Genomic DNA, 66,216 nt, shown 5'->3' with positions numbered 1-66,216 from the left:
GTAGTTAAAGTAACTCCTAACAATTGTTATTGGAATTATCAGAATGATAAAGATAAAACAATGCTTAAAAAACTTATCATATGCGTAACTATACAATTCCTGTACGAATAGTGTTTTTGTCCATAATCAAATGACTTCTTCATCTGTATTTCTTTAAGGGCGTCTTCGAATTGCTCTCGTGTAATAAGCTAGAAAATGTGATTTGGCTAGAAACATTAGCAAACAACAAGAAAACACAACTTACGATTTGCGAAATTGCGTTTTTTACGAGCAGCTGTCGGAAGACCTGTGGTCAAGATACTTCTGAAAGACGAATTAAACTTTCAAGAAATATGTCCACGTCCAGCTTCCACTTTACGCATATCATGTTGTTGAGCCTCCTCTGTTCTCTTACATATGCAATGTAATCTCTCAAAGCACTCATGTCCTAAACGGGAGTAAACAGTTTATTGGGAGTTAACTGAAAAGGAAATTGATGGAAAAGTTACAAACATCAAACATAATATCTTCTTCATGGCGTGTAAGTAGTACAAAAAGTTGTCATTGTTGTTCCGACACTTCGAGTGTTCAATACAACTCACACTATCGACTAGCACCACGGCACCCCTGGAAAGCAAAAAAGATAATATGTTGTCAATGGTTTTATGGGCCCAGAGTAAAAAATAAATTCACATATGTTTGCACAAGTAATTGTCTTGTTTCGCGATCTTTCGTTACATATGCTGTTAAGCGCACCCACAGCAGAAGAACCTCTACCTGATGTGTATTGCGAACAAGATACGTTCGGAGGGAAAATGTGATCCTTCCTGCAAATAAAGTCAAAGTAATATTTAAGAATACCCTTTGTGATCCTTCCTGCAATAAAGTCAAGTAATATTCAAGAATACCCTTTTTTGGTTGGTATAACCATTTACCATTAGTGGAGCCTCGGAAGCGGGTATGGGTTCCACCTGTAAAAACGAAGCGTTTATAATCGACACTATCGAAATATAGTAATTTAATTCTCTTCTTACCTTAGTAAGGGTGGTAACTTGGCGAATGGCACTTGGAGTGCCATAATTCAATGGAGATGACATCCCCTCCTCTCGTCTGACATAATCAATGATTATCGACTCCACGCACTCACCTAGGCCATCACCAACACTTTCTTATTCGACTTCTTGATTGGCCATTGATTATAACAATGGCAACGACAATGTTCGATGATTAGGAATTTTTTTTGAGCGGGGAGAGGTTGGATATGTGTAAAAATTTTTGCGTCCGTTCTTGGTGCTTCTTCTTTGTAGTTGTTGTTATTATGGCCAAGGATGATTGATTTTTTTTTTTGGCTTAGCTCTATTTATGTTAATTATTAATTAAAAAATGTCATATCAATTGTTACGTAACCGCATATTACGGCGCTATGGTGGGGTTCCGGCTTACTCATATGAGGCACATTTATTCAGGGGGTTCTCAACCCTGCCACCATCAGCCCTAGGGGTCGAACAATTAATTTCAGGAAGAGGAAACACACACATACAAAATAAAACGATCATGAATCGGCGACTTGGTGTTTCTTGTCCCCACACTTAGCCCGCCCATCCTTGACCCTTTTGTCCTAAAAACACAATATTAAAGGGCCCCATATCCACGAACACCTACCTCATTTGCAACCTACAACCTAACTTTCCTCTCTTGCTAATAAACACTTAGAAATTCATATTAATCGACACAATCAAACATTAAAACATTTATTTTCATAGTTAGATAGATTAATCTTATACTTAAAACATATTTCATACAAAAACAAAAACTGTCAGAATAATGAACTTCTAACCCCTATCGTTTTCTGTGAGTCCAAATCTCAGATTACCACTAGTATACAAAAAGGACGTTTTATATTTTTGCCAAATCTGGCCACTTCATTAAACTCTGTTTCCCTCCTAATCGAGCTCGGTTAGTGGCAAAAACTGAACGTTACCATATGATAAAGTACACAAAATTAAACAAAACCAGGAAATTCCTTCTTATATTTGGGGCAACCCTATACCCACTTTTCTTTCTAGGAGTTAAAAATCCTCACATAAGCACAAAAAAAATTCTCTTAGATTGTAATGAACTATCTACTGACGATCACAACTTATTCTAACAAACAAATATTTCAAATTTTTCTTCGTCTTGATTTGACCCTTATCGTTAAAAATTAATCATGTATATCTTATTTTTTTTTATTCCAGGTATTATCAAGAGCGCATGCGCAATCCTTGGCAACCACTTGTTGTGTATCAAGCCGATGGATCATCTTTCAAAAGGTATGTAGACACGAATAATTATTTTTACCTCGTATCCAGATACTTATTTATTCTTAATTTTAGTATGTTTTTGGGAATTCCTTCGTGGCGTTTCTCCTCAAGTACAATCATCTTCCTCGGCACATTGGAATTACTCGAGCTTTGCCACACACAGGATTTAGCGCCAGTAGCGGTCCATCCTCTAAACTTTGGCTGATTATGATTTAAAGGATTTTGGCGGTTTCCATAAAAATTTGGCTGGCTTCATCCAGGCCAATATTTGGAGGAGCCAGTGTTTTGTCTGTTTTTGGTTGCGGTTAACTTGGATTTTTGGCGATATCTTTAACAAACACAAAAAGAAACACACATTGAACAATAAGCCTACTATTTAAGCACTATGTATTTCAACTTACATTTGTTTGTACGCACAAAAACATAAATTTAATGCACAACCAAAACACAATCAATAAAAACAAGAAACTTTTTTTTCTGTTCAATAAAAATATTTAATTTAACAAAAATCCACTTTTTTGCAATGATGCTATTTTTATTCTTATGCACAAAGAAAATTTGTTTCTTTGCTACAAACCAAAGGCTAATACAAGGGATATTTCCCTCCGTTATGCCTTTAATAGGGCCGCCATCATCGTGAATTTTAATTTTTCTCGCATTTTCCGACGTTTACTAGTTTCCATTATGTTCGCGCCTACAGAACCCTTTAAGTCCCCACAGTGTTGTATTCTTTTACAGGTCTCACCTGGCAACACTGTAAATCTAGCATGTGAACCGGCAGCCTAAAATATCCGATTCAGTTCTAATTTGCCGATACCTACGTTCACCACGTATTTCAAATGCTGCCTATTCTTAAACACCAATAAATTTGCTAAAAGACATAAGGCCCACGCAACACAATTGTTTGTTTATGGCAACAAATTATGTAAAAACTATACGGTTTTTTGTACAAATCTCATGCTATTGGCCCTTAAAACAATATTCCATCAAAATATACAATGTTTATTTCCGATTTATAACAAATACAGACTAAAATAAGGTGTCAATAAATGTATACAACGGGAAAAGCAGTACTATATACATAACTAATTATTTTTGCACTTTTTTATAGTCATTATGTATTTTTATGACTTTTGCGGCTAATAATGATCTAACAGTATTGAACGTGATAAAGTTGAGTAATAAAAAGCCGTCATGGGGGGTCTTCAGACCGATAAAAAAAGCATGAGACCATATTAACAATAATCAATGACGAATCGGTCGGCCACAGACAAGTATGCAAAGAATGATTATTTAACTCAATATGTATTGTCGGAAAATGGACCAATTTATACATATGCATTAGGCCGGGGCGATTTGTATGGAAGGAAAAAACCTTAATGGCCCCTTCGCGTTTCTTATTCCTAGGATTGAACTGAGTTATAGTGTTTAGGTCTGAAACCCCCACAAAAAACTATAACTGAATTTCTCATAATTTTCAAAAATATAATGTTTTTTTGTTCTGTTTAATATTTATTTTGAAAATTGTGAGAAATTTATTTATATGTTTTTTGTGGGGGTTTCAGACTTAAACCACTATAAATTAGCCTTTTGTTAACCGATTTAAAAAATAATAACTTGTTCGAAAGATATTATTCACCTCTTTAAAAGGAAGAAGGATCAACAGAAATCCGTTGTGAAAACAAGAAGATATGTCCGTTTAAATTTGAAAATGTAAGAAATCCAGATTTTCACTACTTTTACCGTTATAAAAAAATAAAACGAAGTGATACAAACGAACTGAAAGCATTGTCGTTGTCCATGGATCCCAACACGAAATGATTTTGCATCAGAACGATTGAATATTTTTCTGGTCAACTTTTGTAGCACAGTGCCATTTATCGACATTTTTCGAAAAGTTTGTACCTTCTCAAGGCCAAAACTGCCTGAAGGAGCGTTCCAATGCTTTTGCGATGTATTAGAGAGTTCTTAACTAATGTCTTCGCTACAATTGTTGTCCTTGTGTTCGATCGAAAATCTCAATGGTTTAGCTGTTATATGGCAAAATGTTCAAAAAAACGTGGATAAAAAACTTAAAGTCAAAATCGGGTGGCTCGATTTTCACGATAGACCAATGCTTGGTTTACATTCGGCGTCGTTTCGTGATTTCGAAGGCGTCTCGTGATTTCGCGCGGAATCAAGCAAAATTTATCATGATTTCGCATACAAAAATGAAATCATCTCATTTTGTGATTTCAGCGAAATCAACATCGAAATCACAGTACACATGATATACAACTTTGCTTTTGCCTAAAAAAGTACCAAAAGTTGCAACACATTTCACGTATCACAATAAACAAGGTAGATGTGCGAATTGCTGGAACAAAAAATTTTAATATCAAAATTTGTAAACAATGTGAAAAAATATTAAATAACTTTTTTAATGGTAATGTTAGAAAATAGACCGAATTTTCAAAAATTGCTTCCCCATACAAATTTCGTAAAAAATACGGGTACGGAAAAATGACGGAAATAGCAAAAACTTCAGCAGAAATGTCAAAATCAGCTATAATATTAGATACCAATGAACATATGAACATGCTTGCTGCTAGTTTCTGCTAGGCCAACATTTTATGGCAAAAAACAGGAGAAGAGGGTGTTATTCGGCGCTATTTTTGTTTAAAGAGAAGTGCAAGTCTTGCTAGATTTCGGAGGACGGGAACGCATTTTTAGCACTAAATGGAAAAACTCCTGCAAGTACTATTTTGCAGGTTCTGAGCAAAACTTTTATCTATCAAAATTTATTATTATGATGTCTCAACCTTAAAATAATTTTTTATTGTTTCATTTGTTAGTACTATACACAATTAATACGATATATAGATAATTTTACGATAATTTTCCAAATGAAGTTGTAAAGTTCTATATTGTCGTATATTTTTGACGATTAAATCAATTTACAATAAATTGTTTTGGAAATTCATGTTCGATCAGCTGCGCATATGCATCTACCTTTATCATTGTGATATGTTTGAAATCAACAAAAAATAAGTGTAAACACCGGGGTGTATTTCAGGATTTCGTGAAATCCAGTGGATTTTGGAGCGCAAATGTAAACTTGGCACAATGGTCCAGTAGACTTTTTTGCTCAGTTCAATCCCAGGAATAAGAAACGCCAAGGGCCCATTACGGTTTTCAAATCGCCCCGGCCTAATATATGTATATACCTCTAGAAAGTATAGGGAAAAATTAGTCCCTCAGTGCACTCTCAATAGTATTGGAATGACTTCATTTTACAAAATGGATAGATAATATCCTCTACTATCGTAATAAATCACAGAAAGTGTGCCAAATCCAGTAAACCCCATCAAATATGGAAATTAAACCCTGGAATCCCGAATTTTTGGGTACTATATTCTTTACCATGCCAAATACTATGCAAAATCGGGTTCATGGATATAATAATGATTGGAAAGATATCCTCACTGCCTTCATTAGGAAAAATTGTACAATCTTTATTCTGAAAGTCAGTTAAAGGGATCCAGAAAGCTCCAACAAGTTCAACCACCATCATTACAAAAGCCAGATAATGACATATTAATCTTATTTGTGTAAATTGCTGATTTAATATAACAACACTAAACTGATAAATACCTCGGGTCAAAATCCTGATATCAACCCCTAACATTTGTAATAATTATTACAAATTATCGAGTACGCAGACAGACATAACATTTATGGGTACTTTACACGATATGTTTTTTACATATGAGTTGTCACTTCTCCCATACAAAATGTATATGCAAAGTGACAACTCATATGTAAAAAACATATCGTGTAAAGTACCCATAAGTAAGTAAAAAGGCACACCAAATTTTGGTATTTTCAATACAATTTTACTTTTTCGAAATCGCGTTCTTGTTACGGAATGATAGTACAAGTCGACGGCATAACATTACGGCCCAGTTCAATCAGCTGGGTATTGCTCCTACCTTTAATTGTTCTACCATGGATATTCGACATTATTCCGAAATCGTTCAGAAATCTTTACGAAGATTCGGAAGAAAAAATTCGCTCTCCGAATTTCGGTTGCGACACCGGACGTAGCGTCCGAATTTTATTCCGATTTCGTTACGATGTCGGTGCGATTGGTTTTCTGGATTGTGAAATAAGAAGACGAATTGTATTGGCCAACAGATGCTACTGTGGCTTAAGTAAGCAGTTTAAAAACAAAGCCACATCTCGTCAAACAAAAACAAAGCTTTGCAAAACACTGATACCAACCGTGCTAATGTATGGTTCCGAAGCCTGGCATTCAAAATATATTTTTCTAAAACGTGCAGTTTTGTTGCAAATGTATTGGCCACCACTGTAGGTCGGTCAATCAAATTAAACCCCATTTTCACGGTCTCTCAATAACGACTTTCTTCTATAACGTAGTAATTCGTCGGTCCCCAACTGCTACGTTATAGAGAAGTTCGACTGTATATTCATTTTATTGCCAGAACATCCAAACAAACTTTCAATGGCGCGCATGACATTGGTTGTGGTATCCTTCCTTTTCATTTCTCCAATGAACTTTAAACACGATACATGGCGGCAATGGGGATAACTGCCAGCTGCTCTCTAAGCAGTATTTCGTAAACAAGGAAAATAGAGTAGTGCTTCACATCGGTAAGTGACAGGGTCAATGTTTTTGTACCCACAATACTGCGACGACCGTTTTGATGCCTTTGGTTTGGGTATTAAGGGGAATCTTTTGGGTGTTATGGGAAAGCTAACAGGCTATAAAAAACGGAATACCAGATTAAATAATTGATTCAAATAAAATGGAGTGTCAAAAACCCTCTAGTGGAATTATGTAAGTGCCTCAGCACATATGGTCCGTTGAGTGACACTTTGTGACACGCGCTGTCACTGTAGGAATTCTGTAACTAATTTTTCGAGGACCGCGATCGAGGACTGCGAAGGCCGTTTTGATGCCTTGAGTTTAGGTATTAAGGGGGATCTTTCGAATGGTCTGGGTGTTATGGGAAATATTACGAGCTGTAAAAAACGGGTGCCACCGTGGTGCAATGGTATGCACGCCCGCCTTGCACGCAGAAGGTCGGCGGTTCGATTCCCCGGCCAGGCAACATCAAACATTTTTCAACGGTGGCAGAATACCCCTCAGTAATGTTGGCGACATTTCCTGAGTATTTCAGCCTTGAAAAACTTCTCCACAAGTGGTGTCTTAAGACACGCCGTTCGGACTCGGCGATAAACAGTAGGTCCCATATCATTGAGCTAAATATGAATCGGGGTGCACTCATTGATATGAGAGAAGTCTCCCTTGTCCCGTATGGGATGTTGTGGAACAATGTTTTTTTTTTAAAAAAACGGAATGCAAGATTACATAATTGACTTAAATGGAATGGAGTGTTAAAAAAACTCTAGTGGAATTCTGAAAAGGCCTCAGCACATATGTATGGTCCGTTAAGTGACACTCAAAAAGTCAAATTATGTTTAACTTTAATGAAACAGCCATATCGTTGTTTTTCAAAAAACTTAGCATCACGTTCACTTTTTTCATGTGGTTGTTGTAACGCGACACTCAAAGCACCATATGTGTCGATGCCTTAACTCATTTTTCTAGTTATGCGGCCCATACATTTACTGCCAAACTGTTGCTGCTGATGAAACCCTTGTGTGCGTGTGTGGCATTCCTTCAATCCATATTCCAAAAATGAGAAATTTTCCTCAAAAACATGGGTTTTAGTTGAAGTTTTTAATTTCGTCACAAACAATATTTGTTATTTTCATAAACTGGAACATTGGTGGCGTTTATTTAATTGGGATAGCTGTTACAATTTTGATTTTTCAAAATAGTCTGGCTTAATCCCTTTTGTTGTTTTAATATTTAAAACAACAAGTTTATTAGTGGAGAAGGTTTGGCATTGTTCGCCAAGGGGTAAGGCAAGGAAGACTAGTTTCGATCCACGCCACTGGATCTCATCAGTTCCCTTTGTTTCTTGTTTGTGGATATTCTCCACCGAAGTTATTTTTCAATAACTTCTTCAACAAGGAACTTTTTATACCCAAACATCAATCGTCAGCTCGAAGTATAAACGTAAACAAAGAAAACCCTTCAATGAGAAGTTTTTCTTTGGTAACCTAACACAACTCCGACGAAAGTGTTTACGAAACAAAGCAAACTGTTTCTTGATTACTTCGAAAGTAAACAAAATTCATCGGATTGAAAGGGTTTCATTTCCAAAATCAAATTTGTTTTGATTTCTATTATTCTATTAATAGCTGATAATTAGTAATAATTATTACTAATGTTGCAGATTTTGACAGTTGTATAAAGAAAAAATTGCTGAAGAAAATGTTTCAGCAACATTTAGTAAGTAAAAAGACACCCCTAATTATTACTAATGTTGCAGATTTTGACAGTTGCTGAAAAAGTTGATGAAAAAAATGTTTCAGCAACATTTAGTAAGTAAAAAGACACCCCTAATTATTACAAATGTTTGGAATTTTGGCAGTTGTACAAAGGAAAAGTTGCTGATAAATGTGTTTCAGCAACTTTTAGTAAGTGAGAGGACAAACCTATCAAAGACATAGAACAAATAAGACTAGACAAAATGCATACAACAAAAAATGTGTACGAAACTATGTATAGAAACATTACCCTTAACAGGTTGCAGTTAATTCAAAATCGCAACCAAGGAGGAACATTTCATGTAATGGTATCAGAAACGAGATTTATGAATTCAAGGATCTATTCAAGAATAAATCCATTTAAATTGGATCGGTAAATTCGGTTAAATACGTATAAATATATAAAAGAAAAAAATGTTATTTCACCATATCGTAACATAACATTATGTTAAATTCAAAAGCCATTCACTGAAGAATGATAGCAAAACAATGTGTGATCTTGTTGTATTTATGTCTTTGAACCTAAACTTCAAAATGCTGTCCTGCATGTCCATAGTAGGTGTGTTCGTTTACTCAACAATTTGTACAAATTTGTACAAGTTCAGTAACGGAAAAATTACGGAAATTGCAAAAACTCCAGCAAAAATGTCAAAATCAACGTATGTTGATGTATTTAGAAGCCAATGAACATGCTTCTAGTTTCTACTAGGCCAAATTGTATGACAGAAAACAGGAGAAGAGGGTGTTAATCTGCGCTATTTTTAAAGAGAAGTTGCTAGGTTTCGGAGTACGGGAACGCATTTTTAGCACTAAACGGGAAAAGTACTACAAGTAGTAATATTTTGCAGGTTCTGAACACACCTTTTGTCTATCAAAATTTTTTATTATGATGTCTCAACGAAAAAATCATTTTTTTTTTCATTTGTTAGTACATACTATGTACAATTAATACGATATATAGATAGTTTTACGATAACTTTCTAAATAAAGTTGTAAAGTTCTATATTGTCGTATATTGTTGATGACTAATTCAATTTACAACAAATTGTTTGAAAATTCATGTTCAATCAGCTGTACATATGCATCTACCTTGATTATTGTAATATTTTTGAAAGCAACAAAAAAATAAGTGTAAACACCGGGGTTTATTTCAGGATTTCGTCTAATCCAGTGGATTTTGGAGCGCAAGTGTAAACTTGGCATACACATTAGAGCTTTTTTGCCGGGTTAACCTTCTTTGTGAGGATTTACTTGACATATAACCAATGGAATTTACATTTGAAACCCAGTGGGTTTGGTAAATCCGGTTATATATAAACTAGAGATGAGCGCGTGCCTAAAAAATTAAGCACGAACATGCACGAACACGGACCAACATTTTTATGCACATTCACGCACAAACACGGCGTTTTTCGAGAAGGCACGAACACGCACACTCACGCACGAAATTATAAAAGAAGACAAATCGATATAGGTGTACATTTATTTGTTCAAAAAATATTCATAGGTACTTCTAATTTTTCTATTTTCATTTAACTTCTATTCTTATTTAAAAACATTATTTTGTCCAAGTTAGAGCTCAAAAGTTAGTACGTCTTTCGCTGAGAATATTTTCAGAAAAAAATTCCTGGCTAATTGTTCTAAATATGTGTTTTAGATTAGACTGTTTCCAAATGTTTAAAACATCAGCACTGTCAACTAAAGGTTTACAAAATTCACAACTTTTCAGCTTTTCGTGGTATTTTTAGAAGTGTTGGTTCTTATATTTCGTATGCCCATATTGGGCATCAATAACAGCTTGTAAACGATTCTGAATTTAATAAATAAGTTTCGGAATGTCATATTCCAATGGAATTTTTTGCTATCTTCTTAATGCATTTTATTTGAATTTTCAGGGTCGTCAGGCCCAAATTTCTTGACGATGTTGGTTAAGTAATTTTTTAAAACATCTAAATAAACTTCCTCTGTCATTGTTTCCTTCACTGCTTGATATGCAACCCCATACCATTACTGCCAGTTTTCCGAACTTTACGGTATGTATTAAATTTTTGTTTTCTATGGCTGAAAGGGGTTTTCGCAATACTTTTTGAGGCCCATTGATATAGTACAACACAATTTTAGTCTCATCAGAAAACATAAGGTCATCCAAATATTTAAGATGGCGTGACAAGTTGTCCGTAACAAGTCTGAATAGTTTCTGTATATTGTGCTGGCAAAGCAATGGTTTTTACCCAGTCACTCGGGACGAAGGCTTGTTATTATGTAGCACTTTTCTGACATTTCTATGTGACACACTTACTCCAAAATCTTTTTTTAATTAAAAAATCAATTTCTGGTGCTGCTTTGGGGCCTTTCGTCAATTTCTTTAATCATTCTCCTGTCAATTCGTGGGTTACTATTTGTGGCCTGCCATGTAACGTCTTTAGTTTGAGCCTTCATTCTCTCTCGGTGCGGTATATGATGTTGTATACAGTTCTCAGATTATGAGAGACGATTTAAGCGATTTCTCTGGCGGATTTACCATTATTATAATTGGAATAGACCAAATGTAGCATATTTATGTGATAAAAGTGATAAAAATCCTTAATTGCAAAAAATCGCCGGAAAAATCACACGATTTCATTGCACATTCATTCATTTTGCAATTATTTAGTTGACACCACAAAACCCGGTACCTATCCTTTTTGTCAGTTGTTTTTGTTATTTCCGAAAGATTTCTGCATTTATTGGCTTGACGTTGTCATTAAAAGGTTAATCAACATATACATATATACAAAAACCCCAAAATAATTGAAAGAATTTCTTAGTCCCAATTTACATTGGGCGAGCTTACTTGCGGCAATTGTCATTTTGTAGGAGAGAGAGGTGAGGCATATGGTAACCCTTTGCCTCTCAGCACCCTCTCTCACCTACAAACTGACAATTGCCGCAAGTAAACTCGCCTAATGTAAATTGGGACTTATATTAATTCCCATGGTACAATTATTACAGGTAAAAGCAAGTGTTGTTGTACAACAATCGATACAACAACCACATAGAAATTTGTTGTTGTACGTAATACTAGTGTCAACTTCATTTTTGAAAATTGTAAACAAAAATATAAAATATCAATGTGCTTTGAAGTGTCATAAATGTTGGTTTAATGAAATACAAATATATGTATGTAAATTCAATAAATGAATTAAAATTTAATGAAACTAACACCAATAATAATTCCACGTGGTACTATTCTTCAAAAATGTTGACAGTGGTAAGTATCACTGCATCTAAATATCCAGAATTACTAATAATTCATGGTTAATTTCAGATGGGGCACATTGAATCACAATTTTCAATTAACCAAATCCAAATATATTATATGCGAAGAAAAGATAAAATCCACGACTCATAATGAAGTTTGGGGCCAACGTGGTGCAATGGTTAGCACGTCTACTTGCACTCAGAAGGTCTGCGGTTCGAATCCCAGGCCAAGCAACATCAAATTTACAACGGTGGCAAATTTCCCCCTTAGTAATGCTGGCGACATTTCCTGAGTATTTCAGCCTTGAAAAACTTCTATACAAGTGGTGTCGTAAGACACGCCGTTCGGGCTCGGCGATAAAAAATAGATCCCATATCATTGGGCCAATATGAATCGGCGTGCACTCATTGATATGAGAGAAGTCTCCCTTGTCCCTTCGGGGATGTTGTGGGAACATATGTATGTATAATGATATTTATCAACATTAATGAATAAAAACCGCTAGAAACAAATCAAGAAAGCCGATGGTGAGGCAGTACGGCAGAAAACAACATATTTTCTGTAATAGGAAATGCAGCCGATGTTATTGCCAGGATAAGCAAACATCTCTATTTCTGAGTCCTTATACGGCATAAACAAATGAAACATCTCAATTCGATATATAAAATATATTTCGTTCTATGTATGTACATATGTTTTAAATAAAATCAGTGTGTTTGGACATTATCAGCAAAACTTGTTGACTGAATTTCTAGATGCAAAATGGGTTCACTATTTTCATTCTACAGATGTAAGGATAAAAAAGTGGTAACGAAAGGAGAGTTTAAACGTGCTTATAGTAAATTTAGTTTTACGAAATCTGCACGTGTGTTTATGTTCTGTTTAATCCATTGCTTGACGTTTTGTTTAGCTAAAAACAACAACCACATAGGATTGCTTTTGTGATGCCAACCACAGCATCACCTGAGACGAAACTGCTGTTCTGATACCTCTTCCTTAGCAAAAGGGGCATGCTAGGGATATTTTTAACAAATCTGCTTCGCCATAGTTGGCCAAAATAAAACGGCTGAGGTTCCATAATAGAAGGTTAACCATACTCTGCAATTATCTTATTCCGTATAATTCACAGTGCATCCAATTGAGAGATTCCATTCATAATATATTCCATCAGATCCTTGTCTGCAATGAGATATTTTTGCGTGCATAAATACCCACTTTACCATGAATAAATATAGCACTGTCCTGTATCCGCAAATTCCTGACACACCATTTTAAACGGCCCTTTGTTCTCTTACACCATCCTTACACCATTCGAAAGTTGTATTCTGCTGATCTATTTATTCGAAGTTCGCTTGTAAGTATTAGCCGTGAAGTCTGTAACTTCAAAAATATGGGTTTTATGTTTGTTTATCTGAAAGTAAAAAATATAAATATTAATTGACAATTAACGAAAAGAACAACATGTATGAAACTTCATATTGTTTTTGACACTAGTATTACGGGTGAATCTAATCAGCTGGGACTTGCTTTTACCTGTATTATTGTACCATGGATATAGCTGTTCTAAAAATACATAATTTTTATGCACATATTCAGACGAACCGGCTAAAATAACCGAAGTAACCCCCCAAAAATGTATGTTTACTTGAAGAGCTAAATTATACCTATTTTTTAAAAAATCTAACAAAATCGTAGCGCGTTTAGTAGAGTTATTCCAAGTTAGAGTCATTGTATGCTATGCAAAAATAGCCCATTTAACTCACATATGTAATTGAAAGCCCAACGGGAACGACCCCAACGAAAACTCTCTGATTTTTTGTTGAAGTTTTGTTCGAAGGGCGGCGGGTCCGGTTCGCAGGTTATTCGACCCGAAAGGCCAGATTTTTAAAAACCGGTTTAATTTTTCATTTGACTATTAGATCGCGATATCTCGAAAATGGTTAGCCTTTCTTAGAAATCATAAAGACCATTCTTGTAGACAATTGTTAAATCTACAACTTTTACTTTAGCCGGCTTTTGCTAAATCTTACAGTTTTTAAGAAAAATGAAAAAACAACAATGCCTCCAAAAATGACCTTTGACCCCGGATAAATTTTTTTGCACACATGGGAGCGATGGGGACTTTTAGGACGTTGCTTCTAATGGTAAAGACTGGCTCTCCACCAAAATTCAGTTTTGTGGGAATTTTTGCTATTTCCCCCTGCTGTTCTGCCTTTAAAACGATGAGACGGAAAAGCTATTTTCTAGAGGTTCATAACTTCTGAAGCAGCCAGTATCTTTTAATAGAACGCCTTAATTTTGGAGGAGTGGATGTTAGTCCTCGCAATGACGTGCAGTTTTTCCCATTTTGACGGAAGATTTCCACAAATATTTGAAAAATATATCTCGTAGCGTTACATTTTCATAGAATTTCGACTGTACGGTGACGAACCAACTCATCTGTAGAGTATTAAATCAATACTATAGCCATTTTGTTTGTTTTTGCTGAATATAAAATGATTAGTTAAAAAAATAAAAATACCTTTTTAACGCAAAAATTACCATTTTAGTACTTCTTGAAATTTTTAATTTTCCATCCCTGACACGATGCACAGAAAAATACTGGCAACACTGTTGTTAACAGTGCTGCCGTTCGAAAATTTTTTTTCGGCCCAAAATTTTCCTTAAAACGTGCCAAAATTAAAAATTAAAACAAAAAAATATATATTTCTCATAAATATCTTTTATTAGTATTAAAAAAATAAAAGAACATAACAAAGGACTTCACGTCCGTATTTAAAACAAAAATACTTAAGTAATTCAGGTGTATATTAAACATTAATATTATTAATAAAAAATATATAATATACTTATATAAATACATACATAAATTCAGTCCATTACATTCCATTTAATGTATTGTCGAGATCGAGTTTTATTTAAAAGTAACATTTTCATTGAGTAATTAAGGCGTGTATTAAATATACTATTAATAAAAATATATAATTATATATTCAGTCTTTATATATATATATATATAAACAAAAAACATATAAAAACAAAATTATTTTAGATTTTTAAATCTTTTTTGGCGGACCACACATAGTGGGGACTATTAACATTAATAAGTTCTTTACTTAACATAATACTAATCACGGTCTCTAGTTCTAGCTTATTTCTGAGTTTAGTTTTTATTAAGGATAGGGTGGAAAATTTCCGTTCAGCAAGGGCAGCGGCGGAACTATGTGGCAGTGACAACAAATTAAAAATAAAAGTTCCAAGATTTGCAAAACACTTTTCATTCAAGCCATTTTTAAATAATGCAAATTTTCCCCAGAAAACGTTAATATTTGTATCGTTAACGTTAATATTTGAAAGTACAGTTTCACTGAGTCTTAGCAAATTCCACTCTGTTACTATTAAATCGGGGTCACATTCTACAAGTCTGGGAAAATGTAATACAAGGTTCATAATAGGCAAGGTTCGTTAAAGTTGTTTTTGTCTTCTTTGTTATTAATCTAAAATATGTCTGTGGTTAATACTAATTTTTTATAGAAAAAGTCTTTCTACTTACTTGTCCATTGTTTTTATCTACTGAACAGTTTATAAACAAACATTTAAAACAACAAGGAAGAAGCAGCATGTCATTCTGTGCCACTAAATTATATAGAACGCCGCTAATAATGAAATGACGACTGCGTAATGTATCTTAAGATTCCGTTGCCACCAAATCATTATGAACTTCTGTGTTAGGTTTTAAACGGTGGCCACAATGCACGAATCCTTACCAAATACTTCAGTATGTCCCAATTTACATTAGGCGAGTTTACTTGCCGCAATTGTCAGTTTGTAGGTGAGAGAGGGGGCTGAGAGGCAAAGGGTTAGCATATGCCTCACCTCTCTCTCCATCAAACTGACAATTGCCGCAAGTAAACTCGCCTAATGTAAATTGGGACTTACATGAAAAATATATTTCAAAGACCAAATTTGATATTTTAGAAAATACTATTTAAAATTAGAATGAATACGGCCCAAAATTAAAATTAGTTTTCTTTCGGCCCAAATTTGTGCCGAAATGCCCAAAACGGCAACACTGGTTGTTAACCAAAATCTTGTCTTTTTGTTGTTGGAATCCGGAGAGTGAGAGTTCATTTTTGTTTTGTTGAGAGTTTCATTGGAAATGTTGCCAATGTTTAAAAAAATCATCTGCGTTGCCAATATAAATTTATCTTGAACCCTCTTTCGTGATTTGATTTCCGATTTCTCGCTCAGTCAGTGTTTTACACTAAACGTAAAAAAACATAAAAACGGAGACGGATGGCGGCGCACACCAAATAAAGATTTTATTTTTTGTGTTATTTCAATAAATCAGTGAAAAAATAAACAGAGAAGACCAAAGCCTATTAAATTGGAAATTAAATCTTGTGATACTATTTAGGAATACACCTTGATAAAAATACATAAGCCAAATTGAAATTGTGAAGATATTTGCGGTGCGTTATCTGTTGGCATTTATTGTGTGCTTGTAAGTTTGCTTAAAGGATTCAATTCTCGCCCTAAAATATTCCAAGGTGCACTAATCACCTCTGCACTTGAAATCCCACCGCCTTTTCAGAGAAACAGTTATTTGTTTTCACGTTGGTCGGAAGCTTGAACGGGAACCGGGACAAAAGAAAAAACAAACTTAGAAAGAAGTGAAGAAACCTGCAGGCATCATTGTGTTTTTGTTAAGTTGTGTGGAAAATTGTAGAGTAAATTGCCATACTCGTTAATCTCGGTGTTGTCGGTGTTGTTGTCGTCGTATTTTTTTATTGGTAAGATATTGGTCTCAGTACTTGCAGGCGTTTATAAGCTGTGCTGTAGTTACCCCATTACTGGGAGCAGGAGGCATTTTTATAATATCAAAGTAAGTATTCTAAATATGTATCCATTTATGTGCATTGCTATAAATGCGGCGGTATGGTCAGAGAATGTGGTGTTATTTTGCAGTTGAAGGATGTGAGCACATGATTGCATGCATTCGAGGCCATACGCACAATCTCGTGACGCACAGACAGTCACATTAGAACATCTATTGAATGGATGACTACCACAAGTCCAATCCTTCGACAATCGTATTTATGTGCGGCCTTGATTTCGGAAATACTTTTTGGTTGATATTATAACGACGTTGACATTCCTTTCCATCCAAATACATACACACACATTCACCCATTAAAGTTTCACGATGTGAGCGTGTGTACGTGAGAATCCCTTTGTGTTGCGGCGGCATTTATGACATTTGAGGCTCCTTTACGACGGGACTGGAAGCTCTTGCATGGAGTCTATAACAATGAAAAAAAAAACAATAAAAATAAGAACGAAATGAATCCTGTAGTCCTCTAGCAATGTGTTGGTCGATGAGCTCGGAGTTGACTGGTGACGTACATATTCGGCATGACTCATGCCTCATCTCAGGGACGTTGGTGGATGAGTAGCAATTACTAATCTCTATTTCTTAAAATGCCATAGAATCGAGACATGTACATACATATATCGTCACCATAAATGCCGGAAGACGTAACCCACAAAAATAAAATTTTACAGGAGAAGCAAAAAACGTTATAAAATGAAATCGGTGTTATAAAATAACGAAAATTATTAGTATCGTGTTTAAAGACAGAGAAGAAATATATTTTTGGAAAAAAATTAAATTTTTTTCCAGAATGTTAGAAGCTGTGTGGGTTACGTCTTTTGGTATTGTATTTTTCTGAAATGCTAAAAGACGTAACCCACAATATATTGAGTATACATTTGAAGAAACTAGTATAAATGAAAAATTATAAACAAATTAGAACTGGTTTATTGGCCTACGCGGTTAAGCGATCTTTAAACTAGCAATCTGACGGTGTTGGGTTCAATTTCCAGTCTTGACGTTAATATTTCAATGGACCACAATTAGGTGAACTGTCTATTCCAACCATCACTATAATTACTTATAATTTCAATTGTATTAGACGATATTAAATCTGGAATATTATATTTATTGTTGTATTTAAGTCAATTTATGGACAAAATATAGTTCATATAAATTAAGTGATATGTAACAGTTTAAATGTAACTTTTAATTGTCATAAGGAATGTTGTCGTAATGACAATCACTTGGAATTAAGCGTTTTAAGTCTTGCAGGTGTTGAAACTTTTAGGGAGGATCCACTGCCACAAAATTTCCGGAACTTCTTTATGGTAGAATCTGGAAGTCGTCTTTGATATAAGTTTTAAAAAAGATTATACTGCTAGGATCAAAAGCCAATGCTCGCAGTGACTGTATGATCTCCTGTCTTTTTGTATAAGTAAACCAATACAGAAAATTTGAGTTTTTCTCTGGACCTATTGATTACTACAATCAGTTGATTTCTATTACACCATGGGTTGGTTGACAAGACCATATTTTGAGCATATACACGTTTTCGTATCAACGTTCGTTCGTTGTTTCTCTTAGAAAAATTAACAATATCGAGACGAGCATTGCCTTCCCAATAACCACTTCCTTTTGTCCGGTTAACATATTGTTTTCCATATGTGCGTTTTAGATGTTTATTTAAATCCAGGCATAGGTCTTCTGTCATCATCTTCAATTATTTCAATTATGGATTTTTTCTCTAAGATCAGTAAAAACCGTCTAAAGTCAAAGTTATTGCTTTAAAAATTAACTAAAAGAATGGTATTTGCGATTTTTGAAAAAAGCTACCATTCTTGAGATATCGCCACCTTAGAGTCAAATACCACATATGGATAAATAAGCCGAGTAAGAGACAAAACTGTTAAAGTAACTACACCATGTGATAGGTATTTCTATAAGCTTTAATACGTTACCCATTTTGTAGTAATCGGTTCAGTAGAACCGGGTCTAACCCGGTTTTGAACCTGGACTTTCGGGTCAAATAACAGGTTAACCGAATCCGCCCCCGTGGAAATTATACATTAACTCAATAAGCCATCCCTCTGGTATTATAATTGCTGCAAAAATCAAAGAATACATTGTTTGTACTGCTGTTAATTTTGAAATAATGTGGGTTACGCCGTTTGTGTTTTATGAAAATTACTGTATGCTGTTACGTCTATTGGCATTTCTTGAATTGGATCGTTATTTTTAAACGTAGAAGCTTGAAATTTTGCCAGAGCATGTATTTTAGCTTAATATATCAGATTCCATCAAAAAACGAATTTCGATTTCCATGTCGGTTACGTCTTCCGGCATTTATGGTGACGATATGGAATAATTGGTCTTAAAAACAACAAATAGGGATAACTTAAATTTCTTCAATTTTTTTAAACGACGCCATTGATTTCCTTACGCAGAAAGCTGCCAAACCAAAACAAATAAAAACAAAACTCTAATACAGACCCCCCACCAAGACCATACAAACTCATGGTTCGTGAGTGAGAGTAGAGAGAAGAAAAAAGCTTCAGACAGGATAACTTAACCTTCGCATTGTTTATGGTCGGAGTTGTTGAAATGTTTACGGCAATGTTGATATCCTGTCATAGTTATCGACGTAAACGAAACTAAAGCAGACCAAATGTCCTGTGCTTTGTTTAAGCAGAGTCGTCAGTTTGTCGGCCCATTTTTATGTGGGTGTTTGACAATACACAAACATTCATACATACGTATTTAAAGCAATACTACATACACTTGGCGCCTCTATAATGACATTGATGGTTTACAGCAATATATATAAGGATTCCTTGAAAGGGAGAAGTGGGGAGGGGGTTACATTCATTGGCTTACGCACGCAATATACGACACACAAACACATACATACATACCAGATACCAATATCAAAATTCTATAAAACTGTCGATTACATGATTGCTAGAGCTCTCAGTAAGAGCAGAGAGAAATAAATTTACAAAGGACCCAATTATCAATTTCGATTGACACGTGTTTGTCGATGTTCAGACAATACACTAATTCCCTAAAGAATTGAACCCAGACACCAATACTGGAAACTTAATCAAACACAACAATAAAACTGGGAATATGCCAGCATTGACAACTTCTGCGAGAGTTGGATTGGATAGTCGGCAAGACCATGCACATATGTACATAAAAAACACACACACACATACTTGTATACATATATGTTCACGGTCTTGTCGAGTATTATTTTTCATAGGAAAGATGGAAACAGGGAATAATGAGCTATGTATAATTATATGACAAGGATGTTCAATTTTTACGTTGTAGAAAGGAAGAAAAAATTGATATATGGGACCAAACAATAAAATATGAGACACTTAAACGTGATTATTGGTTTTGACACGTACGACCCAAAAATTTAATACACACATAAATAAATGCATATGTACATATGTATATGAGAATGAATGAGCATTTTTAACTTTTAATAATCGGCTGGTGACTTTTTGAGCGAAGTGAAATGAATGGACAAATATCAATCTTTGTAAAAAACAAATTGCATTTGAAAGAAGAAAAGTGACACGAAGCCGCTACACAGCCGATATGTCTGATGAGCCTCTACCAAAAGCGAAACATGTCACATAGTGGAGGTTGTGTGGGTTCGAGTCTTCGGCTTTTCTTTTTCACTTGCAAAAATCATCGATCATTAAGCTCGACTCCAACGAGAAATTAATTAAAAGTGAGAAAATGTAGTTGGGTAAAAAAATCTAAGCTAATCCGTTTTAGGAATTCGTACTTGAATTATGTATTTAATTTTTCCGATTCACAGACGGACATAATCATTTACTTATGAACATTCACAGACAACAGCATAAGTTCAAAGTGTTGGGGAGAGCACCAACATTATTTTTATATGTGTTTAATGTGCAAATGTTTTTGATGGATGTACACTTAGAGAACTTGTTTATGCAGTTATTCAGCAAGATCTGCTATAATCGGACAGGGTCGGCCATGCTATACAGGGCGTGGATGTAAGAAAAACTTCTTATATACTTTTTGTCACAATTGAAGTACATGTATACATATATTTGTACATACGTACATACATACATTACCCATAACATTTGTTTTGTTGTTTTATTTAGGAATTTATCCTAAACATCTTAAAATGGTTTAAAAATAGTGTACCAGCATTAGTGGGTATTACTGAATTAAGTCTTTTTGGTGCCCGCGATAGGTTTAGCCATTGAATATTTCAAATTCAAATCCTCTTTCTTATTTAAATAAAAATCTTCTAAAAAAATGCATTTTAATATTTCGTAGATTATTCGGCTCGGATGCCCAGTCATATATGCATTTATTTGATCATAAATTAAGGTAGTTTATTCGGCTGGTACAACAATTGCTATTCCATATTCAAAACCAAAAAATGACGCAATTTTTAAGATGTTTAAGATAAATTCCTAAATAAAACAACAAAACAAATTTTAAAAATATTAATTTTGTATTTCTTTAGTGAAATAACCAATGTTTTACGCTGGTATAAAGGAAAAATGGTATTGCCAAATTTAAAAAAATAAGAAGAAATAATAATAATTCGAATCCCACTACCATATAGGACTTACAATTTTTGTAATTGGTCGTAGTTTAATAAAAAAAATCAAGAAAATCGAAGAGTACAATTATTGTTAAAATTGATTTTAAATATTAAATCGCGAAAATTGCATTCAGGCACAATGTGCAATTTTTTTCTATTTTTGATTCAATGGCTGATAAAACAACAAAACATATCAATAAAGATTTTTTTCAAGTTGGATCACTATTAACGTAATGAGTATTTCTTTGCATATAGTTTTTACAGAATTCGACTTTTTCAAGGCGCAATATCTCTGGAACCGTTTGTCAAAAAAAAAACAAAAAAAAAAAAAATCGGAAAATGTACTGAAATATTTTGTTGATGAAATATTTTGTTGCATCATCACAGCAGAAAATAACGGAAATCAAAAACCTTATTTTGAAATGTGTCCGATTTCACTCAGAAATCCCCATATGTAATTTGCTCTACTTTTCTGAGTTTTTAGTTGGCTCTTGTGTTGGTCGGAAACGTTACCGTTTATTATATATATAAAATTTTTAGTTTTGCTGTTCTACATTTTAAAACAACGAGTTTGTTTATAAATTACGAGGTAGTTAAAACTGATTTGCTTATTTTTTAACAAAAAAACCTTTGACACATTTAACAAATAACAAAAGATAACTTGTATTATTGGCCTATCCATATTGGGACAAACAAAACCTTCCACAAGTTACAAGAAATAAAAATAAGAATTCAGTTATGAATTAATATATTCGTGACAATTTTGTTATTATAGATAAATGTATGACGATGTAAGATAGATAAATTGTTTGCCATTCTTACAATGTGTGATATCTTTACTTAATCCCGGTCCACACTAGGGTAATTTCATTGAAATTTTAACATGATTCATCTGCACCCATATATTAAGTAGGGGCGAAACAGACAAATCTCTAGACTTCAAAGGCAATGTTGGAAAATTCAACGTCACATCCTGATGTAAAGGTGGTGTGAAATGCCGCCTTGCCACCCCTGTTCCTTGTTGTGTTGAAACGTGGCCCACAATCATTGTTATTATGGAAGCTGGTAAGTTTGGCAAACACGATTACAAAAGAAACAACGAAGAGAGTTTGGAAGACAACAGCAAAGCGCAGAACAGAATCACAAACCACCCCTAGGATGAATGGACAAACATAACAATAAAAACGCCAGGAACATGGACAACAACAAAGCAGTGCTTGCAGTCAGTAATGCAGCATCAGTCGCAGCTGCTCCTGAATCCTATGGACAATCTCAGGCCGATGTAAAAAACTATGTATGTGTGCCTGAGCAAAACAATAAAACACCAGAACAAAAAAGCCAAAGAATAGAAACCTTCAGAGCCAATTAATAAAAACAACAATACAACTGATTAATCACAAACCAAAACAAAATTGAAGGCCAGGAATGCAATTGCGGATATAGGTACATACATATATGAAAAAGACGCACGTGTTGCGAATTTTCTGAAAACAGAAAAACAAACACCCCATGCTTGTGGCGCATGTGTGAAAGTGATAGAAGGTCTTGTGGCTCGTTGAAATTTGAAAATGTCTACTTTGTGGTAAAACACTATCGTCCTTTACCAAGTCCTGACACCAACTGCAACACTAATTTGCCGATGTGTAATGCCGCCTCCGTGTACATCCCATACCGCATTATTGTGGCAAAATGATATCATAGACAATACTCGTAATATGTAGGTATATATGAATAGTCGGTTTGTTAATGTTGCCAGAATCATCATTAACATTATTTTTATATTTCTTTTTCCAAAAAAAGATCAATTCAAGTGTTCTGTCATTTCGCTTTATATGAATTTACTTTCTTTGCATTTACATCGGATTTGGCACTTATAGATACCAAAAAAGTGCCTAAGTTTGCTGCATTACAAGTATTGAATACCACGTGTATAGTGACGCATCCATGCACAAACCATACTATGTCAAACAGAGATTCCAGAATTAACATTTCCTATTCCAAATCTGGATGAAGAAAATCGATAATTCTTAAGTGTTATTGGTGGAATTTTTGGGCTTATTTAACTCGACCAATTTACAACCGATTTGTTTCGCGTTTGTCTCAAAATGTTTATATTTATTCAAGGAAGGTTTTGGCATATTTTTGTTAGATATCGCGAAAAATCCGAAAAAATTTGCAAACATATATTTTGAAAAAATTTCATTGCTTTCTCACATTTCGTAGGAGGCTTTTGTCATTTTTAGCGAAATGCGTATATGCACAAACTGTAAGTGACATTTTATACATTTGGTTTTATCAATATTAGAAAGTTCTAATACGACAATCAAATATTTAAAAGAAATTAAAAACATCCAAATTATCAACGATAGTGGTTCCGAGTGATGCAATTATTTTCGTTTATTATTTGGCAAAGTAAATACATTCCGGTGCTAATTTTGTGACCGTAAGTAATGACAAAAATGCCTTTGATGTTATTTTGTTATATATTTAATTATATTCTAGTACCGCGAGTCAGAAGATTCGAAATTACGCCAATTAATGGTATATAGGTGATCAACAATACACACAGCGCAGTGTTAATTTTGCCGTGTTGGGTGATTCAAAACATGGATCTTTACCAATTTTTTTCTGTAAGATTTTTATCAATTATTCTCCCAAAGTTTCGTCCGCTTTTTCCCGAATTCTTCAGCGGTAATCTTTATTGTAATTTCAATTAATTGATTATTCTTTTGCTATATTTATAAAAAAAACGTTTTTGTATAAATAAATAATCAAATAATAACTAATTGTTTAAACAAAACTTAATTTCGTATCACAGGGCGTTTCACTTTAAGTTATTGCAACGGAAGTGATATATTTTTCATTATGTATTTGCCGCAGCGTATATTTTCATTTCAATATTTTCCAATGAAAATGTGAAAGACCATAGACCCTTTCTTAAAGAAAAACTGCTTTATCCGAAAGGGTGCTTCTGTTTTGTTTTCACAACAGTGTTTCTTTACCAAGATTTAGTTAAAACTCACAAAACGTCTTAGTTTTCGGATATTTCTCGGTTTGAGACGTATAAGACATTGTCTTGGTCCATATCAAACCCTCTTAGTAAGAATATTCTATACCTAATATTTATTTAAGAATGCAATTCATCAAATGTCATGATTTTAAGTATTTACATAGACTGAGCCGGGTAAAAGGAAAAAGTCTAATCAAATGAATTGCATTATTTGGACACATACATACATATGTATGCAGATCATGTTCATGTATTCATAAATGTTTACATTTTAATCGGAGACATGTACATACATACATACATATTAAGTACGTATACATATGTATGTGTGTAAATGCAAATGTGAATATATTTTATGTCTCTAAACTTTCAAGCTTCGCTTGCAATTTTCGGTTTGCCAAGAACCCTAACACTAACAAATTCACAATTCTATGCTTTTGGCAAAGCAGACTCTGATGATCACGTCATTGCCATTGGCTTTTGTTGTCATTTTAAACCTTTGTATTTTGAGCGTAAAATTCACAGGCTTCAAAATTGATACACATTTCATTTGATACACATTTCACCACTTTGTCCACAATCAACAGCACGCACATACAGTGGCTCTCGTCCATTCACTTAAAAAATTGGCCGTAGAAGGTAGCCACGTTAATTTTATTTCTTTACCAGCAAAAAAAGGTTTCTAAAATGATTGACCATTTTATTGGAAACTAGCAGACCCCGGTCCGCGTTGCTGGCCCGTCGTAATGAGTTTTAATGACAACTTTTTATCGACTTTATGCTTGACAATTCAAAAGCAGGTATTTTTTACCTCACTTCTTCGGTCCATTGTCAAACCGAGGAGGATTTTTAATTTATCAACAGATTTTGTCTGTTTGTCGTGCTGTTCAGGATTTATTATCGTCCATGTCCCTCTCTTTATCCTAAAGATATCAAATTATAAAAGTTAAAAAAATCGTAAAGTTGAATTCTCCCGCTTAGGACAGTTTGACATACGACCATGTGTTGGGTTGTTTACAGTGACTTTAAAAAATTACTTTGCAAAAAAGTGGAATTTACTTGTGAACATTTTCGTCCGATAATTTTTACAACTTTCGACGTTGATAATCACGGCAAGAGTGCATCGATCAAATTAAATCTTTGTATATCGATAAAGGGACATCTTATATCACTATGAAAAACTGGTTTAATGAATTCAATCGTGGCCGACAATCGCAAAAAACGAAGGTCGTGAGGTTCGCCCAAAATCGGCCGTTGAGCCAGAAAAACATTAAGCCGTTATATACCGTGAGATAGAGGCATCCTTGGGCATTTCTTCCACCAACTAACATTTGATATTGCATGAACACCTGGCGGCAAAAGTGGATTTTTCTCTCCAGATCCATCAAAATTAGCCAATCGCTTAAAGAAAGCAAAGAAATTGTGAATAAAAACATTCGCGGTGCTTCAAACGACATTTATAAGATCGTCCAAACGACGAATCTTGGATCCTAAGCATAGATCGAAACAAGGCAGGAATCGACCATTTGGTTCTTCGAAAGCGAGCCAAATCCAACGAAAGTTGTTCGTGGAAGAAGACCTTCGAAGCAAATGTTCGCCTGTTTCTTCGGCAGAACTGACACATCAGATGTAATGTATTTATTCAACTTTGTACTTCATTTCAAACTATTTTAAAATTTGAAATACACATTTGTTCTGTTCCAGAAACTGCAAGAATCTATACATAAGTTTTTCCTTTATGAAAAAATATCAAAAATTAGTAGATTCTTGCAGTTATGGAACAGACCAATTGTATTACAAGTAGTTCCAATTTGCAAAGTATTCACAAGCCTCTTTGTATCACAATATTTCGCAGTTACTTTATCTGAGAAATCGAACAAATGGTCGGCCGCTTTCCTTTGACTAGGGTAGTAGTACACCCTAATATTCTGATTTTTTCAGACATCAACATACAGGTTCATAAATTGGATCGAATTCGTATTCGATTCTCATACAATTTCGGAAATAATGTCGTATCGAAATGGAATGTGCCTTCCGAATATTCGTAAAAAATTATTGTTTTGATTTCAGAATACCGATACCTAAAACTCAAAAATAAACTACAGCGAAAAAGAACACAATAAATAGACAATCAAAAATATGATGAGAACAAAATGAAAAATTCGCTTTTAATAAAGATGTCCCATACTAAATTCGGAAAGAAAACGGAACAAAATCAAAACGAAATTGTCTGGCGATTCCTCGGGAATCGCGTGGACGTGCAGAGCTTCCGAAATGTGTTTTGCTGGGATGTACTTGTTGTTTTCTATAACTGCCCAGCTAACATTTTTCAGAGTTCTTTCCGAATTCGGTCCCAATCTCTGAACATGTTGCCGATTGTGATGCCGAATTCTTTCGGATATCGGTGCAAAACTTTTATAGACGTGTCCACCGAAGTCGGAATGTTTTGTCGAAGGAAATTAAAAAAACAACATTCGAAATTCTACATAAATTCGTTAAGAATTCGGAAAGAAATCTGAGGGAAATTTTGATTTTCTTGACAATTTCGGACATAACCCTGAAAAACATACGATAATCGGTAGAAAATAGAATTCTCTTCAAAAAACGTCCCGACATTGTGAAAAAATCGGAAACTTTTCGGATGTTTGATTCGATATTCTGAATATTTTCGCCCAGAATTCTTACTCTTACAGCACGCAAACAAAACAAAATCTCTCCCCTACTTACTCTCAATCGAAGTTCGGGAATTGTGGTTGGCGAGAATAAGACACGAATAAAAATTTGCCTTTAGAGTATATTCAGATATTCGAAAGTTTTCGGAAACAAGTACTGGAAAATGTGCAGAGTTTCTTATACGAAATCTTGTTTAAAATTCTAAAGGAAAATTAGAGAAATCGATACATTTTCTAATCAAACGTCAGAAAAACTCGATAAAAATCTGAAATCAGAGCCCTTGGTAAAAATAGCAAGCTGGGTGACTTCACAAATACGTACATTTATATGTAAATGAATGTAGTTCACATACATAAATATGTATGAGTGTGTACAATTGAAAAATTGACTCATTTTAGAAAAAGGTTTCAACCGGACCATGGTTTTGTTTTTATTATAATTTGTTATTTAATGAATATTTCATGTGTGCGCGGGAGTGTGCACTCTTTGCGCAATGGACTGCAATCATTTCAAAACACTGAACTGAGTGATGAATTTACATTTATTTCATTTTAGCCTGTTAGCAATCGACGAGGTAGCAAGCAGGGGCAGGGGTGACTTTCAAAGTGTTTATTCGCATGCATTCGCTCATCTCAGTGAAATCAGCGATAAAGAACGACTGAGGATGGCATGTATGTATGTAAATTTAGTTCATTTTGCAATAGAAGGGGCTCAGATCAGCGGAAGGAAACAGGAGAAGGAGTAGGACAAGCAGGATGGTATGAAACAACAGAATGCTGATATGTTGGTGTATTTTCAACACTATTTGTCATTTGGAATATTGTGACAACATCGGCGACAACACCAACATCTACCGTCTACAATTGTGTTTAAATGACTTCCACAGTACGTTGTTGATGGTACGTAACTGATGTCTGCCTCTCGACCCTCATTTATCTATTTCGTTGTTGAGCGTTGTTTTCAATCAACATCCGAGCCGAATACAACAACGTTCACTTACAAGTAGTTCAAGCATGGCTAAGCCCTAATGCTTTGTGGTTCAAGGTTCGAGGTACGTGGCACAAACTGCAAACAAACGCCTCCCCCACATATTCTTGGCGACTAAGTCCTCTTGAAATGAATAGATAAATGAAAAAGTAGCATTTGCATAAACGATTTCAAGTGCAGTTTACTTTTCTTTTCGTTCTTTTTGCACTTTCAAGTTGTGCGCATCATTTGGGTGGGGAATTTCATCATAACAAAAGCGAAATGATAAACATGAAATAATAGTGATGGTATTAAACGGCGAACAAAAGTAAAACAATCCAATTGACCTAATGATGTTTTCAATTTAATACCACGTGAACTAATAAGGACTATTTTTTTTCTAAAAACAATCGTCAATTTATTAGGCCTTTTTTGCTATCCGGAATTTCCTTTTTATAATTTGCTCCAACCTATTTTTACATAGAGTCGATCTTTTAAAGAACCATTTATTTGTACTTTGAATTTTACTCATATGATTCCTAAAGACTCTTAGGGGTCTAAGATCTGAAGTGGATATAAATCAATACCAAAACGATAAATTGACCCAAAATTAAGACAATTTATCATTATGCATTTTTACCCCCAAAATAAAAAAAAATAATTGCACCATGAAAAACAAATGTTGAAAGCAAGTAAGGGCTATAGTCGGATGCTGCCGACAAAGTGTTACCCTACTCCACTATCCCTAGGCACTAGTTTCCGCGGAATTTCCTTTTCATGATTGCGTCATTTTGATAGATGATAAAACACCACATATATAGCTCATAAATATGTGCGGAATTTTATGACTATTGGTCCAAAAGTTTATCTTAAAGCTTCTTTAGTATAGCTATTAGCGTTAATGGTATATTCACCAGATATAATTTCCTCAAGTATTCTCGTTATAAACACTCAATGTTTTTTATTGTTAGGCCTAAATACGTCCGTATTCTCAAAGCGTTTGGGGTGAAAAAAGTAGAACACATGTATTCTTATGAATATGTACTATCGAAATGGGTGCCACCGTGGTTGCAATGGTATGCACACCCGCCTTGAACGCAGAAGATCGTGGGTTCGATTCCCCGGATAGACAACATCAAATTTTCAACGGTGGCAAAATACCCCTCAGTAATGTTGGCGACATTTCCTGAGTATTTCCGCCATGTAAAACTTCTCTGCAAGTGGTGTCTTAGGACACGCCATTCGGACTCGCCGATAAACTGTACGTCCCATATCATTGAGCTAATATGAATCGGAGTGCACTCATTGATATGAGAGAAGTCTCCCTTGTCCTGCCTGTGATGTTTGTGGAACAGTTATTACCAAACATATCATGAAAATCAATTTATTGTAAAAGAAAATTATTTGCGCCTACGAATGAAAAAATGTTTAATATGTTTAAATCGCGGTTTTGTGTTTTAAACGGCACTTCGGTCATAACGTATTTGGGTAATGCGGATGCCCCAAAAGCGATTTTGTGGTAGGATGGTGAATTGTTATAATACGTCGCTTTGAATATAGGTTACATATATGCGTTAAAAAAATTTAAAAATGTCATTATGAGCTCCTTCTTGAAAAAGTGAAATCGACATAATAACATTTTCAAATTTATTTTTAATATACATACATACCTATCTGTGCACTCGATAATTTAAAATAATTAGGTTTGTGCTTGTACTTTCTCAGTAAATATTACTCAGTAACTTTTTTTTAGAGAGTTAAGCATTTTATACTCTTTCAAAGGAAAAAACAAAGACAAAGAAAAGATGCATAATGCAAATATGTTTATGAAACAAAGTATATAAATATTTTATCAACAACAGGGGTAATAGCTCATTTAGACTAGCCATAAATCCTCGACTGGATTTAATAAATCCAGAACAAATCTCATTGCATTTAGATATACATTTTGGAGGATTTAAATGACAGTCAGCTGATTTTTGTTCATAGCACAATTACCAAGGTAGATGCTTCAATCGATGCTTGATCGAATTTGAAACGTCAAAAGAATTTTTTGTAAATTGAATTCGTCTCAAAAACATCTAAAATAAATAAACGAATTATTTTATCGTTTAGACATCGTAAATATTAGCCGGATTTAGCACATTATCAGGTTTTATTTGCTAAATCCATCCAAAATCTACCAGATTTCCCGTACAAAAATAAAACCTCCTATTGAGTGGATTTATTTTAAATCTGGCATAAATCCTCGTGTACACCTCTGTTTTTTGCAACATGTTGCTAGAAAATACAAAAAGTTGCAAGCTGGCACAAGAAACAAGGTAGATGCATCGGTGAATTGCTACACTAAACAAAGACATAAATACAAATAAGACTAGACAAAATGCATGCAACAAAAAAATGTTTACGAAACTTTGTATAGAAACATTACCCTTAACAGGTTGCTGTTAATTCAAAATCGCAACCAAGGAGGAACATTTCATGTAATGGTATCAGAAACGAAATTTATGAATTCAAGGATCTATTCAAGAATAATTCTATGTCAATTGGATCGGTAAATTCGGTTAAATACGTAAAAATGTATAAAAGAAAAAAATGTTATATCACCACATCGTAATATAACATTATGTTAAATTCAAAAGCCATTCACTGAAGAATGCTAGCAAAAAATGTCTTATCTTGTCTTTGCACTAAAAATAATTTAAAAAGTAAAAATTTGTAAACGAGGCGGAAAATTAAATTTGTTTTGATGTACAAACGATAAAATAATTCGTTTATTTATTTTAGATGGGCAAACTGCGATAAAATAATTCTTTAGTTAGCATTAGTAGCATTTTCAATATTAAACAATAAATTTGTAATTTGACGTATGTTTTTTGAGACGAATTCAATTTGCAAAAAATTCTTTTGACGTTTCGACCCAGCTGACTGCTATTTAAATCCTCTAAAATGTATATCAAAATGCAATGAGATTTGTACTGGATTTATTAAATCCAGTCGAGGATTTATGTCTAGTCTAAATGAGGTATAATATACATCGTTTGAAATTAGTAAAAATACCTTCTAAATTCATACAGAAAACAGTTTCCTTTATGTAATGGAAATGATTTTCGAGCATTTCTTAACAAATCAAATGTCCCTTAAATTGAATTTAGTCAAGAATTGAAACCAAAATATGTATATACATAGGTACATATATTAAAACGAAAGTATTTCCCCATCCAATGTCGAATTTCTGAAAATTTGTAGTTTGCGAAATTATATTTTTTTGGCAGAAAGTCTTTCATTCGTATGTAAGTCTTTGAGAACGGGATGAATATTTTCGAATATTAAAATACTAAAGGCTGATTGATGCGTATATCGAAAATATATTCCAATTTCTTTGGGCCAGATTTTTGGATATTTTTACCATCTTCATATACAACATAATATGTTTACGAACGATTCTCGAGTTGAATGCGACGATGACATATACACACTGCAATTCTAATTATTTCCACTTCTAATAAATTTATTTATGCTATGGCCTGCTGTCTGGCTATTCTGGTTGATGTGCTGTATCAAAACGATGTCATCATCATGATGATCTTCTTCTGGTCGTCATACGCGTTGGCAATAAAAGTAAAATTCGGAACAATTGGACAGTTTGTTCATCTTCGCATTTTCTGTGACTGGTTGCTTGTTCGACATGCTTTTGTTTTTGATGGTCACAATTTAATTCAATTTTCTTAGGTGATGTAAAAACCTAAATATTTTATAATAAATTGTCATTTAGATTCAGCTACATATGTATGTATGTGTTGCAATTTCTGTGTATCTGCTCCCCCTTCGACCACCCAGATCATGGCATTCCTTTTGATGCCTCAAACCGAGATGATATCTTTGCTGGGCTAGTTACGCTTTGCAATGAGCCAAGTGACGTGACACTTAGTTACGTTGTCGTCGTCATCGCTGGTCGTACGTGTTAAGCTATGACAACTGTCACTCGCAATTGGATAATTGTTCGTTTGCAAACAACAGTAACGACAACTCAGCCAGAGATTGCATATCAGCGCCGGTGTTGATGCATATATGTATTTGTCATGAAGTGATGTTCCAAGGCGTGACCTATTCAAGCAGTGTTGTAGGTTAACAAACTAGATTTGCAGTGCTGGGGTAACAAACCGTACTGCGTTCTAAGCGCGCACTTCCTTGTAAAAATCACGGATGATTTATGCCGAAAAATACATTCGACGGCACTTGCAATGGTAATTGAACTTATCTTTGAAAGATATATGCAGTGTTGCGCATATCAAAAGCAACAAATCTATGATTTCCCATTAATTAAATTTTTGGATCCTTTAAATTTTTTTTTTTTAATGTAATCAATCACCAGTACAAGTGGCCCTCAATGCATTTTTTGCCACCTTAGGAAAATAGAAAAAAGTTTTACCCCCATTATTATAAATAGTCTTTTGTTATAGTTTGGATTTACCGAACAGTTTTAATTTAAAAGTGATGATTCAATTTCAAGGAGGAGCTTTTTGGAATTTGTTTTCAAGTAAAAAATATATTTTTAATGCCTCAAAATTGGTATATTTTGCGTTTTCAAATCCATCAGATAGTAAAAGAACACATGTAATAATGACCCTTAGAATGAAAACTGTTTTAAAAAATGTCAATGGTACGAGGGCGGGCATTTTGGGTATTATCATCGATCATGTTCGAATGGGAGTAAGTAATGAAACCAAAACCGCGGAAACGCTTGGTTTTGGGATTGTTCACTACAACAACATCTGCAATGTTAGCCCATTTTCCGAAATGTCATTTCTTGAAACGTAGAAGCTTGAAATTTTGCAAGAGTCAAAAAACGAATTTTGATTTGAGTTTTAGTTATTATACATATTTATACTCTCCTCCATAAGATTGAGGTAGTAATTCCGTTTGTAACACATCGAAATATTTGTCCGAGACCTTATAAAGTATACATACATATACCTACTTGATCATCATACATTCGGTATTAGTCAATCTGTTGAAATTTAGATACAGACCGCAATATTTCAGATTAAGTTTTATAATTTGTTATCGAAGTTCCTATTACTGCTAGGATGGTTCGTATTCAAAATGGGTTATATCGGTCCACGTTTTGATATAGGCCCATAGAACGATTCAGCCGAATTATCGTACCAAAATGGCTTAATTTTGAATGTAGTCATACCCAAACGAAATTGCTGAAATCTGATTTCAATATAATTTATGGTGGAGGGTCACATATTGGGGCAAGATTCCAAAAAACGGAGATTAATTCAGGAAAGCACTTGGGTGATCTAATGTTAATGTTTTTTCGAATGTTTACATCTCAATCAATATAACGGAACACAGTTTTAGTGCACATTAAGGGATTACGTCAATGTTTTAGTATAGCCCCCATATAGAATAACGGTCAAATTTGGGTTTTTTCGAACATTTTAGGCATATATTGCAACTAAACTGGCTCAAAATGTGAATTGTGCATTTTGGAGGAATTGAAACTCTAAATACTTTTCAAAAATAGGGAAAATATGGATACATTTTAAAGTAATTTTTAATATGTTTCTAAACTTCTTTTGTCATAAATATATTTTCTAAGATTCTGATATCTACCTGAAGTTAACGATTCCATTCTAAAATGGCCACTTTTGATGCGTAAAAAATAGGACACTTTATACACCAAAAAATTTAACTTTTTATGGTGCTCTTCAAATTATTAAAAATTCTTTAGCTTTAACACAGTTCAACTGTAGAAGTAAACAATATATGATGTTGACATTTTTGTTACAGAAATAGAATTTTGTACCATATTACCATGTAACGACAGTTATACCAAAAACCGAATTTAATTTTTTAATTAATCTCCATTTTTTGCGATTGCATCCCTTGTGCATCGCATCATTTCATATAAATCATTATATATATAGCACCTATAACATAATGGTGGACGTGCACACATTGTCAATGACAATATCAAAGACAACACTCAAGAGAAAAATACAAAAAAAATCTCACGACCTTCTCGACACTCTTTTTTTTATACTCCAATACATTTCAAAATTATGCAAAATCTGGACACATTTTGACGATTGTTTAAACAGATTTTTATATATAACACTTTTGCTAGAACAACTTTATTCCAAAATATTGAGAACTAGCTCTATTTGTTATGTCCATACTAAAAATCGCAATTTTATATAATAAAAACTACGTTATCACGGTTCAAAACCACTCAAATTTATGTATTTTTCAAATGCTGACAAAAACTTCAAAAATTTCTCAACTTTAACGCAGTGCAACAAGAAAAGTAAACAACATACGACATTGCTATTTTGAATACTGAGGTAAAATTTTGTACCCTTTAACTCTGTCAAGACCAGGGCTTCGGAGTCGAGCCATTTTTGGTCAGACTCCGACTCCAGTCCAATTTTTTTCTCGACTCCGACTCCAACTCCGGAGTCGACTCCGAAAATAGATAAAATAAAATTCACAACTTAAATTACAGTCATATCAGTTTGAACATTCAAGATACATTACATTGGGAGGATACCAAAAGATAGACCTATATTGTTCGTTTTTTTCTCGTTGACAATACGGAATACAAAGTAACAAGCACTTCAGCATACTTCACACTTCAGAACATGTAGCAAAACCCTTCAAAGCAACTGCAATCGGTCGGTATCGTCACAAGGTTTCTCCACCTAAACACCGACATACGAGTATATTTACAATTTTCCGAATTTGATTTATGTACCCAATGAGACTCGAAATACCAAATTACCATAATTACTGACCGGTAACACTCCTTGTAATTTTTGGAATTATGGAAAATTAATGATATTGTAACACCGCAACGTGATAGAAGACCAAAATAGCGTATTGCCCCTTAACATACATGTTCGTGGTTAAGGTTACTTGATCAAAAGGGATCATTTTCTTCAAACCGTTAAGAATTTTGATTTACACTTGTAGGCCTTTGCCTACATAACTCTACATCTTCAAGGACAATATCTCGGATTCTTGTCCGTCCATATGTGTTTCAAACGGAATGACAAGTTAGTATCTTATGGTGGAAAGTGTCTTTTGTCTACCACCTCAAAAAGAATACAAGTAAAACCACCGTTTAGTACGGATAAGCCGAACTGACAATCGGAAATGATTAAATAGTTCTAGAAATTTACATATTTTTCATTATTCAGCATACATAAATATATTGACAAATTTAACCCAGATGCATGACTTAATCGAAAATATATATATAAATAATCGAAAGGAATATCCCCTTAAATAGAGAGAGAAATGGTTAAGTAGGTTTACATATAGATAACCACACACTATTCTTTTATAAAAAAGCAGACTTCTTTATAAAAGACGCATGGTTCTTCAAAGGACCGAATATGACGTTTAAAAAATAGCAGCAACATCGTCTTTGAGAAGATTCTAACATTTCTCATACAAATTCAGCAAGAAGTATGATTTCCCTTAAAGTATGATTTCCCTTAAAGTACTACAAGGTCTTTCATAGAAGTCCAACAGGTTCTTTCACAGCATACATAAATGCCTTCTAATAAAAAACAACAAGAGAAGACCAGTAAGTCTTCTATAAAATGACCTGTAAATCTTCTTAAAGATCTTCCCTAAGTATATTTGGAACATGCAAATCAATTCACCCAAAAATGTTTCCGATATGCATTTTGTAGTCAAAATAGAGATTAAGAGTTTTTTTTATAATTATGATCATTTAAATAATTTAAATTGATTTGACAAATGTTGATAAATGTAGAACAGATTGTTGCCCGGAGTCGGAGTCGAGCTTTTTTTACGACTCCGGCTCCGACTCCAGCAAAATTTGCTAGACTCCAGACTCCGACTCCAACTCCGACTCCGAAACCCTGGTCAAGACAGATAATGAAAAAAATAGGTTTTGAATTTTTAAATAAAGGCCCGTTTTGTGAATTTGTGGGTCATTTTCACGAATCAAATCGAACTACATACTTAGAAATATGAACTGAAATTTCCAGTCCATATTGCACGATTTCCATATTCTTGCTGGGAGAACACATTTACGATATTCACACACCGCCATGAATCTCGATCCGATTAGAAAAATACATTCCATTAGTGCCCGCACTGTCTTCCTATGTACCCTTTTGTGTATCTTTGTCCTTGTTATTTTCGCTGCTAAAAAGTTCTAAAAAAGTTAATCAAGCTAATTAAGGAAGTAAGCTGCGAGGTCTCCGCATATCGCATTACATCTGCCGTCTCCTCGTACTTGAAATCATAATTAAGTCAATAACGTTTGTTTCGTTAGCACGTAAGCCCTATTCTTCATTATTGTAATGCTGTCTTAGCTTAAACGGCTTGCGTCTTTGTTGTTGTCGTTTGAAATTGTATCCAATTTCTAGTGACGAGAGTGAATGAAACAATATTGCAAGTCTACCTACTACTGGCGTTTAGAGAGCATAACTTGTATGGCGGCTCGGGTTACAAGATGTACGAGGTGCTATTGTTTTCTTTTAATCCTTGAACATTTGAAATGCTTGGTTCTCTCAAGAACGAACGAAATTAGGTAGGCTACATTTAAAGGGATAGCGAATTTAGTAGACAATTTGTCTGCTTCGTTAGTTAAGGTTTTACATAAAATGATAACTCTTTGCGCAATCATCAACTGCATATCTATGGGCAAAGAACGTATGTATATGGAACGCAACAAGACGCGGGCGATGGGAAAAGTACAACCCAACTCAAACTTATAAAGAAAAAAATAATTATTTCCTTGCACTTTAGAATTCATGTATTCAAAGACCTCCGACCCAACTGATGACTGCAAATGACAGCCATCACCCGGAGATCTTCATTTACAAATTCAATCTCACAAGTATTTACATCAATCTAAAATTGTATTGTGGAATACAAGATCCATGGCTAACCAAAACAGACGAACGAACACACAGACATACTCAGCGGAACACACTTCATGGGTTGTTTGTTGAGATGGTAAATGAGATGGTAAATGGGAACCGCGTCACAACAACCCCACAAGAGGAGAAAGCTTGTAAATGATGCAAAGATTGTGGTCCACGACATGCATGCCTTTAAAGTTTAAACACCAACAATTGTTGCGAGCAATTGTGTCGGTACCTCTCACTTGAATTGTTCTTTCCGTCTCCACATTTCATTTCAAAAGTGCGATCAATGTTGAAGTTGAAAGATAATAAAAAATTCAAACCACAAAAGATTTCTGTTAAATATGGTTTTTGGTGTGAATGGCAGGGACGAAGTCAAAAACGCAGATTCTAGGCCTTTGATTTCTTCGAAAAACTGTACGTTGGAACTGTAAAATGTGTCGAGGAAATGTAAATCGATTTAAAGGTGAGCGGTTGTAACGACTTAAATGTTGAGCATTTTTCCTAGAAAAAATATTCGGATCGTTTTGAGATCCTTATAAACGAGTTCGACTGTCCTACTATAGCTCAGTTACTACTAAACTGCGACGATCAATGTGTTTTAGTTTTCAAACGATTTCAGGAATATGTATGTATGTATGAAAATACATATGAATACATACATATTCGAGTATGTATATGCTCGTATGAAAAACATAAAATTGACGTACTCGTACATACATACAAAAATTGCAAACATCTTTGTCTCCTTTTTATGCCAAGGGTCAGAGTTCATTGTATTGTAGTGGCTTCATAGCACATACATACAAGAGACAAAGTAAATGTATCTGAATTATTATGCCTCAAATGTACATACTTAAAGATATATGTACATTAGGCTTATAACTTTTTGAAATTTTTTTCTCAAACATGAGAAAAAAAAACTTTTGCCTATTAATGCCTAAAATAACATTCATTCCATTTTACTGTAAAAAAGATTCCGCACAAACCATTTTGAAAAAAAAAAAAAAATAATAAAATATACTATGAAATGAAGTTTTTTCAAAAAATTATTTCCTGTTGCACAAAGGAATGACCTTTTGAATGACTATAATAACGTTATCTATATATATAAAAGAGCAGTGAGGTGAGGTATTCACTGACTGACTGACTGACTGACTGACTGATTCATCAGCGCCCAGACGAAACCTCTGAAGCTAGAAAGTTGAAATTTTGGGTGTAGGTTGCAGTTAGTGTGTAGGGGTGAGATAAGGCTGGGTTTTTGGAAATTCGACCTAGAAGTGTACGAAAAGTACTAAAAGGTACTAAATATGGTACCCTTTGTATTAGGCAAACGGGAAGAGCTAGAATTCGGAAATTTTGCATGAGTGTCACTGATGGAAAGCTAGAAAGATGTACCAAAGGGATTTTGGAAATTCGACGTCGAAGTGTACTAAAAGTTACCAAATTTAGTACCAATTATATATTATTTTGATCGGGTATAGCTAGAATCTTGAAATTTGGTATGAAAAACAAGGTTGGAAAGTGTTGTTTAAAAACGGAAATGGCTTGGGAAATACGCACTCGTACGAAAACTACTAAATGGTACTAAATTTAGTACAATTTGTATTTGGGTGAACGGATAGAGCTGGAAACCTGAAATTTGGAATTCAGACTACTGTTGAAAACGAAATGTGGGTAGTTTTGGAAAATCGTACTTATGTGTACGAAAAGTACTAAATGGTACTAAATATGGTACCCTTTGTATCAGGCAAACGGTAAGAGCTAGAATTCTGAAATTTGGAATGAGGGTAACTGATGGAGACCTAGAAAGGTGTACCAAAGGGTTTTTGGAAATTCGAACTACAAGTGTACGAAAGGTACTAACATTTACTAAATTTAGTACCAATTGTATATTTTGAATGGATACAGCTAGAATCTTGAAATTTGGTATGGGAATCAAGGTTGAGTGGTGGTGTTGATATAAGGAAATGGTTTAGGAAATTCGTACTTATGTGTACGAAAAGTAATAAATGGTACTAAATTTAGTACAACATGGATTTGGGTAAACGGATATTGCTGGAAACCTGAAATTTGGAATTAAGATTACTCTTAGAGTGTAGGATTAAGGTAGTTTCGGAAAATCCTACCTTATGAGTACGAAAAGTACTAAATGGTACTAAGCTGAGTAAAATTTGGATTTGGGTGGACAGGGACAGGTGGAATACTGAAATTTGGAATTAAGATTATTGTTGGATTGTAGGATAAATTAAGTTTTAGACATTAGTGCTTATGGATACGAAAAATACTAAATTTGGCACAATTTATATTCGGGTGAACGGAGACACGTGGAATGCAGAAATTTGGAATTAAGATTACTGTTGGATTGTAGGATGGAGGAAGTTTTGGATATTCGTACTTATGGGTAGGAAAAGTACGAAATGGTACTAAATTTGGTACAATTTGGATTTGGGTGAACGGAGACACGTGGAATGCAGAAATTTGGAATTAAGATTACTGTTGGATTGTAGGATAGAGGAAGTTTTGGATAATTGTACTTACGGGTACGAAAACTACTAAATGGTACTAAATTTAGAACAACTTGGATTTGAGTGAAAGGATAGAATAGGATCCCTGAAATTTGGGATCAGGTTACTGTTGGAGTGTAGGATTAAAATATGGTGGTTTGGGAACTCGTACTAATGTGTACTAAATGGTACTAAATTTAGTAAAAAGTGGATTTGGGCGAACGGATAGAGCTGGAATTCTGAAATTTGGAGTTAGGGTCATTGATGAAGAATAACAAAGAATTAGCGTAGGGTTTTTGAAAATTCGAACTATAAGTGTACGAAAGGTACTAAATTTAGCACAATTTGGATTTGGGTGAACGAATAGCTGGAACCGTGAAATTTGTAATAAGGGTCACTCCTGAAGAGTAACAAGGATGGACCAAACGCCGAAAAGTACTAAATTTAGTACAATTTGGATTTGGGTGAACGGATAGAGCTGGAGTCCTGAATTTTAAATGAGGGCCTCTGATGGAGAGAAACTACGATAGACCAAAAGTCGAAAGTACTAAATAGTACTAAATTTAGTACAATTTGGATTTGGGTGATAGAATAGACCTGGAATCCTGAAATTTGGAATGCGCTCAGTGATGAAAAGTAACAAAGATGGGCCAAAGGTCGAAAAGTACTAAATGGTACTAAATTTAGTACAATTTGGATTTGGGTTAACGGATAGAGCTGGAATCCTGTCATTTGGAAAGAGGGTCTCTGATGAAGAGCAACAAATATGTTTTTGTACATTCAAACCATAAGTTTACGAAAAGTACTACATTTAGGACATATTGAATTTGAGCTGGAATCCTGAAGTTTGGAACGAGGGTTACTAATGAAGAGTAAGAAAGATGTTCCAAAGGATTTTCGGAAATTCGAATCATAAGTTTACGAAGTGTATTACATGGTACAAAATTTAGTACAATTTGAGTTTGAGAGAACGGATAGAGTTGTTAGTTAGTAGTTTTTGATTTTTATTTATACGAGAAGTTCTAAATAGTTCAATAATTTGTTTTAGGGGAACAGATAAAGCTCGAATAGTAAAGTGCGATTGGGATATAGTTGGGATATAAATAGGTTCTTTTTTGAAACTTAAACCTATGTGTAGGAAAAGTATTACATTTGGTACCACTTTGGTATTGTATAAACGGATTGGATTTGAATTCCAAATTTTTGTATAAGGGTCAATGTTTTTGTTTAGGTAAGGAGTTTTTAAATGCGTACAAAATCTGAAATTATGTAAGGACGTCGCTGAGATAAAGTCCTGAGTTTGAAAAATGAATATTGTTCCATTGATTTTATGTTCACCGAAGGTGGTTTCTAAATAATGTACTGAAATCATGTAGTCAAACTTGAAGTATTTTTTCAACAAAAAGTTTTTTTGTTTTAAACGTTTTAGGAAGTTAATTCAAGGACCACGTCTATGCGACAATTTTATGTTGTCAGGGGTAACAAAGAGGAACAAGAAAAAATTACAGTCATTTTGGTACATGTCAAGGCATGCACATTAAGCAAATTTTTTTCGCATGCAAAATATGCATAAAATCAATGGTGGGCAAATTGCGAGAGACTCATGTATTTTTTACACTTTTGTGTGTGAAGCAGAGCATTTCTGCCCATCAGTGATAAAATCTTCAAAATGCTCCAAATCATCCTAATAAATGTGAGAGAATTCAAGGTCAAAATTTAAAACATAAAGGTAGAATTAGACGTGACATAACCATAAAGCCATAAGGTCATATCAATCTGCTGATTCAAACAAACCTATGGAAATCAATGTATTCGATTAGTAGTAACATAACATATTGCCATAGACATAACCATAAGAAACCAATTGGGTTTTGGTTTTCTATGGTTATGGCGTTATGGCTATGTCACGTCTAATTCTACCTTAAAAATGGGACACTATAGATATGTTATATTTCTAAAATTCCCAAAGTCGATATGTAGATATAGAAAACGTGGATTTCTATGGCCATTTTGAATACCGAAAATTGAATGTACGCTATTGTTGTGAAAGGTTAAGATAAAATTTCCATTTTGAAATATTTTTTCATATAAAATATTATTTATTTATATTTTATTCCCTTTCCGCATACGAAGTAGCGGGTATTTGCTAGTTCCATATAAATATTGAGAAAGATCCCGCACAAACCAATTTTAATTTTTATGATGTATGAAATAAAGTTTTATATAATACTTATTACTATTTGTATGTAGGTCAAGCTTAATCTCATATTTGTTGTTTTCAAATTTTACAAACAACAAGTTTAAAGTGGGATGTAGATAAAATTGATAACTTTATATATAATTTAAAAAGATATATACGATATGCAATAATACGACGATAAAATGTCTGAAAAATAAACGGTTATGTCGTGTGCCCCTATACCTTGATTTCAGTTAAATATCTGCTTACAGTGACTTCAAAAACTTTTCAAAAGTTCTAAAAATAACATCTTTAAAAGCTTTTTGTACGGGAGCTATTTTATCGAGTCACTTTCTAATTAAGTCTTTATGTAATCTTAGGTAAAAACTCAACAAAATATCATACGAGGTTGTAAAAAAGTCATAACCCTAATGTACATTAGGGTTATGACTTTTTGACATTTTTCCTCAAAAATGATTTCCTGGGGTGAATGAACTTTTGCCCATTAATCACTATTCTATCGTTTATTCCATTGAAATATAAAAAAAGTTCACGCACAAATCGATTTTAAAAAAATAATTTTTTGGAAAAATATTTGAAATGAAAAAAAAAATTTTTTTCAAAAAATTATTTTTTGTTGCACGAATGAATAAATATAAGCCTACTAATAACTATAATAACGTTTATTTCATTCAAATATTAAAAAAGTCGCGAAAAAAGTCACTTTGAAAAATTTTTAAATTTTTTGTTTTTTGTTAAAAAATTATATTCTTGAATAAAAGCGGTTACGACATTTTTACGATTCTCAGAATTGAAGAAAAATAGTGAGAAATGAATTTTATGTCATTTTAATTATCTCATGTGGCTCTAAAGTTTATTTTCAATTATATGTATATCTGTATTCAGTGACTTCAAAAAATGTTCCGTAATTTTGATAAATTCAAATTTTAAAATCATTTTGTGCGTGTAATCTTATGGCAAAACTCATCACGCTATGATACAGGGATATGAGGTTGTAAAAAAGTCATAACCCTAATGTACATACATATGTATAGGTGCTTGTCTTTTCAATCTGCAAAAAAAAGAAATTTCAGCAGCAATTCCTTTGCCACCAGCAGTTTGTCATAAATCATGTTCAATTCACAAACCAACAGATAAACGCCCAAAATGACTTTAATATGAAACGAATACAATTTTTACGGGGAGGTCTACTGGAGACACATGCGTACATGGGTTCTAAAATCTGGAATACGTTGCCTTCAACTAATACCTAATAATAATTACTCGAAAAGTCAAAGTCAATAGTCAAACAAATGTAAGAAGATCAAAATTGAGCTCAAGTCGTGGAAGGTGGCGATCTACGGTTCAAAATATGTACCATTTATATATATATATACCTCTTTCTTCCCCTCTCTCTCTTAGACATTCACATGTTCCCCACCATACATCTCTTTGCATTATTTTAAAATATAATGTGGACTAGAACTTTGACTTGTGTAAATTAAAAATAATTTTCTTAAACTTTGACATGCACAATGTAAAAATAACCACAATCGAGCGATGAAGGCATAACGGGGTAGATAATGACTATGAATGACTCCGAGACAAAAACAAAATGCCACCATCAATTAAACATAATTTCTGGTACATAAAAGTTAATTGAAATTAAATATGACATTTACATTGTACGCCAAACTACTTTAAAGAATTACACGCCCAAGAACAGAAGTACCCACAAAGAAGTGCTTGATGAAACGTAGGGAATTTGAATTAATTGATTTCACGCATTCGGATGTCGTTATAACCGTCAAGTGTCATCTTTAGGCATGGAATATCAGAAACAGGCAACGATGGTCATTTGACATAATTTCAAATTCCTAGCATTAATGTTTTCTTCATGACGGAATGACAAAGTCAACATATGTTATAGCCAATTTTTATTTGCACTCTCTTACAATTCAGGGCATGGTTTGTGACTGCAGGAACGGCAGTGTGCCGCTAAAAATTTTATAAAAAAAAGTTGTAAAAAAAGATTTCTTAAGGGGTAGTTTACACTATATGTAAATGTCATATGACATGACATTTTCCATCGTTAAATATTCACTAATATGTGGAATATTGGAGATTTTCCTTACGCCATTTATACTGTGCGTCCACCCCAACAAAAAGATAATAAAATTACGTCTCCACATTGCCTCCGTGGGTAGATATGGAATGTTTTTATTTCGTGTCATATGACATTGATAGATAGTGTAAATTACCTCTAAGGGGTAGTTTACACTATATGTAAATGTCATATGACATAAAATTTTCCATCGTTATATATTCGCAAATATGTGTAATATTGGACATTTTCCATGCGTCATTTACTCTGTGCGTCCACACCAGCAAAAATTAAAAAAAAACTACGTCTCCACATTGCCTCCGTGGTTAAATATGGAATGTTTTAATTTCGTGTCATATGACATTGATAGATAGTGTAAACTACCTCTAAGTTGTGTAATACATCCATAAGCATTATGTAACACATAAATCGATTGCAATAAAATTCAGTAATTTTGAGCTGCGATTTAGAACTTTATCTGCTGATGTTTACTATTATTTCATGTACAAACAAATTATGAATTCAGTGGGCATTACAAGCCCGTCGATTATTTCAACTGCAACAATATACACTTTGTTTATGGTATACTTGTGGTTTGAATAAAATAAACAATTACAGTATTGGTACATTGAATTTTCCATATCGTTTGTGTGACCAAACTGTTTGATTAAAAAAATGCCAATACCAGCGTTTATAAACGTTTTGACATGGTCCTCCACATTTCGTATTCTATAACTTATTTAATAATTTGAGTCTAGATGTCTCTGGAGTCGAGGTAAATGCCGTATTTGAACATGGGCAGCGGCACATTTGTAGGTAAAATACTATATATTTTTTTACTTGATTACGCTTACCTAGCTAGACCTCTGTTCACGAAATATATATGTACAATTTTGGAAAGTAATAGTTTAATGTTTGGGAAATTTTCAGAAAATAATATTAGTCTAGAATATTTTCTATTGAACAAAGAAAATGATAACAAATTATTCACGGATATTGTAAAAATAACGACCGAATAACAAGTGAACTTAACGAAGTTGTCATGAAAATGTTTTACGGTTATAATAACCCCACCACGTTTTGACTTGGATGGCATTTTCGTCCGCTAGACGGATTTATTTTTATGATCACATAAATTATTGTGATTCGTTATTTCATGCAATATCTGTTAATAATTTTCTACCACTACATTATGGTCCCAAATACAAATTTTATTGTCAAAATTATTTTAACTTCTTTAAGTTTTGCCTTTTTAGGGCTAAGGCCATTATTTGTGAGATTTTAATTTTGTTTGTCTTGAAATTGATTATTATTTATAATGAATGTGTAAAAAAATTACTAAAGACGGTCAAAATTCATTGAACCACCTCCTTGTCGTATGGGGTCTAAACCAAAACATTGGCATATGCATGACTTTACTTTGTTTACTATTTGTAAAATACGATTTTTAATGAAAATAAATTTATTTTATATAGTACATACCATGATCCATGATGTAATAATAAGATGGCGTAAAACGCCAGCTTCTTGATTTCAATCCAATGAAACATTTTCGTCTCCCATTGAATCCAACAATACCGCAATAATACATCAGAAAGCAACTTTTCAACTTTTGCTCGATTCAAGCGTTATCTTAACTTATATTATGAATTATGTGAAAGATGTTGGTGCTTCTGGCAAATTACACTGTGCAACATTTTTAAGGTGATCTTGTGCAAACAATTCGAACTGAGGATTTTTTGAAAGTACAGACCCAAACGACCAAAAACCCTAGTTGGGTTTTGTTGTGTCAGATCCAGCTCGGATTTTATGGCCCCATCTAAACCTGATTAAATATTGAGTTTTTAAAGAAATTCAGGGCTATATCTGTGAAACCAATGCGAATCTTCTTCTGACCTCTGAAGCAAATTTGTAGATAAGAACAAGAATAAAATATTTGGAGAAATAATGAACTCGAAAAACTACATTTATTGCCTCAAATTTCAAAATATATGTAAAAATTCCACAATTTTTATACATTTCACACCGTATCTCCAAAACAGTTAATTTTTTCTGAATATTTTCTTTTGCAAAAATATTCCCTGGAATGTAATACACAACTCTTCAGAACATGTCATTGTTGTAAAATGCCTCCATGCCTCTATTTTCAGTACATTTTTCAACGACCATTTAATAAAAATGTTAATAATGTAGTGAAATCCGAAATGCGAGAATAAACTGTTGATGTGAACTGTGTTTGAAATACGTGTTGTAAAAGATATGATGCAAAATACCGCTGAAACAACATGAAGTAATCATTTTAGAGTTTCAGAATGTTCTAAAGAATTGTTGAGAACTTTATCTGGAAGGTTACTTGGTTCAACTCCCAATAGTTTAGCCGATACTGACCAGAATATTAGCAATTATGTAAAATTTTCTATATTTTATAGATTTTGATGCCCTAGATGGGGTTTTTCCTATATAGTATGTTCAAGGGATAAGTTCTACTAGTTCAGGGCTACAATATTGCCAACGACAGCAAGGCCAAATTCCTAATCGTTTCTGAGATAAAGGCCCGATAAATGCAAAAAAGTGTAATTTTAGCCCGGTTTAAATGCAGCCATAAAATACGAACTGGATCTGACAGGACAAAACCCAACTAGGGTTTTTGTAGTCTAAATATGTACTATCAAAAAATGCACACTAGAAGTTGTTTGCATTTTCAGTGTTGCATAGTGTTATTCTTAAATATCCTCAATCTAATAAATATTTATGTATGTACTTTTGATTGCATAATTTGTGTGAGTTTCTGCAAGACTCGCTTTAATGATTCTGTACTCTAAAGAAACTAAGCGATTCTATATATGTATTTATATATGTATGTACATATAAGACTGGAAACGTTTATTTTGATACTACTAACACTGTATGACGTCATTTACCTTGAATGGCCCTAGTAAAGAGTCTGATCAAATTCTTAATTGTCGCCGGCCTATCTGTTTTGTTCGTACAACTATCAGCGGCTCAAATGAAGTCATTCAACTCCGCTCGTCTACGCTTATTACAAGGTATACGCTGATGTTTACTGTAGTTGGATTCCCTTTAAATAGCCACAATAAAATTCAAAATTCTTGTTAACAAAATTAGTTCAAGCGAATCTCTTGTGTTGTGCTAAGTGGTCAAGAGTAGTTGGTTGTATTTTATTAGCGCATAGTTTTTGCTGCATTAACCCACTTAGCGCCGAGAATTTTTTTGTGAGGAAACTTAAAATTGTATATGAATTTTTTTTGAGACTTTTTAAGCATTTTTTTTAAATAACTTTTTCCTCTAAAACGCATAGCTTTGCAGGAAAGCCTTTTTTGAAATGCCAAAAACTTTGAAGGGTAATATAGGTGTATTCTTATATATTAATCCCTTGGTGTTTGATTGAAAAAATACTCTTGCCACATTCCTAACAAATCCCCGACTTTATATGAATGTAACATTTATGATTAAACTTTTATTGCTTTTCTTCTTTTCAACTCACAGAATTCGAAGAATTCTTATACAAAATAGACATTGAAATAGCAAAAATTCCCACAGAGCTGAATTTTGGTGGAGAGCTAGGGTTTGCCATTAGAAGCATTGTCCTAAAAGTCCCCATCGATCCCATGTGTGCAAAAAAAATTATTCGGGGTCAAAGGTTAAAATTTAAGGGTTTTTAGGTTTTCGGATTTATTTTTTGAAAACGGTTGATCGAATCAGAAAGTGACTAAAGTAAATATTGTAGACAGAAAAATTATCTACAAGTGTGACCTTTATAATTTTTTCCTAGAAAGAACCATTCCTGAGATATAGCTGTTCTAAAAAACACATGATTTTTATGCACTTATTAGGGAAATATGCACATATTCAGACGAACCGGCTAAAATAAGCGAAGTAATCGGGTCTGTCCCCCAAAAAAATATATATTTTCTTGAAGAGCGAAATTATAGCTATCTTCTAAAAAAATTCCAACAAAATCCGAGCGTGTTTAGTAGAGTTATTCAATGTTAGAGTAATTTTATGCAAAAATGGCCCATTTAACCCACATGTATAATCGAAAGCCCAACGGGAACGACCCCAACGAAAACTCTCCGATTTTTTTCAAGTTTTGTCCGAAGGTAGGGATTGTTGCGCTGATTACGGAAATGTATAATTTTCAACGGTTGCGGATCCGGTTCGCCGGTTATTCAACCAGAAAGGCCAAATATAAAAACCGGGTTAGACCCGGTTCTACTGAACCGATTACTGCAAAGTGAATATCGTTTGAAAGCTTACGGAAGTATCTAACACATAGTGTCGTTACTTTAACCGGTTCGCCTCACAATGTACTTACGCTGCTAATTTTTTATTTGACCTTTAGATCGCGATATCTCGCGATATCATAAAGACCACTCTTGTAGACAATTATTGAATCTATAACTTTTTCTTTAGCCGGCTTTTGCTAAGTCTTACGGTTTTTGAAAAAAACTAAGAAAACTGAATAATGCCTCCAAAAATGACCTTTGACCCCGAAAAACTTGTTTTGCACACATGGGATCGATGGGGACTTTTAGGACGTTGCTTCTAATGGCCAACCCTAGCTCTCCACCAAAATTCACTATTCACTATTAATTCGGACTATTAGTTGATACGTGCTGACATGTTGCAAAATATTTTGATTTTGGTGTTTCTTTGGAAAAGCCGAAAAGTGAGTGTGATTCTCATTCATATGAGAATACTAGACACTTAAAGAGTTCGGTTTTTCGCTAAAAAGGCATCATTTCAAAAACTGAGAAGCCAATTGATAATTCCCTTCGCCGGGATGAAATCATGATATTGGTAGCGATCAGTAAAATTTTGCAACACTGTCAGTTCGTTTTGAAAAGCATTACTCTCTGTAATAGAGGGTAATACATGACGTTGAGCCAATGGGGGAATACTCCACTCAAGCAATCGAAAGTTTTATTGCATATTTAAATTTTTTATCAAAAGTTGAAAATTACAAAAAAGTCGATTTTTTAATATCTTGGGTTTTAGGCCAATTGCGTGAAAATGCATAGGTTAAATGAAGCTTTGTAAGCGTGAAATGGCAGATAACAGACAATACTATAACAAAATGAAAAAAAACCACAAAAATATTCGAAAAACTTAGAGTTTTACGTCAATTTTTGCAACCATTTTTTGTGGCGTTTAAACGACCAGTGGCTTTATGTGGGTTAATGTGTAAAGTTTAACAATTTGATCTTGTATGTATGTACATTGTACAAACATAAATACATTGGCACTAAGGGAGAATAAACCATTTTTTCATTTTTCGGAGGAGTCAATGAATGTCAGTAACAACAGTTGTTGTTTCCACGAATAGTTCTGCTAATATGTAGGTACCTATAAATTGTTTTTGTTTTGCCGAAATTATTAACCAAAACCGGTTAGCAGTACTTTGAAATACATTTGCACACAAATAGAGTAAGTACACATATTACGAATAAGTCTGAATATCGCAGACAATAATTCCGAAACTAATGCTTGGTTTACATTTACAAAATCCACTCGATTTCAACTGTCAATTCCATTGAAATCGAGTGGATTTCGTAAATGTAAACCAAGCATAACGGTAACTAACCTTAAAAACTGTATCTCTACACAGTTTGCTCATTACTATCAAGTCTACTATGCTGTCCGCATCTGTAGAGAAAGAGGTAAAAAAGGAAAAAAACGTACAACCTTTTTTTGACACATAATATTACATACATACATAAATGTGTAAATACAATTCACAGTGAACCCAGTTGTATGAAAAGATATGGCACAAAAACATTTGTAAACAATTATAATTGTTCCACAAAAATCCCATAAGGGACAAGGGAGACTTCTCTCATATCAATGAGTGCACCCCGATCCATATTAGCTCAATGATATGGGACCTACAGTTTATCGCCTAGTCCGAACGGCCTGGCTAAGACCCCATTTTGTAGAGAAGTTTTACATGGCTGCAATACTCAGGAAACGTCGCCAACATTACTGAGGGGTATTTTGCCACCTTTGAAAATTTGATGTTGACTGGCCGTAGAATCGAACTCACGACCTTCAGCGTGCAAGGCGGGTGTGCATACCATTGCACCACGGTGGCACCCGGTTCAAGTCAAATTTTCCAAGGCGACACAGACGGCGAATTCAGATCGTATCGCAGTGGTTCCGATATGGCGATAAATTTGATTGTGAATGAAACGAATATTCTCTAAACACATTTTCAATATCCAGTATTATTTTTGTTATTTTACAAGGGTCACTAGAAAACTATCTGGTCTATCTGGTTTGACAATGTTTAGCCTAAGTGTACTCAGGACAGTTTGACATACGACCATGTGTTGGGTTGGTTTGTTTATATTGAACTTTTTTTGCATGAAGGTATTTTGTTAACTCGCAACTTAAAATTCGAATTTACAGAAAAATCGGATGAAAAATCTGTCAAAAATCGGGATGTGTATTGTTCGCTTAGAACTTAAAATGCGTAAATACCAACAAATCGGCTGGAAAATTTGGCTAAAATCATCAAAATATCGAAAATTGGGCGGTACCTTTTTATGGGTGCTATACCTAAACGTGGGCCTATATTAAATATTTTTTGTTGTCTCAGAACTCAAAATGAAAAATTTCAGCCAAATCGGTTGGACAATTTTGCTGAATTCGTTAAAATCGGGTGGTACCTTTATCTGGGGGCTGTTTACGACATAGAAGAAGCTTGCAATTTAACATCAAATAATATTTAGCGGGTTAAATGGACCAAAACTTCTGTGTAAAAATTGGAAAAAAAAAAACATTTAGAATAATTACTTATGTATATGTTCCCACCCACTTAAGTTATATTCAGAAGAGGAACTCTTGACGTTTCTATTGATGCCAATTATGTTGATGTAGGAGGGCAGATAACAGAGTAACATCCTAGTATATACATTGATCCAACTGTTTTAATTGTGTGTTCTGTAACCATAATCAGTTATAGTTTAATACTGACAAATTTTTGAACGAGAATAATTTTTGTGGGAAGAATATCTAAATTTAATTTATGGTCCATAATTAAAATTCTTACTTTGCCCAGGGGAAGTGGTGTAGGGTATCACATGGTCGGCCCCGTCCACTATAGCCCTCTTAACTTGTTTTCAGTTGTAATGTGGAAGAAATTGAGAAAATGAAATGATCCAATGTGCTAGAAAAATTGAAAAGTTGGAACCGAATACGTTAAGAGAGTTTTTAAACCTGCTCCAATTGAATAAAACACGAAATATGTATTAAGATTAAAGCCAATGTGCGGGCATATGTACAAATCCCTCCACTGCGAGTCACGAACATGTTTGTATTTTTACCAATCGTTCCACTGAATATTGTGCCCAAAACCGGTTGTTAAAATCATCTTGACTTGTACCACCAGATGCAAGCACGTGTCCATCCAGAGTTGCCAACGAATTTCCTAATATTGATCGTTGGTGTGTATGCACCTAAAACAGTAAATATTGGAAAATGCTTTCAGCATCTCCATTCTTTCAAAGCGTCAACATTTGTGTGTTGCTGCGCGGACAGTAAGTACACGACGCAGTGGTTGTGAAATGACGTCACGCATTGATCTTCTAAGTCGTGGTTATTTAAGTTTTATGTGAGCCGAAAACTACTCTGAATTTTAGAATTGTCGTAGTGATGTTGTCTTTCTTGTTTTTATTGTTAATTAAAACGCCCTTTAACTCGCTTTCGGAGTGTTAGTAAATTGTTTCAACACTATTGTTACATTTTTAGATTATGTACAGTTTGTCAAGAAATGTATTGCAAATGCGAAAATTGTAAATTTCATAAATAAGAATTTACTATTTGGGGGTGACAATAAATGTATTGCAACGGGAAAATCAGTATTATAAAACTAAACTAACCAAAGCCGATAGCCTGTGTTGCTAGTGCTTTATTACTATAATTTTATTATAATTTATTAAAATAAATATTTTAAATAAATAAATAAAAAACTAACCATTTTTGCAAATGTTTGTAGTTATTAAGCATTTTTATGATTTTTGCGGCTTATAATGGACTAACAGTATTGAATGTGATAAAGTTCAGTGATAATAAAAGCCGTCATGGATGGTCTTAAGACAGGTAAAAAACGCATGAGACCATATTAACAATAAACAATGACGAATCGGCTACAGCCAATTTTGCAAAGAATGAATATTTGACTCAATATGTATTTTCGGATAATGGACCAATGCAAAAGAGTGCGATTTTAGCCTTGAAAACATCAACATACCTCTGGAAAGTATGTAGTATTTTGAAATGACCTAAACAGAGCTCAATAGTATTGGAATGACTTTATTTTTACTTTAAATGGACAGATATTATCCTCTGCTATCATAATAAATCCCAAAAAGTGCGCCAAATCCAATAAAACCCATCAATTAAACCCCTTCTGGAAAAGCTGGAATAACGAATTTTTGGGTACTATATTCTTTACCAAGGTACAAAGTATGCAACAACGGGTTCACAGAGATAATAATGACTGGGAAGACATCCCTACGGAAATACTTAATAATCATTATTCTGAAAGTCAGTATAAGGGATCCAGAAAGCTCAAACAAGTTCAACTACCACCATTCCAAAGGCCAGATCATGACATATTAATCTTATTTGTGTAAGTTGCTGATGTAATATGACAACACTAAACTGTTAAATACCTCGGGCCAAAATCCTGATACATCCCTTATAAAATGTATGGGCCCAGTTTAGAAAAAAAAAAAAAAACAAACTGGAGAAAGGTCCTCCTACGAAAGACCAAGATTTAATAAAAATTGCGGAACCAGTACCCTTAGAGTGTAGCATGCCGAGCCTTAATTTTTGGTTTAAGTAAGCACATTAAGGCTCCAATGAATGTTCAAAGTGGATAGACAACTCATTAAGGAACACAACATTGGTAATTCTCCAAGAAACCACCGATTTGGTAATTTTTGCAATACATTTATTGTCACCCCCAAATAGTAGTTAGTTCTTATTTATGGTCGTATTTTTATAAATCGCAAATAAACTTTGCATATTTTGACGGGATATTGTTTTGGAGACCAATAGCAAGAGATTTACATAATTTGTTGCCATAAACGAGCAATTAATATGAAATTTGTTAAAATTTTGCAATACATTTGTTGTCAAACTGTATGTATCCATGGATGTCTAGATACATATATCATACACATGTGGGAATGTGTGTTCGTAAGATGATTAAGATTCGAGGCCAAATCATTTATTATAGTTAGAAGAGTTAGAAGCTATGCGTGCTTGATGTAAACCGGCGTGTAAGTCAAATGAACTATACTCATGAGAGAGCAACTAATCATCAGAGACTAGCTTCCAAAATAACATATTTTGATTGAAACAACAATCTAAAGGTAAACAAATGGTCAACAAAATGTAATCAATTTTCGACAATTTGCGGATATTTTAACAAGAATCAGACTTCCATCAATAATGTAAAAATAAATCCAGTTTAAGGCTCTCACTGTATGACAATTGTCTCGTCAGTACGCGTTAAATGGTTATTTGTAATAAGAAACAAGTAAAAAAGTATCAGTCGGTTTTGCGGACTGCCAATGTCTGGGTCTTTTCCGACAAAAATTATGATTAGGATTAAAGTTAAAATGTGTTTAGGAAGTCATATCTTTTCGGTAGATATAACGCCCACTAGTCATTTCAGTGTGTCATCGTATACATTTTGGACCAGTATGCCAGGAAGCATGGACTTGTCCACGAAAAACATAAGCTTCGTTCCAGAACTAAAAAGTTTTTACACATTTAACACATTTTGAACATTTTTCCCCGAAATGCGTTCCCGTACACCAAAAAAGTTGCAAAATGTTCACTTCTCTTTGAACAAAAATGGCGCTGAATGGCTTTCTCTTTAGAAACTTTTTACACGACAAATTTTAGCGAGCAAAAATGTGCAACATGTTTCGATAAACATTTACAAACGATCTTCGAACAGAGCCTTAACTGCACTTAGGCACAAACGTTGAACTTTTATGGGAGAGGTACCCTAAGAAGAGGACCAATATGGACCATTTTAGAAGTTAAACTAAATTTAAACAAAATATTAGGAGATTCGAAGTTTGGACCAAATTGGTTGATCGGTTCGGGAGTTATCGTGTTCTCAAGCCACTACATATGATGCCAAAGGGGGTTTTTAACCTTTCGGACTGTTTTCTAAAGAAGTGTGGACTTGCCCCTAAAAAAAAACTTTTACCGTCCTAATTGAGGCAGCAAATTCAAGTAGCTTCATCAAAAATCAAAGTGATTCGAGAGAAGGTCTTAAAGTGAACTTATCCGAAATTTTATGTGGGAGGTACCCGAAGGAGTGGACAAATATAGTCCATATTCAAACCTTATCTATATCTGGTAAATATATTAAGATGTATAAAGTATGAACAAAATCGGTCACTCCCTTCAAGAGTTATCGTGGCCACATTTTTTCCGAACATTTTTGATTTTTTGTGGGGGAGGCACCTGAAGGAGTGGACCGATATAGCTTATCTTTGAACACAAATTAAGTTTGAACAAAATACTACGAAGGCCAAATTTTGGACCGAATCGGCAAATCCGTTAGAGAGTTATCTTGGGCGCCAACCCCTACACACAGTATCGCAGGGGGCTTTTTGCACCTTTCAGGCTATTTTCTCAGGAAGTATGGACTTGCCCCTGATGAAACTTGTACCATCGTTAAGGGGGCAGTGAATACAAGTTGTTACAGCAAAAATCAAAGCGATTCGAGAGAAGCTCCTAAACTGAATTATCCCGAAATTTTGTGTGGGAGGTACCCGAAGGAATGAACCGATTGAGCCCATATTTAAGCCCGGTAGAAATTTCACGATGTGCAAAGTATGGATCAAATCGGTTACTCCCTTCAAGAGTTATCGTGTGCACAATTTTTTCCTAACATTTTCGAACTTTTGTGGGAAGGTATCGGAAAGAGTGGACCGACATAACCCATCTTCGGACTTAAACTAAGTTTGGACAAAATATTGCGAAACTGTTGGGAGACAGACGGACGAACAGACAGACAGACGGACGGACATTGCTCCAAATTGTCTGAAACACATTTCGTTCAAACATACTTGGGGTCTAAAACCATTATTTCGATGAAGCACATTTTGCCCGTATGAAAGTGTATATACCCTCGTTAGCATAAATGCAGAGAGTATAAAAAAGGTTGGGTTTAGAACAGTAAACAATAAAAATAATAAAAACAATATACAAGAGATTGATTTAGACATGTATGATAAAAAAAACAACTGGCGGGAATCCAATGGAGTTATATTTCTTCAAACGTTTGGAAAAGTATACACTTGAAAATTCGTTTTTGACGGATTCAGTACTAGACTATTATTACATGCTCAATTGTGAAATCTACGCAAATCTGCATTTAGTAGCACGATGTTAGATTGGATAAGGTATTTTAGTATATTTTTCGACGATAATTTAATAAATATATCAATAATAGCTTTGTTCCAGAACTAAAGAGTTTTTACAATTTTTACGACTTTTACACATTTTACCCGAAAACCCGTTCCCGTACACAAAAAAAGTTGTAAAATGTTGATTTCTCTTTAAACAAAAATGGCGCTGAATGACGCTCTCTTTAAAAACTTTTTACTCGACAAATTTGAGCGTGTTGAGCAAATAGTAACATGGTTGCCGGCGTCTGTCTGGCTGGTACGTTGACTTTGACATTTGTTCCAGCTTTTTTGAAGTTTTTTTCCATTTTTGCGTTCCCGAACTTTTTAAAAAAACGTTTGTGTGAAAACAATTTTTCTCTCTTTCTCTCTTTTACGAGTTTTACTATTAAAAAGAACGGGAACAAAGGTAATGTGTGGGGTAAAATCCAAAGTATGGAAATAAACTGCCCTAGTGAACAGTGTTTGAAATATGGTATAAAATACCACTGAAGCAACATGAAATAAGCATTTTAGGGTTTCATAATGTTCTGAAGAATTGCTGAGCACATTATAGGAAGATTTTTGACAAAGGTTACTTGTTTCAACTCCCAACAGTTACTGACCAGATTTCCAGAAACTATGTAAACTGAAATCTTAGCAAATTCGTTTTCTTTCATTCATTCTACGCGGAATATACAAATTGATATTCCATTGGTTCACACGTCAATTTATGAACAATCTTATCTTGTTAGAGTCTACCGCGTTTGGAACTATCTTCCTAACAACCTTAAACTTTTTTCCTACTCCTATCACGCATTTAAAAAAAGATTTAAATATCACTATAATGGTTAAGTAAAATTAAACTAAGAGGTAGTTTACACTATCTATCAATGTCATATGACACGAAATAAAAACATTCCATATCTACCCACGCAGGCAATGTGGAGACGTAATTTCATTACATTTTTGCTGGTGTGGACGCACAAAGTAAATGGTGTAAGGAAAATCCCCAATATTGCACATATTAGCGACTATATAATGATGGAAAATTTCATGTCATATGACATTTACATATAGTGTAAACTACCCCTAAAGGCTCATTTATCTCTTGTTCAATATTCATATGGCTGAGGAGCCACTCAATTATCTTAATTATTTAATTGAATTATATTTGTTTATTTATAATCTTCTATATATATATATATATATATAAAAGTAGTGAGGTGAGTGACTGACTGACTGATTGACTGACTGATTCATCAGCGCCCAGACGAAACCGCTGAAGCTAGAAATTCGAACTATAAGTGTACGAAAAGTTACTAAATTTGGTACCAATTGTATATTTTGAGCGGATATAGCTACAATCTTCATATTTGGTATGGAAATCAAGGTTGGGAAGTGGTGTTGATATAAGGAAATGATTTTTGAAGTTCGTACTTATGTATACGGGTAGTACTAAATGGTACTAAATTTGGTACAATTTGGATTTGGGTGAACGGATAGAGCTGAAAACCTGAAATTTGGAATTTAGATTACCGTTGAAGCGTACCATTGAGATATGGGTGTAGTTTTGGAAATTCGAAAAAGTAGTAAACGGTACCTGAAAGTTGGAATTAAATTACTTTTGGAGTGTAGGATAGAGATAGTTTTGGAAATTAGTTCTTATGAGCACGGAAAATAATAAATGGTACTAAATTTTGTACAATTGCAATTTGGGTGAACGGGTGGGGCCGGAATCCTGAAAAGTGGAATTAAGATAACTGTTGCAGTGTAGGATTGAGGAAGTTTTGGAAATTCGTACTTATGGGTACGTAAAGTACTAAATTTGGTATAATTTGGATTTGGGGGAACAGATAGAGCTGGAATACTAATATTTGAAATTAAGATTACTGTTGGAGTGTAGGTTTGAGGTGGTTTTGGAAATTCGTACCTATGGGTGCGAAATGTTCTAAATGGTACTTAATATGGTACAGTTTGGATTTGGATGAACGGAGATAGCTGGAATCCTGAAATTTGGATGTTAGGTTACTGGTGGAGTGTAGGACTGGAATAGTTTTGGAAGTTCGTACTTGTGGGTACGAAAAATACAAAATGGTACTAAATACCATAACAAATGATAGATTATGGGAAGTAACAAAACAAGATGGCATTGAAAAAGACATTCGAATGAGGAAATATGGCTGGCTTGGGCATATTCTGCACAAACACACCGATGATATACCACAATCAGCTCTATCATGGAATCCGCAAGGTGCAAGAAGAAGAGGAAGACCAAAAGTTACATGGAAGCGAACAATCCAGAAAGAAATCAATAAATGAACTCAGATTCATAGCCCGAAAAAGAGAAGAATGGAAACAATACATCAAAGAACTAGAATAAGAAACATTCAAAACATATATTATATTGATAAATAGCTTAAAATATGTATTTTCTTGTGAGTAGGCTAAGTTCAAATTGAATATGCCAATAAAAAAAATAAATTTGGTAAAATTTAGATTTGGATAACGGATTGTGGTGGAATCCTTAAAAATTCGGAATTACTGTTGGAGATAGTAATTGAAATTCGTACTTTCATATGAAAAGTATTAATTGTATTATGAATAGAGTAATTCGAAAATTTGGTATTATAGCCGCTGTTGGTGTGTAAGGTTTAGATATGAATGTAGTTGTGGATATACGTGCAATAAGTGTACGAAAATTATGAATTAAATGGAACTGGCACAGAATTTGGTTCAAATTGTTATTGTGTAAAGGGGTAGAGCTGACATTGTGGAATTCGGTATTAGTATAGCAGTTGGCGTTTATAGTGGAGATAGAGAGGAAGTTTTGGAAGTTATGTTTACGAAAAATGTTAAATCGCGGTTTGGATATAGTTTTGGATATAAGGAAGTAATTTTTAAACTTATACATATTATGAGTACTATATTTGGTACCAGTTTGGTGTTGCATGAAGGGATATACATGGAATTTCGAATTTTTGTATGAGGGTTTGTGTTGGTGTTTAGATAAGGATTTTTTGAAATGCATACAAATTCTGAAATTAGGCTGAGGCCTGGCTGATTTAGTGAGAAATATGGTATTGAAAAATGGTATTGAATTTGACGTTGTGTTGGCGTTGGGTGTAGCATTGAAGCTGGAATTATATAATTAATGTGTGAAAAGTACAAAATTGCAATAAATTTGGTATTGGTCTAAGGAATAGAAGTGGAATTCTGATTTATTATTTATTTGTCAGGTTCATTGTTAGAGGTGGTCGTACAATAAGTGTATTAGAAGTATTAAATAATACTAAATATTAAAGCACTGGTATTGAGTGAATCGATAAATGAAATTTGTTATGAGAATCACTGTTGATATCAGAGGATCAGGATCAGAATGTTTATGAAAATCCACCTTTAAATGTATGAAAGGTTCCTACATGTAGTACCACTGGCATTGGGTGAAGAAGTAGAGTTAAAACTGTGAAATTTGAGCTAAGGTCAATAATTTTAAAAATTGTACTGAATAGTGTACTATTGGTTTTATGTTACCACGAATTCGGTTTCTAAATAATGTACTGAAATCAACAAGTCAAACGTATCTTTCCAACAAAATTGTTTTTATTTTTGTTGTCCATTCTGAACGTTATAGTAAGTTCATTTGAAAAAGGAAAATTTATGCGGCTAATGTTTTACAAGAAGATTTTTACACCCCACGGTGGTCGAAAGCACTGATCTAGCGGCGCGAAATTAATAACTTGCAAACGAATTGAGATACATCACTGAAACTTGGCACAAACTCAGCTTATACCTGTGGGTAATAATGTGCCAAATATGAACAATATCGGCTGATGTTTTGGTATAGCCCCCATATAACGGTACCTTAAGACTTTTGGTATTTTGAGGATTTAAACCACAATTTCTTAGCAAATTAACTGTAATATGGTACTTAGGGTTCCTAGTGGTCACAAAATATTTTCACCAAAAATTATGGACATAGGTGCACGTTTTGATATAGCCCCCATGTAACCGTGCCTCCCAATTTAAGGTATTTTGAATATCGTGACAATATTTTTAAACCAACTTGACTGTAATTTTGCATTCCGTGTTCTCAGTGCGTATAAAATCTTCTTACAAAACATTTTCAACACGGATTTACATATCTTTCAATGTAGCCCCTTTTATGGTACCCCCGATTCGTTAAATTTTTACTTGTTATCCCATATTTAATAACATATTTAGCTATAATATGGTATTATAGTGTCTCCGGGGGTAGAACTCCTCCTTGCAAACATTTCTCAAGATAGGTCCAGCTAAATTTGTATGAATTTCATGCAAAATCCCTTAAAAGTGCAGTCATCAAAAGATTTGCAAATATTTGCAGCCCTAATGTGGTTATTCCGTATCCAGAGAGTCCAATTTCATTCCCCAAAAAATAATCGAACCTAAGTTCGGCCAAGTTTACAAGATGCACTCTATGGAACAAGAGCGTACAACCCATAAAAACACTAAAAAATTTAATTTTTTGAAAATTTATTGCTATATAACTAAGTACCTCCAGACCCCAAACTAATTTTTATAATTTCAATCACACCCTCTGCTATTAATAAAAAATAAATGTTGTCCAGTTTCATTACGAATTTATTTAACATTTAAACAAAATTTCGAGTAGTTTTTCCTTCTTATTTGGTTAAGAAATTCGTATGCATTTTGTAATTTACACTGATGGGCCGGTTGGCTTTGAATTACAAGTTAAATAAATTGAATTGAAAAAATGAAGTTATTTTATTGCAACAGTTTTTTCAAAAGCTGATGCAGCAAAAACTCTTGTATTTGATAGTGAATAACTGAGTGAATATTTACAACAACAAAAATGAAAAACCAAAATCTTTGTCTGCAAAGAGTCTGTAATCGATACAATGGAAAATATTTCGCAATTTTATAGTTCGATTTTTTGACTTTCGCGCCGCTAGATCAGTGGTTTCGACCAGTGTGCACCCTGAGAACAAAAAGGCCTAAAATAAAATGTCTCAAAAATTAGCTGTTATATAGGGTAACATTTTTGAATAAATGTTTTCTACAGTTTTATATCACAAATTCCAAAATACGAACAGTACTTAAATGAAATTAAATATCAACTCAAATAGGTATTAGTACATCAACATTTTCACTGTTCACCTTTTCCGCATACGAAGTTGCGGGTATTTTGATAGTATATATATATAAGAACAGTGAGGTGATGTATTTACTGACTGACTGATTCATCAGCGCCCAGACGAAACCGCTGAAGCTAGAAAGTTGAAATTTTGAGTGTAAGTTGCTGTTGGTGTGTAGGGGTGAGATAAGGCTGGGTTTTTGGAAATTCGACCTAGAAGTGTACGAAAAGTACTAAAAGGTACTAAATATGGTACCCTTTGTATTAGGCATACGGTAAGAGCTAGAGTTCTGAAAGTTGGTATGAGGGTCATTGATGCGGAGTTAGAAAGATGTACCAAAGGGTTTTTGGAAATTCGAACTGTAAGTTTACGAAAAGTACTAAAGGGTACTAAATTTAGTACAATTGCGATTTGGGTGAACAGACAGAGCTGGAATCCTGAAATTTGGAATGGAAGTCACTAATGATAAGTAAAAAGAAAGATTTGTGGAAATTCGAAAAGTACTAAATGGTACAAAATTTAGTACAATTGGGATTTGGGTGAACGGATAGATCTAGAATCCTGAAATTTGGAATGAGGGTCACTGACGAAGAGTAACGATGAAAGGTTTTTGGAACGAAAAGTACTAAATGGTACTAAATTTAGTACAATTTGGATTTCGGTGAACGGATAGAGATGGAATCCTGAAATTTGAAATGAGAGTCACTGAATATAAGGAAGTAAGTTTTGAAACGTTTAATTATTTGAAGCATTGTGGCGTTTTTTTTATTGGGATAGCGTCTGCAATTTTGTTTTTTCAAAATAGTCTGGCTTAATCCCATTGTTGTTGTTTTAATATTTTAAAACAACTATTTTATTAGTGGAAAAGATTTGGCATTGTTCGCCAAGGGGTAAGGCAGGGAATACTATAGTTTCGATCCACGCCACTGGATCTCATCAGTTCCCTTGTTTCTTGTTTGTGGATATTCTCCACCGAAGTTATTTTTCAATAACTTCTTCAACAAGAAACTTTTTATATCCAAACATCAATCGTCAGCTCGAAGTATAAAGGTAAGCAAAGAAAAAGTTCAATGAGAAGCTTTTCCTTGGCAACCTCATACAACTCCGACGAAAGTGTCTGCGAAAACAATTCAAACCTCTTCCACTTGTATGTGTCGTCGAATTTCGACAAATGCACACACCAAAATTTGGTTGGTCTGCTTTACAGCAAGAACAACACACGTCGTGCCAGTGTCTTCAATTTGAAGCATTGTGGCGTTTTTTTTTTTATTGGGATAGCGTCTGCAATTTTGTTTTTTCAAAATAGTCTGGCTTAATCCCATTGTTGTTGTTTTAATATTTTAAAACAACTATTTTATTAGTGGAACCAACCAAATTTTGGTGTGTGCATTTGTCGAAATTCGACGACACATACAAGTGGAAGAGGTTTGAATTGTTTTCGCAGACACTTTCGTCGGAGTTGTAAGACAGTGACGTATTGAAGTGAGTCAATTTCATTATGACTTGTCAGATCGAACCTTGTTAGTTTTCTTTATTACGTTAATATATGACAACGATATTATCTAGCTAATATATTGGCACTGAAGGGTAGCCCTTGAAGATCAAATTTAAAATACATAACATTTTAAAGGCCATATAACTTATATTTTTAATGCAATCTTTTTTCTCAAAAAGGGAGGGAGGCTAACTTAAATATCGGACGTGGTATTTTTTGGTTACAGCCCTAATGTACATATGTGTGTGTAATTATTTGTTTTCCTAAAAATAATATCGCATCTTCTTTCGTTTAATTTTACAGATGACTTCTCATCGGAAACCACCTAGAATCCAAATGAGGGCAGAATCCATATTTTTATCGCTAGTTGTGATGGTGTCGTTATATAACGAATTGATTGAAGCAGCCGCTCACCCAGTTCTGACATACAAAAATACTTCCACTGCACTAGGACAGCTGGTTACTTCTAGCACTTTGGTATGGGAACCCTATGATTCCAAGAACAACAATCAACTGCAATATGCCGTTGAGGGTGGTAAATACATTAGCGAGGAAGAACACTACCCCATCTATGTATGTCGGGTAACGATCGAGGGAGTGACGACCAGTGGTCATACTGAGAAGATACAACAGGCTCATGTGTGTGTGGCAGCCCATTATAAAAATAAAAAATACGAACACTTTGATGTTCTCATAAACAAGGGTCACTTGGGTAAAGTATCGTGGAAGCAATGGCGTAAATTTAATTTGGGTATACCTGTCGGGGCCATTCGCATTGGTGAGGATTCCTATATTGCTAGGCACAAATCTGCTCAACACCAGAATATGCAAGAGGGAGAACAATTCCAAGGAGCTGACTACAATTTGGGACGTCTGGATCCCGCCGGGCTAGGAAAAATCAAGGCCATGGAGTCGGATCGTGAAAAGGACTACGATGAGGGTGAAGTTTTGGTCGAAACCGAGCCGTTTCGTTATGAATTGAGGGATATTCGCCTGGATCAAATACGGATGGACACTCGAGATAATGTTACCGAATTGGGTAAGACCATTACGTCAATATTCTGCAAATATGACGATTTCCATTAATTTTCTTCTTTTGGCCTTTCAGCTTCCGGTATTTTGGCCAACAAAATTGACAAGTACATTCTTGTAGAGACTGTCCTGTCATATGATTATAATTACATACAATACTGGGGATCGCATGAAGGCTTGGCACGTGGATTGCCAACCAAAGTATATGAAAAGGATTCTTCCAGTCCCACAGAAATCTACTGGGGCCTGAAGTACAGTGAAAAGCGTGTGGAAACGAAATCTGTTCAAACAAAGCTCTGGCCAGGCACCGCTATCAATGTGACCCTAAAGGGCAATTATGTGACACTTGAGGCTCCCTACTCGGCCAAATTGTATGCATTCTATGCCGGCAGTGAGGACAGCATATCGAGAAAAATAGCATCTGAGGTAAGTTGGATGGTTAACATGTATATTCAGATTAAATAATTTGTATATTGCTGTTTTAAAGGTGCGGAAATCCTACTTGAAGGATGTCAAGTTAGAATTCAGCCAAGTATATTGGATTGAAAATGGAACATTTGTGCCAACAACCACCACTACATCGACTACTTCCACAACTACGCACGCCACCACAACAGCCGGTAACCCAACACCTATACACGAACCGCCAGTAGTTCTAATGAAGGACCTAAGTGATGTGAATTCTGCCCCGGGCTCTTTGGAACCATCAATGTTAGATTCCCCAGCCAGCAATGAGATAGAAAAACCCGATAATATCGCCGAGCATCATCCAAAACCAGCCATGGCTGGCATTGGCTTACCACATAATTCCGCCTGTTCAACATCTCTGACACATATGTTGGCTTACATTGTTGTATGTCTGACCATCTCCTTCACAAGTGTACGTTGTTATTTAGATTAGGTCTATCCGTCACATTACCATCCCCTAATACCGTAATACGAATTGAACTATTTTCCAGTCCGATCAATACTACGTTTGCCTTGATTTCAAACTGTACAGAAGTGATTCAAAGAAATCAAAAAAATGAAAGAAAAGAAAACAAACATCGGCCTAGAAATATGTCATTTCCAAATCAATCGTCGTCCCATGTCCTCGTCGCATTCTCTTGACCCAGTCACACTCACCCCTATTAATTTAATTTAGGATAGCATTTATTATTATTTTTCTTGTTGTTGTACCTGTTGAAGACCCATTGTATAAAATCACATAAAGCCAACTGTTAAGGTCTATCGAGCGGTTGGTTTAAGATTCGCTACGATGGGTATTGAAGAAGCAGATTGTAGAATTGAAAGCAAGCTAAAAATTCCAAATGAGTTGTAAGTGTAATTATTTATTACTTTGCGAAGTGGTCGTAGGAAGCGCTACTATTTGTATAAGTCTCAACACTGAATGCAACTTTTGAAACCCCCGCTATTGATCTTATTCATCCATCTAAAAAGACAAATGATACCCAGTCACAACCAAATCACTCAGTGCGAATTTGACCCAAAGTGATGAGCAATCAAACGACATTCCATAGTTCTGATCTTTCGTATTTATTTTCAACAAATTATTTTAAGGCATGCACCTAAAAGTAAGTTAGTAAATACATACATAAGAATGTGAAATACAATCGGAATGTAGCCTTGAACGCAACTAAACCGTTCCATATGTTCGAATGCTGCAACTATTGTCCGAACCGAAGGATGCCTTGGCGTGTTATAGTAGTCTGGCTGGGCGTTGAATCAGTTTTAAGGAAACAGAAAACACACAAACCAAAATAACGATATGAAATAGCCACAATTTGTTAGTTTTACTCGTACTCAAAACATTTCCAAATAATATTTTACAATACATATATAAACGACTCTTTTATAGCTTTTAAGCGATTTATGAACTTTTTTGCAAAACAAAAAACATAAGACGAAAATCAAAATCACAACTGTAAAATAATAAATTGAAAACTATTAAGTCGTATATACATATATAAATATATATTAAATTAAAAAGGTAATAAATTTTACATGAATTATAAACTATTGTGCGTACTAGAGCTTGGGTTTTCATTTCGAAAGATATTTTAATTTGATGCTTTATATGTATGTAAAAAATAAATACATTTTTTATAATGGTATTGTTTTTCTCTTGTTTTTTCTCTCTACCCATAAATACACTAGAGCTGGCTGTGGAAATATGATCATAAAAAATAAGAGTAGATCAGTATCTAGCAGTTTTATATAATGGTTTTGCAGATTAAAATTTATAGGAAACGAGTGGTCCTAATTTTATTTGATTTGAAAAATTGTCTATTAACCTGCCATAAAGATATATAAGATCGCCCATGGCGTCACCAGACCTCAAACCCATTAAATAGGTAGAGACCACTCTACCTATACCTACTATCATGGTAATATTAGCTGTAAACGTGAACGTACATATAGATACATAAATGCATGTACCAGAAAAGAATTTGAGATTACACCGAATTACTCTACAAATAAGAAGCAAACCAAGTTAATCTAACCGAGTACGATTGTTAAACCGAAGTTTCCGCGGATGGTACAAATTGAGTGTTTATTTTTTGCTAGTTCTATAAATGTCATCAACCGAAACACAAAAACCAGCCCTGCAAAACCATCGCAATTCTAACGCGACATGGACAACAATTTTAAAATTGGTTTGTATTCTTTTTGTACACAATATCATGAGAAACGGCGCTAACCAGCAAAATTGCGGGTGACAGAATATAATGGTCGAGTGAAAATAGAGAACACTGATAATGTCACAGCGGCTGAATATCAACTAGCTCGTGTTGATTATAATGCAGAACATGTTAATTTCGCTGTAAAAACGACAACAATGGGTTATGGGCTACTGATGTTAAAAGGGGCATAATAATACACCAACTCGTAGAAGCATCTGATAGACGAAAGGAGAGATCTTCACACATATACAGTGGATCCAAGCGAAAGTCGTACAGCTAATGTCATTTATTTTATTGACTTATGTATATCTCCGATACTAAAAGGAATATGAAGAAAGTATTTAAGCAGCTTTTTAGTCCATTTAGTCGACAATTTAAAAACACGAAATAGGAAAATTAACAAACCCGTTAACTTTGTTAAAAAATTAAATTAGCTAAAATACTAAGAATTTTAGCACCACAGCAATTATAAAGACAAAGTATTTGTTAATATAATTAATCCAAGTACATGTTTTTGTTTTTTATTAAATCCTACGATCGATTTACAACTTTTTCAGATGTAATTCGAATCATTTTAGTTGTAATTCGAGAATTCCATTTGTAATTCGTAACATTTTATTTGTAATTCGAGAATTCCATTTGTAATTCGAAACATTTCAATTGTAATT

At 34.1% G+C, this 66,216-nt stretch overlaps 1 protein-coding gene across 3 annotated transcripts; it reads left to right on the top strand.

The window, feature by feature from the left end:
- Positions 1–16,065: 16,065 nt before the first annotated feature.
- On the top strand, positions 16,066–64,978 carry uzip (beta-pore-forming protein unzipped). Of its 3 annotated transcripts, XM_073957450.1 has the most exons (5): positions 16,174–16,429; positions 16,520–16,810; positions 62,136–62,871; positions 62,941–63,290; positions 63,352–64,978. In XM_073957450.1, exons 3-5 carry the CDS (start codon positions 62,136–62,138, stop codon positions 63,763–63,765), a joined length of 1,500 nt encoding a protein of 499 aa, XP_073813551.1. In that variant the 5' UTR covers positions 16,174–16,429; positions 16,520–16,810; the 3' UTR covers positions 63,766–64,978. The 3 variants fall into 3 exon arrangements, with proteins under 3 accessions (XP_073813552.1, XP_073813550.1, XP_073813551.1); XM_073957451.1 differs by lacking the exon at positions 16,520–16,810 and having other exon boundaries at positions 16,066–16,429; XM_073957449.1 differs by having other exon boundaries at positions 16,151–16,810.
- Positions 64,979–66,216: the final 1,238 nt, after the last annotated feature.

Source organism: Musca autumnalis, unplaced genomic scaffold, assembly GCF_047663935.1.
Source record: "Musca autumnalis isolate F117 unplaced genomic scaffold, ASM4766393v1 scaffold_5, whole genome shotgun sequence".
Classification (NCBI taxonomy): domain Eukaryota; kingdom Metazoa; phylum Arthropoda; class Insecta; order Diptera; family Muscidae; genus Musca; species Musca autumnalis.
The sequence above is the reverse complement of the archived record's forward strand: the minus strand, read 5'-3'. Positions and strand labels throughout refer to the sequence as shown.

Coding starts and splice junctions, on each gene's coding strand:
- uzip (XM_073957451.1), top strand. CDS start 62,136: ATGACTTCTCATCGGAAACCACCTAGAATCCAAATGAGGGCAGAATCC. Junction 62,872..62,940: donor AGATAATGTTACCGAATTGG/GTAAGACCATTA, acceptor TTGGCCTTTCAG/CTTCCGGTATTTTGGCCAAC. Junction 63,291..63,351: donor CGAGAAAAATAGCATCTGAG/GTAAGTTGGATG, acceptor GCTGTTTTAAAG/GTGCGGAAATCCTACTTGAA.